The sequence below is a fragment of the Caretta caretta genome, chromosome 21 (genome assembly GCF_965140235.1).
Source record: "Caretta caretta isolate rCarCar2 chromosome 21, rCarCar1.hap1, whole genome shotgun sequence".
NCBI classification, from domain to species: domain Eukaryota; kingdom Metazoa; phylum Chordata; order Testudines; family Cheloniidae; genus Caretta; species Caretta caretta.
The window spans coordinates 13733333-13803839 of record NC_134226.1 but is presented as its reverse complement, the minus strand read 5'-3'; the positions used below and the strand labels follow the sequence as shown (position 1 = coordinate 13803839).

General features: G+C 48.1%; 2 protein-coding genes across 5 annotated transcripts in view; both read left to right on the top strand.

Annotated features, from left to right (window-relative positions):
* The first annotated feature begins 11056 nt into the window (after positions 1-11056).
* On the top strand, positions 11057-56595 carry AHCYL1 (adenosylhomocysteinase like 1). Of its 3 annotated transcripts, none has more exons than XM_048826536.2 (17): positions 11060-11268; positions 39764-39875; positions 40640-40783; positions 41802-41902; positions 42313-42415; positions 43058-43152; positions 44161-44267; positions 44797-44913; positions 45140-45203; positions 46686-46774; positions 47353-47423; positions 48262-48356; positions 48525-48623; positions 49455-49523; positions 50707-50785; positions 53687-53807; positions 54201-56595. In XM_048826536.2, exons 1-17 carry the CDS (start codon positions 11161-11163, stop codon positions 54205-54207), a joined length of 1581 nt encoding a protein of 526 aa, XP_048682493.2. In that variant the 5' UTR covers positions 11060-11160; the 3' UTR covers positions 54208-56595. The 3 variants fall into 3 exon arrangements, with proteins under 3 accessions (XP_048682494.2, XP_048682493.2, XP_048682496.1); XM_048826539.2 differs by lacking the exon at positions 11060-11268 and adding an exon at positions 14265-14758; XM_048826537.2 differs by lacking the exon at positions 54201-56595 and having other exon boundaries at positions 11057-11268; positions 53687-53811.
* A 3878-nt stretch (positions 56596-60473) lies between these two features.
* STRIP1 (striatin interacting protein 1) overlaps positions 60474-70507 on the top strand; it is a 19098-nt gene continuing 9064 nt past the window's right edge. Inside the window, exons 1-8 of one of the 2 annotated variants that reach the window (XM_048826523.2) lie at positions 60474-60627; positions 62223-62292; positions 63876-63950; positions 64618-64752; positions 65829-65949; positions 67212-67280; positions 68390-68496; positions 69150-69277. In XM_048826523.2, the coding sequence (XP_048682480.1) occupies positions 60508-60627; positions 62223-62292; positions 63876-63950; positions 64618-64752; positions 65829-65949; positions 67212-67280; positions 68390-68496; positions 69150-69277 (825 nt within the window). In that variant the 5' untranslated portion in view covers positions 60474-60507. Of the gene's footprint in view, positions 60628-61028; positions 61188-62222; positions 62293-63875; positions 63951-64617; positions 64753-65828; positions 65950-67211; positions 67281-68389; positions 68497-69149; positions 69278-70507 lie in introns of those variants that run through there. The other variant, XM_048826522.2, reaches the window with a different exon arrangement.

Genomic DNA, 70507 nt, shown 5'->3' with positions numbered 1-70507 from the left:
AAAGTGTGTACAGGATTAAGAAGTGCGGGTGTCAGATCTCCCCCTAAATTGGTAATGGAAACATGCACAGTTAATAAAGATCAGATAAAAATGATAAGGGGTTATAAATCCTCATGCTTCAGGGCATAAGCCAACCACTAGCGGACAGGGGAGAGGAAGAAACGTCCCCAATTGCTGGTTATTCTATAATTGTCCACTCAGGGGTATCTCGCATCATCCTCTGAAGTAGCTGGCACTGATCCTTGTCAAGGTTAAATGGAACCTTTCCGATGGGCTACGGTGATCCCTGTGCTCTCATGTTTTGATGCATGCTGCTCTCTTCCCCCAAGGGACTCCAGGAAGGATGTCGTTGCTTCATCTGCAAAGGGACTTTCCAGTGTGCAGCCCTGCCAACCACAGACATTCACAAAGGATGAGTCAGGCCTGCAAGTCTCACTGCTTGAAAACTCCCGACATTTTTTTTCTTCAAAGAATAGATGTGAGACTCTTCTGGCTTCGAGCCTTTCGGGGTCTGATTTTTCTAGCACTTCCCTGCAATCACAAGGGAAAACAGGCGATTTTAAAAAGAAAAAAGCAAGCTCAGATTCTCACCGAATCACCTGACTTCAGGAGCTGGGGCTTTAAGGAAAACACCAGAGAGCATACAAATCTTGATGACAACACCAAAGCTGGCGATGCTGATAGCACCGGGCTCTGGGACCGTACGAGGCCCTGGAGATTGCAACCCCAGGGAACCAGATCAGGCCAGGTACAGAGCCAGACAGAGAGTCTTGCAGCTTGTCTTTGTGCTGATGCTTCTGTGATAACAATCTCCGTGGCTTGCGGGCTGCTGCTGTGGTTCTAAGAACAGAGCTCGGCCACCTTCCTCCAAAGCGCTCCAGTGGCTTTACGCCGACTTATTTGCATAGAGGAGAAAATACAAGTGCTTTTGAATGGAAGCTGTTCAAGAGACACACAGGTTACTTGAGATTGATCCTGCAAAATCCGGGGGTTGCCTGAAACGGAGCCTGGCTCTGGCTCTGGCTTTTTGCAGAATCAAAGCTGAGCGGATGTGAACAAAACCAAGCTCTCACCCAGCTCCTTCGAGCGCCGCTGGGAAGCTGCCAGTGTCAAGAGAGAAGCTGAGGACTGAACAGGCTGAGGGATTCTGAACTGTCCGCTCTGGGTCAGGGTGGAGGGATGCGGAAGAAATGTCCAGCCTGATTCCTCAGAGCCTAAAGTTTTGGATGAACTCTGGACGCAGCCTTTGAATTCTCCAGGGGCTTCTCCAAAGAGATGGGACATGCTGCAGGACTGGTGGACAGTCCCTTCTTCTGTGGTATCAGCAGGATGGGATGTAATGGGGTTACCCCTAGCCTGTTTCAAAGCGCTCTCCCCAAGTCAGGTTCTGGGCCTCTTTATCTGGGCCCTAAGGTGGGCCCCAGCCTACTGGCTGGATTTGCATTTTACTCTCCAGGGGTTAATCTGATGCCTCCAGGGGCGGAAATAAATATCGTGGGTGGTATTTCAGCTCCTGGGCGGCGGCCATATTAAACTCCCAAACCAGGGGTGGTAGTAAAACTGGGGTTTTATTAAAGTTAATATCCAACAGCAAACCAAGCTTCCATAACCCCCACCCATCAACTCAGTCTGACCACAACACCCTACCCATTCTACTGGGTCCTCTTCCCACTTCCCCGCTATGTTCTCTCTGACCTTTTCTGCAGAACCTCAACTTCCTAAAGCAGAAGATGCAGATAAATATCACCCAGAGAGTAAATATAACCCTGACTTTTCTCAAGAGTGCTACGCTCCCCACTCATAAATGTAATGTCCTCCCAATGTTTCTGTTAAAATATAAAACATTCAGTCTATCCATTTGACTTATTAATAGTCGTCCCCAAGTTCCAGCTCTTAAACAGTTGTTCTCAGCTGAGTCACCAGTTCTGGTACCTAGGATGGAAACTTCTGCACCTCTCCACATTAAACAGGAAATTTCTATGATAAGTGTAAATTCCCTAAAGATACTCATCTCTTACGAAGGTTTCAGAGTAGCAGCCGTGTTAGTCTGTATTCGCAAAAAGAAAAGGAGTACTTGTGGCACCTTAGAGACTAACCAATTTATTTGAGCATAAGCTTTCGTGAGCTACAGCTCATTTCATCGGATGCATTCAGTGGAAAATACAGTGAGGAGATTTATATACACACAGAACATGAAAAAATGGGTGTTACCATACACACTGTAAGGAGAGTGATCACTTAAGATGAGCTAATACCAGCAGGAGAGCAGGGGGCGGGGAAGAAAACCTTTTGTAGTGATAATCAAGGTGGGCCATTTCCAGCAGTTAACAAGAACGTCTGAGGAACAGTGGGAGGAGCGGGAATAAACATGGGGAAATAGTTTTACTTTGTGTAATGACCCATCCACTCCCAGTCTCTCTTCAAGCCTAAGTTAATTGTATCCAGTTTGCAAATTAATTCCAATTCAGCAGTCTCTCGCTGGAGTCTGGTTTTGAAGTCTTTTTGTTGTAATATGTGACTTTTAGGTCTGTAATCGAGTGACCAGAGAGATTGAAGTGTTCTCCAACTGGTTTTTGAATGTTATAATTCTTGACATCTGATTTGTGTCCATTCATTCTTTTACATAGAGACAGTCCAGTTTGGCCAATGTACATGGCAGAGGGGCATTGCTGGCACATGATGGCATATATCACATTGGTAGATGTGCAGGTGAACGAGCCTCTGATGGTGTGGCTGATGTGATTAGGCACTAACAGCTCCTATGTGATCCCTGGTATAACCATGTCTCTCCAAGTCACTGGGCAAATGGCAAGCTATTTAGAAAAAAAAAATCTACTAAATTAACATCATAAACTGTTCAGAACTATAAAGCATGTTATTTAGAGCAACATCCATACTTTAAATCAATATCACTTCGTTTGCCGATATTCCATCAGGCTTGGATATAATGCAGAATAAGGTGCCGGAATAGGTATTTTGCACGGCCTATGACAAACATGAGGATAACCCCAGGGTTCATTCACCAGTCCAGGAGTTGGATTTAGACACAGATAAGTACATGTCTCTAATGTTCATATGTCAATGTCTTCTCTTGCGAGTCAGATGACCATGCATGTTGGGTCCCTCGCTAGTTTAAACGAGAGTAATTGGTGGATTCTCCATAAGTCTTTAAATGAAGATTTGAGGATTTCAGTAACTCAGCCAGAGGCTATGGGCCTACTACAGCAGTGGGTGAGTGAGGTCCTGTGTTGCGCGATGTGCGAGAGGTCAGACTATTAGATGATCATGATTGTCCCTTCTGGCCTTAAAGTCTACGAATCAGTGGAAAGCTCTCATGATCTGTCCTCTTATGTGCTCCTGGTTTCAGGTTCCACGGGCTTGTTTTGGCATTCACGTCTTTCACTAGCGGGTGTGAACGTCACATCAATCTGATCAGCAGTTTCCATGTTTACAGGATCAACGACATCCTCATTTCTCAGACATGGATTGAATGTTTCTGCCTCTGGATGCAGGCAGAGTCTCTGTTTCAGGGGTAGTATCTGCTCCATCACACAATGTAGTTCATCTTTGCTCTCACTATCAGAATCACTGGAGTCCAAATTCCTGTCCTGATTTTGATCTCTTGTGGCACTAGCTTGTCTTGTTCTCTGTGTCTTCCGCTGGGTAGTTTAGAGGGCAGCATTATACCAAGCGTAAGAAGTCACAGGGAAGTAAAGAGACATCTTTCTTTATGCAAACTTTACTTTTCTGTTGGCAGCTTTTCCTGGCAAAAACCATAGCCTGCTACAGCCGCACTCCCGGGAAACCAGGCCCAAATGCTTGCAAAAGTAAAACATCTGCTAGGACCTGCCTACACCCCGAAGTCCACAGGCACAGAGGTCACATCCAACCTGCCAGCCAAGCAGAGACGTTATTTCAGAAAAATTGGGGGGGTGGAGAGGAGAGAGCATTGTGTCAGCATATGGAACATATGTAACTATAATTCCGGAGTGGAGGGGTAGTGGAAGATATTATGGTCCCGATAGGCCTATGAAAATCACCTAGTACCAGCTGTGCAGAGAGGTGCAACTGCGCCACCTGGGGGCCTTGCCCAGCAAGTGAGCCCTAAGCCTGCACTGTGTGTGACCACACACAGTGCCAGCTTGCTGCGGGCTGATAGTGCCCATCCCCATAGCTGGGTGCCTGTGGGGGGCTGGGCATTTGGGTGCCTTGGTCTTTATCTGCAGTTGCATGTTTCACAGGGTTTTTTATGCCGCAAGGAACTGTCCGGGCAGCAATCTGGTCTTCTCAGGCTATTTCGGTTGCTGGACTGTCTGTGAATCTGGGAAATCCTTTCCTTGCCCTTAGATGTTGCTTATTTCTACATAAGAAAGGCCATATTGGGTCAGACCCATGGCCCATCTATCCCAGTATCCTGTCTTCCGACAGTGGCCAGTGCCAGGTGCCCCAGATGGAATGAACAGAACAGGTAATGATCAAGTGATCCATCCCTTGTCGCCCACTTCCAGCTTCTGGCAAACAGAGGCTAGGGACACCATCCCTGTCCATCCTGGCTAAAAGCCATTGATGGGCCTATCCTCCAGAAACTTATCTAGTTCTTTTTTGAACCCTGTTATAGTCTTGGCCTTCACAACATCCTCTGGCAAGGAGTTCCACAGGTTGACCGTGCGTTGTGTAAAGAAATATTTCCTTTTGTTTGTTTTTAAACCTGCTGCCTATTAATTTCATTGGGTGACCCCTAGTTCTGGTGTTACGAGGAGAAAATAACTCTTCCTTATTTACTTTCTCCAGACCAGTCATGACTTTATAGACCTCTATCATATCCCCCCTTAGTCATCTCTTTTCCAAGCTAAAGGCACAGTCTTACTAATCCATCCTCATATGGAAGCTGGTCCATACCCCTAATCATTGTCGTTGCCCTTTGCTGTATCTTTTCCAATTCCAACATATCTTTTTTGAGATGGGCGACCACATCTGCACCAAGTATTCAAGATAGGTTTTAGAGTAACAGCCGTGTTAGTCTGTATTCGCAAAAAGAAAAGGAGTACTTGTGGCACCTTAGAGACTAACCAATTTATTTGAGCATAAGCTTTCGTGAGCTACAGCTCACTTCATCGGATGCATACTGTGAAGAATACAGAAGATGTTTTTATACACACAAACCATGAAAAAATGGGTGTTTATCACTACAAAAGGTTTTCTCTCCCCCTACCCCACTCTCCTGCTGGTAATAGCTTATCTAAAGTGATCACTCTCCTTACAATGTGTATGATAATCAAGGTGGGCCATTTCCAGCACAAATCCAGGGTTTAACAAGAACGTCTGAGGAACGGGCGGAGGGGGGAGGAAAAAACAAGGGGAAATAGGTTACCTTGCATAATGACTTAGCCATTCCCCGTCTCTATTCAAGCCTAAGTTAATTGTATCCAATTTGCAAATGAATTCCAATTCAGCAGTCTCTCGCTGGAGTCTGGTTTTGAAGTTTTTCTGTTGTAATATCGCAACTTTCTTGTCTGTAATTGCGTGACCAGAGAGATTGAAGTGTTCTCCGACTGGTTTATGGATGTTATAATTCTTGACATCTGATTTGTGTTCATTTATTCTTTTACATAGAGACTGTCCAGTTTGACCAATGTACATGGCAGAGGGGCATTGCTGGCACATGATGACATATATCACATTGGCAGATGTGCAGGTGAATGAGTCCCTGATAGTGTGGCTGATGTTATTAGGCCTTGTGATGGTGTCCCCTGAATAGATATGTGGGCACAGTTGGTAACGGGCTTTGTTGCAAAGATAGGTTCCTGGGTTAGTGGTTCTGTTGTGTGGTATGTGGTTGCTGGTGAGTATTCGCTTCAGGTTGGGGGGCTGTCTGTAGGCAAGGACTGGCCTGTCTCCCAAGATTTGTGAGAGTGTTGGGTCCCTCTTCAGGATAGGTTGTAGATCCTTGATAATGCGTTGGAGGGGTTTTAGTTGGGGGCTGAAGGTGACGGCTAGTGGCGTTCTGTTATTTTCTTTGTTAGGCCTGTCCTGTAGTAGGTGACTTCTGGGAACTCTTCTGGCTCTATCAATCTGTTTCTTCACTTCCGCAGGTGGGTATTGTAGTTGTAAGAATGTACTCTTAGCCCTGCAGAAGCAGCTGTCCTATCTCGGGGCCGCTCCTTCTGTCCCTCCACCCCCATGAACATGATACAGTTCTGTGGTGACCTAGAATCCTATTTTCGACGTCTCCGACTCAAGGAATATTTCCAACACACCTCTGAACAACATACTAATCCACAGAGACCTCCCTACCAACACTACAAAAAGAAGGATTCTAGGTGGACTCCTCCTGAAGGTCGAGACAGCAGACTGGACTTCTACTTAGAGTGCTTCCGCTGACGTGCATGGGCTGAAATTGTGGAAAAGCAGCATCACTTGCCCCATAACCTCAGCCGTGCGGAACACAATGCCATCCACAGCCTCAGAAACAACTCTGACATCATAATCAAAAAGGCTGAGAAAGGAGGTGCTGTTGTCATCATGAATAGGTCGGAATATGAACAAGAGGCTGCTCGGCAGCTCTCCAACACCACTTTCTACAAGCCATTACCCTCTGATCCCACTGAGAGTTACCAAAAGAAACTACAGCATTTGCTCAAGAAACTCCCTGAAAAAGCACAAGATCATATCCGCACAGACACACCCCTGGAACCCCGACCTGGGATATTCTATCTACTACCCAAGATCCATAAACCTGGAAATCCTGGGCGCCCTATCATCTCAGGCATTGACACCCTGACAGCAGGATTGTTTGGCTATGTAGACTTTCTCCTCAGGCCGTACGCTACCAACACTCCCAGCTACCTTCGAGACACCACTGACTTCCTGAGGAAACTACAATCCATCGGTGATCTTCCTGATAACACCATCCTGGCCACTATGGATGTAGAAGCCCTCTACACCAACATTCCACACAAAGATGGACTACAAGCCGTCAAGAACACTATCCCCAATAATGTCACAGCAAACCTGGTGGCTGAACTTTGTGACTTTGTCCTTACCCATAACTATTTTACATTTGGGGACAATGGATACCTTCAAATCAGCGGCACTGCTATGGGTACCCGCATGGCCCCACAGTATGCCAACATTTTTATGGCTGACTTGGAACAACGCTTCCTCAGCTCTCGTCCCCTAATGCCCCTACTCTACTTGCGCTATATTGATGACATCTTCATCATCTGGACCCATGAAAAAGAAGCCCTTGAGAAATTCCACCATGATTTCAACAATTTTCGTCCCACCTTCAACCTCAGCCTGGTCCAGTCCACACAAGAGATCCACTTCCTGGACACTACAGTGCTAATAAACAATGGTCACATAAACACCACCCTATACTGGAAACCTACTGACAGCTATTCCTACCTACATGCCTCCAGCTTTCACCCTGACCACACCACACGATCCATTGTCTACAGACAAGCTCTGCGATACAACCGCATTTGCTCCAACCCCTCAGACAGAGACAAACACCTACAAGATCTCTATCAAGCATTCTTACAACTACAATACCCACCTGCGGAAGTGAAGAAACAGATTGATAGAGCCAGAAGAGTTCCCAGAAGTCACCTACTACAGGACAGGCCTAACAAAGAAAATAACAGAATGCCACTAGCCGTCACCTTCAGCCCCCAACTAAAACCCCTCCAACGCATTATCAAGGATCTACAACCTATCCTGAAGGATGACCCAAGACTCTCACAAATCTTGGGAGACAGGCCAGTCCTTGCCTACAGACAGCCCCCCAACCTGAAGCGAATACTCACCAGCAACCACATACCACACAACAGAACCACTAACCCAGGAACCTATCCTTGCAACAAAGCCCGTTGCCAACTGTGCCCATGTATCTATTCAGGGGACATCATCACAGGGCCTAATAGCATCAGCCACACTATCAGAGGCTCATTCACCTGCACATCTACCAATGTGATATATGCCATCATGTGCCAGCAATGCCCCTCTGCCATGTACATTGGTCAAACTGGACAGTCTCTACGTAAAAGAATGAATGGACACAAATCAGATGTCAAGAAGTATAACATTCATAAACCAGCCGGAGAACACTTCAATCTCTCTGGTCACGCAATTACAGACAAGAAAGTTGCGATATTACAACAGAAAAACTTCAAAACCAGACTCCAGCGAGAGACTGCTGAATTGGAATTCATTTGCAAATTGGATACAATTAATTTAGGCTTGAATAGAGACGGGGAGTGACTAAGTCATTATGCAAGGTAACCTATTTCCCCTTGTTTTATCCTCCCCGCTCCGCCCGTTCCTCAGACGTTCTTGTTAAACCCTGGATTTGTGCTGGAAATGGCCCACCTTGATTATCATACACATTGTAAGGAGAGTGATCACTTTAGATAAGCTATTACCAGCAGGAGAGTGGGGTAGGGGGAGAGAAAACCTTTTGTAGTGATAAACACCCATTTTTTCATGGTTTGTGTGTATAAAAACATCTTCTGTATTCTCCACAGTATGCATCCGATGAAGTGAGCTGTAGCTCACGAAAGCTTATGCTCAAATAAATTGGTTAGTCTCTAAGGTGCCACAAGTTCTCCTTTTCTTTTTAGTATTCAAGATGTGGGCGTACTATGGATTTGTATAGAGGTAGTATGATATTTTTTGTCTTATTATCTATCCCTTTCCTAATGATTCCCAGCATTCTGTTACCTTTTTGACTGCCACTGCCCGTTGAGCAGATGTTTTCAGAGAACTCTCCACAATGACTCCAAGATCTTTCTTGTGCGGTAACAGCTAATTTGGACCCCATCATTTTATGTGTATAGTTGCAATGATGTTTTCCAGTGTGCATTGCTTTGCATTGATCAACATTGAACTTCATCTGCCATTTTGTTGCCTAGTCACCCGGTTTTGTGAGATCCCTTCGTAGCTCTTCGCAGTCTGCTTTGGACTTAACTATCTTGTGTAGTTTTGTATTATCTGCAAATTTTGCCACCTCACTGTTTACCCCTTTTTCCAGATCATTTATGAATATGTTGAACAGTTCAGGTCCCAATACAGACCCCTGTGAGACACATCTATTCACTTCTCTCCATTCTGAAAACTGACCATTTATTCCTGCCCTTTGTTCCCTGTTTTTTAACCAGTTACTGATCCGTGAGAGGACCTTCCCTGTTATCCCATGACTCTTTACTTTGCTTAAGAGTCTTTGGTGAGGGAACTTGTCAAAGGTTTTCTGAAAATCTAAGTATACTATATCCACTCGATCACTCTTGTTCACATGTTTATTGACCAACTCAAAGAATTCTAGTAGATTGGTGAGGCACGGATTTCCCTTTACAAAAACCATGTTGACTCTTCCCCAACAAATCATGTTCATCTATGTGTCTGATCATTCTTTTCTTTACTACAGTTTCAACAATTTGCCTGGTACTGAAGTTAGGCTTACCGGCCTGTAATTGCCAGGATTGCCTCTGGAGCCTTTTACAAAAATTGGCATCACATTAGCTATCCTCCAGTCATCTGGTCCAGAAGCTCATTTAAATAATAGGTTACATATCACAGTTATTCTGCAATTTCACATTTGAGTTCCTTCAGAACCCTTGGGTGAATACCCTCTGGTCCTGGTGACTTATTAGTGTTTAATTTATCAATTTGTTCCAAAACCTCCTCTAATGCCATCTCAATCTGAGACAGTGCCTCAGATTTGTCACTGAAAAGAATAGCTCAGGTTTGGGAATCTCCCTCACATCCTCAGCCATGAAGATGGACTCAAAGAATTCATTTAGTTTCTCCACAATGGTCTTATCTTCCTTGAGTGCTGTTTTAGCATCTCAATTGTTCATACTCCATAAAGCAACCAAAAGACCCTAGGTAAGAGACAAACTCCAAATCCTGAGTCATGTGGGTGCTTCCTGATTCTCCCCAAGGGCTGAGGGATTCAGACCTGTTCCCAGATATCTCCCCCAGCCCAGGGGCAGAACTAATAGGGGGAAAGGAGGGTGACTGCCACCCTTGTGGCGTTTCAGTGTATGGGTAGTGTGTTATACATCATACTATGGAACTGACAAAAGGAGGTGTATGCCACGACTTTTTGCATGGGGCTGGAGAATAAGCCCACCCTGCACTCACTCAGCAGTGGCGGCTCCTGTCCTGGCTCTGTGACACGGCACACAGGGTTGTGTGATGCTGTGACCCCGTGTTCCAGGTCAGGATGTCACTCAGGTAGATTTGGCCTAGCCACCCCTCTGTCATGACCAAACCAGAGTGATGCTGTAACCCTGTGTGCCAGATTGGCGGGGGGCTGTCCATAAATTACATAACACACTATGGGGCTGGTGTATCCTTCCTTTTGCACCTTTGTTTCACTGTTACAAGTGGTGGGGGGAGGCTTGAAAAATCACTCAAAAAATTGTTATGCAATTTATGGACAGTCCCCGACACCCAGAGCAGGAAGCCAGGACCAGCTGAGCAGGGGCCACCCTGCCACTGCCCCGGCACTGAGATCCCACCCACCCTTTGGGCTGGCCCAGATTTCTCTGGGTGCCAAGTTTACCCAGTGTGTCCCCCCCAACCCTGCAACCGCCCCCCAACCAGCAGCAGGTCCCCCAAGCTGAGCAGCACCACCCCAACCTTGCAACCCCCCCTAAACCACGCAGTGCCCCCCCATTCGCAGCACCCCAAACCCAGCAGCGCCCCCTAGCAATGGGAAGCCCAGTGCTGAGCTCAGCCCCCCCCCCCAGTTGCTCCCCGGCCCCAGTCACACACCCCAGGCCCAAACGAGGGGCCCCTGCAGCCTCAGGTGTGGACAATGGGACCCCCCCCCATGCCAGACCCACGGCCTGTCCCGAGCTCGCTCGCTTCCGTTCCTTTCCGCCAGGGGGCGCCGCTCGACCTGCCCGCTCTGCGCGCACGGCGTCGCCTGCCCGGTCCCTGCGTACGGAGCGACGCTCGGCACCGCCCCGTGCGTGTGACGTCGGCCGGTGGCGAGCCCCGCCCCCTGCCGGTGCGCGCGGCGGCCGCAGTCCCCCCCGCTGCAGAGCGCTCGGAGCCGGAGTCTCCCCGCTGAGCGCCCCCGCGCCGGGCCCGCCCGGATCCCCCGGTTCGCGCCCCCGCCCCGCCCCGCCGGCCCCCTCCCCCCGCTCCAGGATGTCGGTGCCGGAGTCCGCCGTCGGGGACGAGATGAAGCAGGCCAAGGAGATCGAGGACGCCGAGAAGTATTCCTTCATGGCCACGGTCACCAAGGCGCCCAAGAAGGTACCGGCGGGGGGCGGGTCCGGTCCGGTCCGGTCCGGTCCGGGGGGGGGTCCGGTCCCGGGGCAGAGGGGGGGTCTGGGAGTGGGGAGGTGGGAGAGGCCTGTCCCGGGTAGGAGGCTCTGATTGGGGGGGGAGGCCGGTCCGGGGCAGAGGGGGGGTCTGGGAGTGGAGGGGGGGAGGCCGGGCCCAGGTAGGAGGCTCTGGTTGGGGGGGGGGGGAGGTCCGGTCCCAGTGGGGTCTGGCTGGGGAGGGCCGGTCCCGGGGCAGAGGGGTGGTCTGGGATGGGGGAGAGGCCTGTCCCGGGTAGGAGGCTCTGGTTTGGGGGGAGAGGAGGAGGCCGGTCCGGGGCAGAGGGGGTGTCTGGGAGTGGAGGGAGGGGAGAGGCCTGTCCCGGGTAGGAGGCTCTGGTTGGGGGGGGGAGGCCGGTCTTGGGGCAGAGGGGGGGGTCTGGGAGTGGAGGGGGGGAGGCCGGGCCCGGGTAGGAGGCTCTGGTTGAGGGGGGGGGGAGGCTGGTCTCGGGGCAGAGGGGGGGTCTGGGAATGGAGGGGGGGAGGCCTGTCCCGGGTAAGAGGCTCTGGTTGGGGGGGGGGGAGGCCGGTCCCGGGGCAGAGAGGGGTCTGGGAGTGGAGGGGGGGGAAGGCCTGTCCTGGGTACGAGGCTCTAGTTGCGGGGGAGGCTGGTCCCAGGGCAGAGAGGGGTCTGGGAGTGGAGGGGGGGAAGGCCTGTCCCGGGTAGGAGGCTCTGGTTGGGGGGGGAGGCGGGTCCCGGGGCAGAGGGGGCTCTGGTTCGGGGGTGGGGTACGGATTGTGGTGAGCACACAGTTCTGCTCTGCAAGAGACCCTGTTGGCAGCTGATCCAAGGCTCGGTTTGGGAGGGCCCGGAGATGGGAGTGGGTAACTGTCAAGGCCTGGGAAGGGGCAGCGTGTGCCCTAAGAGTGGGGACTACAGATCTTGGGGGAGCTGGTCACCTGCTGTGCCTCCCAGGGGTTGCACTAGGGGGTGGGGGGAGCGTGGGAGCCCGCCGGATGTGGATGGGGGAGCCGTTTGCGGGATGGGGTGCCCCGGTGTTGTCGGGAGGGTGCCAGGTACAATGCACAAGGCTTTGTGGGGGAGTTGTGCTGCCCTGGTACAGATATCTGTCAGGAGGCAGGTGGGCAGATTTGGGGGTTGGTTCGAACTGGGTAGGTTAGGCTGTGACCCTGAACTCAGGGTCAGTGCAGTGGCTTGGAAGGGTGGAGGCTGAGGAGAAAGTAGCTTATGAACTAGGGCATGATCGCAAGGTGCTGGGTGGCCCAAGAGATGTGATGGAATATTCAAGGGGTATTTAAGAGACTACAGCAAGCCAGGCATTTTGGGGAGCAGGGGTGGTATGTACATTTGTGGGTGCAGTGGACACGTTTGGGCAGCCAATGAGAGGAGGGATTTGATGACAGCTTTGAGAGAAAGACCAATCTGAAGGCAGGTTTGTGGGAATGTAACTCAAGCTTCCTGGAGTGCTTGCTGCACTCAGCATTCCCCTCTCGTCCCTTCACCCTTAAAGTGAGTGAAATTCTCCCATCTGCTCCTCAGTGCTAGCAAAGATGAGAGCCCTAATAGAAACTGGTCACTGTGCTTTTACCGCTCCGTCCTCTAAATTCTGTCTGAGTAGGATTAGACAAGGGGGTGGTCAACTACAGCCACCGTTGGTAGGGTTGCACTAATGGTGACTTAACTTTGCGTGTGTAGATGCAGCTGAGACTCTAGGATTTAGACTTGCTGTGGGCGGTCCCTGCTGTGTTGAATATCATGTTCTCCCCTAAGCTGCTGCGGCTGCCACATGCCTCAGTGTTAGGTCTTGAACAGGGTAAATGGGAAAAACACCAGAGACCCTGGAAATGCAGAGCCTTCCTGCTGGGAATTCTTTGATTGTTGACATAGGTGCTGGAATTTTAGAGGGTGGGGGTAACTGGTTTCATCTACATGCCACTTAAAATCATTTGCATTTGAGATATCCCCTCTTGCCTAATCTCCTCAAATAACTAGCATTCAGCGGCCAGTGACAGAGAAACTCAATAGATCTATCTGTTTATGCAGACTGTGGATACAGCCCGGAGGAAGAAGCAGAAGAATGCAGAGGCTAAGAGATGCTTCTTTCTAGAGGTGGTTCTGCAGCTGTAGCCTGGCTTTAGAGAGAGCTAAAGCAAACTATTTCCTTCTGATTGTTGCTACCTCCTTCCAATCATGCAGGATGGGTATGAAAGTAACAGTCTGAGGCTTGTGACCACATAAGCCAGACTGGCAGTGATCTGACAGACACATGTACTGAAACACTTAAGCAGCCCGTGGGGCGGGGGGAGCTGCTGTGGTGGTGGTGTGGGAAACCCCTTTAATGTGCGGATGAGGGTACCTAGGGTTTAGCTCAATCCAGTGTTCTTGTGGGAGAGGCTCTGGGAGGGGTGATATACTTGGGTATATGTGAGGTAATAGTCGCCCCTTGAAACTACTGCTGTAGTTCTAGGCCTCTTTCATAGCTTGATGTGCAGTCACCAGGTTGCAATGCTGCCAAGGCCTTGCCGGGAGCACTTCAGGACATGCAATGAATGGCCTTTGGGGCGGATAACTTCCGTAGCCAGTGAAATCTTGGGTGGCATTGCCATCAGTAAGAATGAATGCTTCAGGCCACTGCTTTCCCAGCCCACCCGGTGATTGTGAATAGCACTGATAGCAGAGGCGTTGGCAAAAACTCCAAAGTGTACAGTGCTAAGTGCCTGCAGCTTATCTCAGAGCTCAAGGCATTTTCAAATTGCCTCATAATAAAATCCTAACCATTAACAGGCTTCTTTCCTTCTTGAGACTTGTATTTTTTTCTATTAATGCAAAGCTGATGTGACTTCTATGTCCCTTTTTTGAGCTTTGAAACTCCCTCCTTTCACACAGGCCCCCCAACCTTAGCTCCACATCTCAGGCAAACAGCTGAGAGTGACTCCCTGTATTCGCCAGGAGAGAGAGTCCAACAGCAGGTTTGCTTTGAACATACCATTCTCTAAAGGCTGGTGGGCATGAAGATCAGACGTAGGGGAAGGATGGGAACATCTCCAGGATTTGAGAATGCTGGTACTGGCTCCGTCTCCTTTGTACTAACCATTCTAGAATAGCTTTTCCAAGAACAGTCTTGTGTCACTTGCTGAGAAGTGCAGTGAAAGTGCTGACAGGAATAAGCATCTCTCAGCGTTCATTTGGATGGGGGCAAATGTGTTCAGTTTCCCAGGCTAAGTGCCGCACTCGAGAAGCTGGAGGGATCGTTAGCGAGAAGCGACTCTGATAGGAACTGGGCTGTGGGAAGATCCCCATCAGTGGATTTTCTGCAGAAGCAGATGTGTTCCTCATGTTTGATCAGCCTGAAAGAGCTGGATGGTGAGATCCCGGTTAGCTACATATCCTGGCCTTGAGGAGCTCCTATTTCTTCTCTTGTCATTGAGTTGGTAAAGGTTAAAAAGTGAAGCAGCAGGAGGTAAGTGATTAAGAGATTAAATGTATCAACTCTGGGTTTAAATTCAAGGCCAAAGAAGGCGAGGTGAACTGGCATTCGACCCTGCATAGAAACATGTGGTCTTTTTCCCTGAGTAGGTTGGGGAAGCTAGTTTAGCTGAGGCTCCCTCTTGACTGCAGTCTACTTAATGGAACTCCTCTTGCTTTGTCTTTTCTGTTAGCAAAATGATTCCAGCTTTGTTCTCCAGTGCAGTGGGCAGTTGAAGAAAGGCAGAGAGGTATACTTAGTCTAGGATGTTAACCAGTGTGTTCTGTACTGTAGGGCCTAGATGGTTGTAGGAACTTTAGAAAAAGATGGATTGCCACCAATAGGTTTCCCTCCAGTGGTGAATTGTGTTGAGGGTTTTATAGATTTAAGAATTTTATGAAGATGTTAAAATAAAAAAAAAAGTACAGAGTTTAAGCGTAGAAGTTTCTGGTTATCTGGGAATAAGGTACAAATTATTAAGGGGTGCGAAGTTTGGTTTAGGATCGGATGGCATAAGGAATACAATCTGCAATATCCCCAATTGGGGGTAAAAGGTTGACAGGTCAAAGTACAGACATTGAGATATGAGGGTATGTTGTTCTTGTAATGGCTATGTTCAGGTGTGGAGTATAATGGAGTGGATATGATAAGGATGGATTTACCCTCATTTGGTGAGATTTAATGTTCAGTGAGTTTATGTTTCCAGTTCATATGGTCCAATGGAAAAAGTCTCTTGGTCCCTTTCTCGTAGTTGATGCACAATGTCATTCCAGCTCCCGTCTCCTGGTACTGTCGGTGGCCGGTGATGTGTTCGATGTAGATGTCCCCGGACCATCGGATGGTGTCCGAGACCGTGAGGCACCGCATGAGCAATGCATAGTGTCGACCGATCCCACAGGTCCGCAGCACATGCTCGTTGCAGGGGTCCCAGGCACCCAGGGCTCCCACGATCAGGGCTTCCGTCTGCACCTCGTAGCTCTTCGCTCTCAGGGTGTCGGCCAGGGGGGCAGAGCTACGCCCAGAATCGTATTCTTGTAATGGCTCAGGAATCTTACCCTGTTAGCAAAGAACCGAAATAATCTCTTCCCCACAGTTCGCTGTCAAATCAGAGGCTGTTCAATATAGGGTGCGTAATGGTTTGAGCTGTTTTCGTTAGGAATACCAGTTTCCTCAAGTCCCTCCTGTTCAGTGAGCAGGGCTTTCTGAGGCTTTGGATCATATTTCACTGACAAATTATTGTATATTCAGGCGGGAGTGATATCTGCTGTTTGATCTAAGGTGGGACGAATTCTAAGTAGGGAAAACGCGCTGAGATAGTAGAGAATGGTAGAACCTCAGGATCAGGGAGCCCTGACCCTAACTAAGGGCTGACTACAAAGCATAGTATCTACCCAGGGTTTCTATCATGGACTGAAACAGCATCAGCTTAGTGACATATCTCTGCAGCATCCTCTTGCCACGCCACCGATGAATAGGGCCCTACCAAATTCATGGCCCATTGTGGTCAATTTCAGTCATAGGATTTTAAAAATAATAAATTTCATGATTTCAGCTCTTTAAATCTGAAATTTCACAGCGTTTGTAGGAATCCTGACCCAAAAAAGGAGCGTGTGGGGGGTGGGGAGGGGATCGCAAGGTTACTGTAGGGCGGGGGTTGCAATACTGCTGCCCTTACTTCTGTGCTATTGCTGCCGGCGGCGCTGCCTTCAGAGCCGGAGCGCGGCGGCTGCTGGCCGGGAGCCCAGCTCTGAAGGCAGAGCTGCCACTGCCAGCAGCTGTGCAGACGTAAGGACGGCCTGGTCTGGTATCGCCACCCTTACTTCTGCGCGGCCGCCTGCAGAGCTGTCAGCAGCCACCGTTCTCCAGCCGCCCAGCTCTGAAGATGGCAGTGCAGAAGTAAGAGTGGTAATACTGCGACTCCCCCGCCCCCCCAAATAACCTTGTGACCCCCCTCCCCCCCACAACTCCCTTTTGGGTCAGGACCCCCAATTTGAGAAACGCTGGCCTCCCCTGTGAAATCTAGATAGTAGAGAGTAGACACAAAAGACCAGCTTTCACAGTCCATGAATTTAGTAGGGCCCTACCTATGAAGCTTAACAGCCCAGCTCGCACCTTGATCTACTTGCCAGGCGTGAGCTACTTTTCATCAGGTTGACCTGTAGTCAATTATGCTTATTCATGCAACAGAACTGAAATGTTTTCACATTTCACAAGGGCCAAAAGCTGTCTCATGCTCCCTGCTCTGTCAGGCAGACTGGAGCTCGCAGCACCTGCCCAAGGCTCTGTCCTCCTTGGCCTGAGAACCAGGTAAGTGTGGTGTATTCCTGCCCCTCCCACCGCATGAAACCAGCTGCCCTGGCTCTGCTTTTTTTGCTTCTGAACCTGTGTATGATGGCATCAGTGGAATCCCGCTGAGGCTGTGTTCTAGAGGTGCCAAGGAGAATGCTAATGTACTGCTGCAGCTTTGCAGTGGTACAGATTCAGAGCTATTCTGTGCATGGTGGGGGAAGGACAGAGCCAGGGAGGACTGGGAGGTGGGGGGAAGTGAGACACTGGGAGGACTGAATTTGGGGTGGCGGGGGGTATAGGTGCATATGGGATCCATCAATTAGAGATACGATTCTGGGTGAATTCCCTAGAGTTTTTGTGTCTGTTGCTAATTTTTTTGAAGTCACTTGCACAAGCTGCTCTGGTGCTGGCTAGCCTTGATAAATGGGGCCTGTTTGCTCCTGGCACATCAATCAGTCCTTCTGTGGATGAGGTTCATAGAATCATAGAATATCAGGGGTGGAAGGGACCTCAGGAGATCATCTAGTCCAACCCCCTGCTCAAAGCAGGACCAATCCCCAGTTTTTGCCCCAGAGCCCTAAATGGCCCCCTCAAGGATTGAACTCATAACCTTGGGTTTAGCAGGCCAATGCTCAAACCACTGAGCTATCCCTCCCCCCAACAGAGCATGTCTAGCAGAGGATGGCTAGTTGTGTCCTTCCCAGGGCAGAATTGCCACATGCTTCACGGCCTCTTTCCGTAAATACAAGATTACTCCCAAGAGGTATGTTGTACTCCATTAAGCCCCTGCTGGATTGCTGTCTGTCTGCAGGATACCAGTGAATGAAGCTGCTCTGACAGTCTGGGAAGGAAATGTGTTCTGGACTGCATTTCTCAGCATCTCTCAATTGAACAAGAAATTAGAGATGGAAAAGACCACTTAGCTCTCCTGTCCCCTGCTAACAATAAGATGTTTCCCTCTAGGATCAGTACACTTTGGGGCTTCCTCCATTAATCCCCGGAGGCTGTTACAATCTATCCAATAGATTTCCTTATCAAAGCTTTTCTTAGTCATTCTGAATTTCTTTCTGACATAGATTTGCTGGGATTAAATTATCACCCATAAATCCTTCCCCACCCTTCAGATACTAGGATATGGTTATATCTCCACCATGTCACTTCCACAGGCTATGTCTACAGTGTACAGTTAACCCGGGTTATTGGCCTCCAGTCTGAGGAGCTGGGTTAGCCTAGCCCGGATGTGAGCATCCCCACTGCAAAGCCCTATCTGTCCACTGGTTGCACACTTGCCTGTGTGTGACTGGGAGCATATCCCGTGGTTCTTTGTGCTGAGATGCTCTAGGATTCTTTCCTGATCAGTTGTGTCAATTGCGGGAGAATTTCTGTCCTTCTGGGGGAATTGTGGGAAGCCATTGGAGGACTATCAGCACTTGAGTGATTTAGCCCGTTTTCTCAATGCAAAGTGGGCAAGTTTCAGCCTGACTTAAAGCAGAGCTTGCCTTCTACTCCACGTTTCCAGCTGAGTAAGCAAGCCTGGGTTTAAAGTACTTCCAGACCTGGGTCAGAGATGTTTCTTTGGATGGTAGGAGGGTTAAGGCTAAAACCCAGGTAAGAGCCCAGGATTAACTCTGCAATGGAGACGTACCGTTAGACACTGATGAGCCAGACCCCGCACGTTTAACTGTCAGTCTTTCTTAACTGTGTGTGGCTCTGTTGTAGCTGTTGGTCCAAGGATACAAGATTCGCAAGATGGGTGAGGTAATATCTTTTACCAGACCAACTACTTTTGGTCCCATAAAAGGTATTACCTCACTCACCTTGTCACTCTTCCTTAAGTAATTCTCTGCTGCCTCCTGACTTTCTTTCTGATCTTCCTGAAGTTTGTTTGTTTGTTTTTTGTTTGTCTGGTGCCAAGGCGCCCAAGCCTGGATGCAGTATTCCAGGTGCTCTTCCATCAGAGCCACAGAGAGAGGGGTTGTCACCTCCCCAGTTCTGTACTGAGATGCTTTCATATGCACAGCCCGGCGTTAGTGGCCTTTCTTCTTCTAATTGCTGTCTGCTGTAAGTTGCTCTCAGCATTACAGCTTTCTAGGTTATTCCCATTACTGCGCAGCTGTATTTTTTGTATAATTTTTCTATAAGTATTAACAGCACTCTTCCAAATTGAATTTCATTCTGTTACCTTCCGTATTTCTGATATTGCTAGAACCCTTTATATTTCTGCCAGCACTGGTATTCGCTTCTCCTGCTGGTGTAGTATTGTCCGTACATTTCATTAGCACACTCTTTACCTCCTTTCCAAGTCTGTAATGTAGAATTAAAATTGAACTGGACCTTGCTTTGATGGCCATAGGACCCTACTGTACGTTCCCACAGGGGGGCTGAGCAGATCCTTCTGTGCATCTTTGCTGCAGTTGGACTGGGGTGAGGAGTGTGCACATAGCAACAACCTGTGATTCTTTCCAAGGGGAATTCTCCTTGCGTCTCTCCAATGATACGAGGGGGAAGTGATCTGACTCTTTCGATTCACCAACATAGATTTTAAAATAATTCTGCATAAGTTAGGGGAGGAGGACCATAGCTGATGTGGAGAACCGGAAGGGGGCCCATTCTTGCACACCAAGATGGGGGTGACCTTTGGGGTCCACTTGAATGGCACATGCATCCTTTCTGCGTTGTCCTTTGGACTGACATTCCAGGGATCAAGTCCATTCATTCTCCATATATTTGCTGCTGTGGCCATTGGAAATAGGCTGAGTTTCCAACTTTATGACACTTTGGACATTAGAAGGGTGATTAAAATCCTCCCTGTATTCCCTGTCCTCCTGTACAGCTGCTCTGGCAGGCTTCTCAAGAGTCTCATTATAAAAATGCCAGTTCTAGATGATTAGGGATCACAGATCATGCAGGTACAACCCTTTTTGAATAGTGCAAATTTCCCTGTCTGCTCCATCAAACTGTTATCTAGTCCTGTTAAGAGGTCCTGAGGCTTTTCCTGATGGGAACCTGGTTCTGGTACAAGCAGTGCCCGTTCTCTAGTATAGGAGATCTAGTGGTGATAGTTTTTTAAAACTCTTCCTGAAATGGAAGGTTGTTTTGCAGTATGGAACAGGCTATAACAATACTTTCTTTGGGATCCTGACAATTCTTTCCACAGTTGGATTCCAGCTTGGACAGTGTTTGCGTCCATTTGTTCCCAATTGTTAAGGGTTTCTCAATCTTGCTACGTGAATCTGTTCTCCAGAGCCAGGTTTGAGCTGACTGTTGGAGATAAACATTTGACATTTTTAGCAGCGCATTGTGTATTCATCTGTTTTTACATACAGAGGATCCTGTTTTTGATGGCTACCCAGTGGAGTGGCAAATTAGTTGCTTAATGGAAGGGATTAGTAAAGGCGGGAACAGAATTGTGCAAATAGAACTATGCTTAGTATGTTTGCCTGGTTTTAAGAACAGGATGTTGTCTAATAAAGGAGGTCCCTTTGTTGTACGGGTTTCAGTGCATTATAATATATTTATATGGTCTCCAGTGCAGGAGATGTTACATTTTGTGGTAAGGTTCTTGAATTTCCTGTTAAGCTCTCTGATCAGTTGAGGTGTTTTGTAATTGAGAGAATCAAACCCTAATGCAAAATGTGCTCCAAAGTTAGGGTGCAACCATATGTAAATAGGACATTGAAAAGGTACTCCCCTCATTTGAGACCAGCAGTGGACTGGAACTTAGCAGGTTTGAACAATGCCATCAGTGTCGACTTAATGGCTTTATCAAGTCCATCAGCCATAAAGCTAAGCAGCCCTTTATGAATGGTTATTTATGGTCCGACTGTGTCTATTTGTCATTAAAAATTATTTGAAATATGCCCCTTTTTCCGAAGGCTAAATGTAGCTCAATGTTCTCCACCCAAGCCAAGAACGGTTGTTGACCTGGACCCCATGGGATGCTGGCAACGTGGCAGCAGACATTGTGGGGCGAATGTGTAAGGCAGAATGTGGAGGCTCCAGGCAGAGAGGTGGTTTTCGGCCTTGCAGAGCATATAGAGTGAATTCTGAGCAGCAGTCGTGGCAAATTTGTTCTTGAAATCGAGGCTGCCTCTGCACTAGGAAAATAGCTTCTGCTGCACCCGGAGTCTTGTGGGAATTGTGCCTTTGAGAAGGCACGACACGGACGTTGCAGCTGTTGATGCCGCTCGTGGGGCTACCCAGCTGCCCTGTCACATCGGGCCAGTTGAACTGTGAATTTTAATTACACTGTCTGATCAATACCGTGACCTTGGTAACGGGCTCATTGCTGCTGTAGAATCTGTTTACTTCAGGTTTGTAGCAGAGAAAGGACTTCGCTGGCCAGAGACACGATGTTCCGATTAGTCAAACAGGCAGCATTGTAATGCAGGGTGGGAAGCCTGCTGCTGTAGGGGAAGTGTGTATTGCCTCAGTCTGCCTACTGTTATCCTGAGAGAACCATCAGATCCCGGTGCCATCCTGGCTCTCACAAGGGGGTGGCTGAGTTCATAAATACCAGAGTGAGGCAGCAGGTGCCTGAACCAATGGGGGATCAGGCTTCTCAGGGTGGGGGCAGTGGCTGGAGCCTGCCTCAGAGCAGCTTCCTCCTGCAAAGATTCTCTTTGCTTTCCTTTCATTGAGTGACTTGGGCCTTGGTGCTTTGGAAGCTCTGCCACTTGTGCCTGCTGTTTTCAGGATGTTGATGTTCTCCCCCTCCCCGTCCTTCATCAAAAGTCAGGATCAGAATATTGCACATTTTTCCCTGGTACCACAGGGAGAAGACTAATTCCAAGCTGGGCATGTGTGGAATGAGAGCATTTTGCCAATTCCTATTGAACTTGGATCAAGAGACTGTATACATATAGTGTGGCCGCAATCTTCCCATGTAAAACAACCTATTTGCCAATAATCTCCTAGATGCAGTTCCATGGGCTATTGTATTTCATCCTGTCATCAGGTGGAGGCAAGATAAAAATTGACTCCTAATGACCCCTTTTACTTAACTGACAGGAAAGTGGGCGGATTCATTCCCCAGCTGGTGGAGGAATTGCAGTGCATGGTTGGTGGTTCTTCAAGTATATGTCCCTATGGGTGCTCCCTTGTAGCATGTACGTGCGCCTGTGAGCTCTTGACTGGAGAATACAAAGCAGTGGCCATGGGCCTTCCCAGAGCAGCATCTTGTGCTCCCAAATGAATCATGAAATCATAGAAGATTAGGGTTGGAAGAGACCTCAGGAGGCCATCTAGTCCCACCCCCTGCTCAAAGCAGGACCAACACCAACTAAATCATCCCAGCCAAGGCTTTGTCAAGCCGGGTCTTAAAAACCTCTAAGGATGGAGATTCCACCACCTCCCTAGGGAACCCATTCCAGTGCTTCACCACCCTCCTAGTGAAGTAGTGTTTCCTAATATCCAACCTAGATCTCCCCCACTGCAACTAGAGACCATGGCTCCTTGTTCTGTCATCTACCACCACTGAGAACAGCCGAGCTCCATCCTCTTTGGAAGGCTTCTATCAAATCCCCCCCACTCTTCACTTCTGCAGACTAAATAACCCCAGTTCCCTCAGCCTCTCCTTGTAAATCATGTGCCCCAGCCCTCTAATCATTTCCGTTGCCCTTCGCTGGACTCTCTCCAATTTGTCCACATCCCTTCTGTAATGGGGGGACCAAAACTGGACGCAGTACTCCAGGTGTGGCCTCACCAGTGTTGAATAGAGGGGAAGAATCATTTCCCTCTATCTTCTGGCAATCCTCCTATTAATACAGTTCAATATGCCGAGAACACACTGTTGACTCCTATCCAGCTTCTCATCCACTGTAATCCCCAGGTCCTTTTCTGCAGAACTGCTACTTAGCCAGTCAGTCCCCAGCCTGTAGCAGTGCATGGGATTCTTTCTTCCTATGTGCAGGACTCTGCATATAAGGAAGCATGGATCCACCACCACTCGGGTCCTTCTCAATCGCCTGCTTAAGTGGTTTATTTAGATCACTTAGGTCGGCTGCAGCAAGGAGCTTTGTTGCTGAAATTCTGTCTTGTGTGTAAAAAGAAAAGGAGTACTTGTGGCAGCTTAGAGACTAACCAATTTATTTGAGCATAAGCTTTCGTGAGCTACAGCTCACTTCTTCGGATGTGTGGTATCCCACTGACCTAAACAGGTACAAGAGCTGGTTCTGGGCGTGAGAGGCACAAACCAGAGGCGATTTGATCTGCTGAATTAAGTAGGTAAAGATGCTGATTTGTTCCTGTAAAGAGTGGATGCAGCCTTAAGAGATGGAAGATCTATTCTTCGTCCCATAGACAGAGGTGAATGGTGGGGAAACCTGCACATTGGATCCCAATGATGGAACTAGCTAGAGACTCTAGCCCTCCTGAGTGAGGAATAGCTGAATGAAGGGTAAGTCTAGTGTTTTAGAGCGGGTGTCTACCATGGGTTGCAGTCTGTCTGGAATAGTTTTATGACCAGTCAGGCTCATGCTCCTGGAGTTAAATGTAATTTTCCAGTCCCGATGAGTTGCACACAGATTGCACTGGGTATAAATGAGACCTCAGCTCTAGAACATACCCTCACCTTTGCCTGAACTCTGCACTGATGGTCTGCCAACCAAGATGCAGTTTCAGCTCTCTCACCAGAGCAGTGCTCAAATGGTTAGGCCTGTCTGGATTTTAATCTCAGTGTAACACACACATTGAGGTTACGCTGCTTATCCCGATGCTGACAGGCTGCTGTGGAAGAGTCGCTTGCTTTTAAACTGGCACTTTGCTTGTCAGTGAACTTGTCTTTCTGCTGGTACCAATCACAGCAAATTGGCCAAAATCATGTCAGTTGTATGTTCTTCTTCGTCTTGGTCCCATTTCAGGCTGTTGATGTTGCAGAGTTTTGTTCTCCGTTTTTACGTTTGTTTTACAATTTTTACAGTTTTCCTGAGACAGGAAAAAGTACAAGGATATCATAACGCTCAATGTCCTTTATATCCTATAGGCTAAATAGTCATGTGAGGGCCATTGAGGTCTGCTTGGTATTGAAGCTCATACGGCTTTTTGTTCTGTTTATATACCCCAGGTACCATAGGGTCCTGGTCCATGACCTTATCACAATACATATAAGGCCTGAAAGGTTATGGTAAATAATTTGTACTTGTGTTTACCCTGTAAGAGTCTCTGAAGAACTGGAGAACTAATAAGCTTATAACATCATAGATACCAGGGAAGTCCAGTCCCATTACTTGGGAAAGGAAGTGACTTAAATTGCACTGTTTAAAACTTTTTTTGTGTATGGTTCTGCGTATATAACTCAAACACCGAACCCAGCTGGGAGAAAAGTTATTTTGCTAAAGATTCAGCACATCTCCTCCCATCATCTAACTTTCTAGCCCATCCGTGGGTCTTCAAAAGAGAGACCTCCAGCAGAACCAGGGAGACCCAGACTTGATATGTTTGAAATCTCTAAAGAGTAATAAAAAATAATCAAGTGGAAAAGATCTCTTTGCAAATTCAAAGCGGCTTTTCAGCCTCATAACCAAAAAGGGCCCAGACTCTACGTATTTTTTTCCCTTTGCAGGTCACCTTTAAACACACTTCCTGCTCTGCTGCTGATCAGCATTACATTGCAGGTACCTTCCATGCTGCTGTCACCATTCAGCCTGTTTAAGAAATGTAGCAACCTTGGTGTGCAGCTGGTTTGGCAGCCTGAAGTAAATGATCCCCAAACAGTTCTAAATTAAATACTTAAAATTGCATTAATGCAACACTGATAAGACTTTACTGCCTCAAGGTAAAGATTCAACTATGATTGCTACAGAAAACTCAGCCCAACCCCCTGGGGTAATTGCAGGGCTCTGTATTGAGCCCTGGGGGCTGGGAGTCAGGAGACCAGACTGCTGCTCACCAGCGGTGTGACTTTGGGCTCCTAGCTTAACCTTGTGTTGACTCAGTATGCCCACTTGTGAAGTGTGTCCTGATGCGGTTGTATGCATGTGTGCAGTATTGTGTAAATGCTTTGGGGGAAACTAACACTGTGGTTGGAGAGCAAGTGTGAAATCTTCAGTTCAAAAGGCAGCTTTTATAAAAAGCTCTTAGCCCCTGACAGCTGGAGCTTAGCGTCAGCACTTCCCTGAACCTCTCTGACAAGGGAGTTGCTACTGGAGTATGACACTAATGTAAGAATTGAGTAAAATTCCTAATTCTACAGTCCTCCTGGCTGTGTGTGTAGTATCCAAATACCATTATTTATTTAAAGTCACTTTGCTGTTAGTTTGTGACATAATGGGTAACAGTTCCAAATGTGACTGTGTAAAGGTAGACATCTAAGGAGCTTCAGGATACTGAGCTCTCTTCACCCACTGACTTTGGTGGGTGGTGGTCTCTACTTCTGAAAAACGGACCCTTTATTTAGGGTTGGGCTCTTCCAAAGATCCAGAGGGAGGTAAGTGCCAAACTCACAAAATGCACACTTCACTCTCTTGGGTCTTGTTGACATTCAAAATTGCACTGGATTAACTTTAAATTCGTTTTAAAATGGATTTGGTTAGAAGTGGATGCTCTATAGGCTGAGTTTAAGTCAGATTAGGAGCTGGCCTACACAGCTGCACTAATTTAACTAAGGGCATGGCTACACTTGCAGATGTAGAGTGCTGGGCGTTAAACCAGCCTTTGGAGACCACAGCAGGGAAAACGCTGCCGTGTGTTTACACTGTCAGCTGCAAGCGCACTGGCGTGGCCGCATTAGCAGCTCTTGCAATGCCACGAAGAGCAGTGCATTGTGGTAGCTATCCCAGTGTGCAAGTGGCTGCAATGTGCTTTTCAAATGGGCGGGAGGGTGGAGTGTGACAGGGAGTGTGTTGTGTATATGTTGGGGGAGAGACTGTGTGTTTTGGGGGGTTGAGAGTGTGTCAGCAAGCTCTCTTGTAAGTTCAGACAGCAGCAGACCCCTCTCCCTTCTCCCCTCTTCTCCTCCCCCGCAATAGCAGCATTCCACAATCATGGTTTGCTTTGTCTCAGAGCAGATAAATAGCTGGCTCTCAGAAACGGAGCTTTGAAAGGGGATATCCGCATGCATGCAGCCGATTTTAAAACAATGAAGAGTGGCCACCGGACTTCAGGGGATTATGGGACATTTCCGGAGTCTGATCAGCGCAGTAATGCAACACCTGGTCCACACTGATTCCCGGGCGTTTCAGTCGGGGCGCAGCAAGCTTTATGCTTCTCGTGGAGGTGGATTATCAGGAGCGCTCCAACTGCAGAGTCCGAGCGCTCTCTGTGCCTTGCCAGTGTGGACACCTCAGGACTTAGGGCGCCTGGGGCTGCTTTAATACGCTCTAACTTGTAAGTGTAGCCAAACCCTAAATTGCTTTAAACTCTCACCTGCAGTTACAGCCTGTCTTTGAATATAGGCGAGGTCTCAGTCTCCTTTCACAATCCCAGCCTGGGCGTTTAACCTTCAGGCACGCTTTTAAAAATTGATCCCTATATGTATAATCTGTGCAATCTCCTGCTCTGAAATCCTTCCCAGAGTCCAAGGGCTGTATACTTTATCTCTCCTTTTGGTGGCAAAACTTTGCCTATGCTCCTTGAGAAATGAGTTACTTTGACCCTGAGGTTTTTATAAAACAGTAATTGTTATTGTTCCCAGTTACTATTTAACTATCAGACCCTTAAGATCACATTTATTTTATTTAATGTTGTGTTCCATTTATTATTCCCTTAACCACCTCTTCACGCGTATCATTATATGATGATTGAAAACCAGAAGCTGTTTTTCACCCCATTAACCTTTGTAACTTGCCTGCTTCTTTCAAGAGCGTCTTAATCTCTGTTGGGTTTCAGATTCTTGTGAAAGCCTTTAACCCTTGTCTTGAAGCAGATGGAGACTTCTCTTTAATGCTCACTAGCACAGAAGCCCTTCCTTTCAATGAGGAACCCAGATAGACTTTAGGGTTTTATTTGCATTATCAGGAGCTTAGTACCCTTTAGTTCCTGGTTGGGTGTGGCTTGGATTCCCAAACTAGAGTCTGGCAGCTGGCCATAGAATCATAGAATATCAGGGTTGGAAGGGACCTCAGGAGGTCATCTAGTCCCACCCCCTGCTCAAAGCAGGACTGATCCCTAATTAAATCATCCCAGCCAGGGCTTTGTCAAGCCTGACCTTAAAAACTTCAAAGGAAGGAAATTCCACCACCTCCCTAGGTAATGCATTCCAGTGTTTCACCACCCTCCTAGTGAAAAAGTTTTTCCTAATATCCAACCTAAATCTCCCCCACTGCAACTTGAGACCATTACGCCTTGTTCTGTCATCTGCTACCACTGAGAACAGTCTAGATCCATCCTCTTTGGAACTCCCTTTCAGGTAGTTGAAAGCAGCTATCAAATCCCCCCTCCTTCTTCTCTTCCGTAGACTAAACATCCCCAGTTCCCTCAGCCTCTCCTCATAAGTCATGTGTTCCAGTCCCCTAATCATTTTTGTTGCCCTTCGCTGGACTCGCTCCAATTTTTCCACATCCTTCTTGTAGTGTGGGGCCCAAAACTGGACACAGTACTCCAGATGAGGCCTCACCAATGTCGAATAGAGGGGAACAATCACGTCCCTCGGTCTGCTGGCAATGCCCCTACTTATACATCCCAAAATGCCATTGGCCTTCTTGGCAACAAGGGCACACTGTTGACTCATATCCAGCTTCTCGTCCACTGTCACCCCTAGGTCCTTTTCCGCAGAACTGCTGCCAAGCCATTTGGTCCCTAGTCTGTAGCGGTGCATGGGATTCTTCCGTCCTAAGTGCAGGACTCTGCACTTGTCCTTGTTGAACCTCATCAGATTTCTTTTGGCCCAATCCTCCAATTTGTCTAGGTCCCTCTGTATCCTATCCCTACCCTCCAGCGTATCTACCTCTCCTCCCAGTTTAGTGTCATCTGCAAACTTGCTGAGGGTGCAATCCACACGATCCTCCGGATCATTAAAGAAGATATTGAACAAAACCGGCCCCAGGACCGACCCTTGGGGCACTCTGCTTGATACCGGCTGCCAACTAGACATGGAGCCATTGATCACTACCCATTGAGCCCGACAATCTAGCCAGTTTTCTGTCCACCTTATAGTCCATTCATCCAGCCCATACTTCTTTAACTTGCTGGCAAGAATACCATGGGAGACAGTGTCAACAGCTTTGCTAAAGTCAAGGAACAACACATCCACTGCTTTCCCTTCATCCACAGAACCAGTTATCTTGTCATAGAAAGCAATTAGATTAGTCAGGCATGACTTGCCCTTGGTGAATCCATGCTGACTGTTCCTGATCACTTTCCTCTCCTCAAAGTGCTTCAGAATTGATTCCTTGAGGACCTGCTCCATGATTTTTCCAGGGACTGAGGTGAGGCTGACTGGCCTGTAGTTCCCCAGATCCTCCTCCTTCCCTTTTTTAAAGATGGGTACTACATTAACCTTTTTCCAGTCGTCCGGGACTTCCCCCGATCGCCATGAGTTTTCAAAGATAATGGCCAATCACATCCGCCAACTCCTTTAGCACTCTCGGATGCAATGCATCCGGCCCCATAGACTTGTGCACGTTCAGCTTTTCTAAATAGTCCCGAACCACTTCTTTCTCCACAGAGGGCTGGTCACCTCCTCCCCATGCTGTGCTGCCCAGTGCAGCAGTCTGGGAGCTGACCTTGGTTCATGAAGACAGAGGCAAAAAAAGCATTGAGTACATTAGCTTTTTCCACATCGTCTGTCACTAGGTTGCCTCCCTCATTCAGTAAGGGGCCCACACTTTCCTTGACTTTCTTCTTGTTGCTAACATACCTGTAGAAACCCTTCTTGTTACTCTTAACATCTCTTGCTAGCTGCAACTCCAGGTGTGATTTGGCCTTCCTGATATCACTCCTGCATGCCCGAGCAATATTTTTATACTCCTCCCTGGTCATTTGTCCAATCTTCCACTTCTTGTAAGCTTCTTTTTTGTATTTAAGATCAGCAAGGATTTCACTGTTAAGCCAAGCTGGTCGCCTGCCATATTTACTCTTCTTTCTACACATCGGGATGGTTTGTCCCTGTAACCTCAATAAGGATTCTTTAAAATACAGCCAGCTCTCCTGGACTCCTTTCCCCCTCATGATTCCTGCTCCTTAACCAATGCCATGTGTGCTACAGAAAGTAAGAAGGTCTCTGAGCAGCTTTTAGCTGCAGTGACACAAAATCAGAGCAAGGAGGCCTTGATGTTAAACACTTAGACCTACCAGTGTCTGAAATGGCAAGTGTGCCTCAGAATTAGCCCTGCTAGGGGTGGATCAGTAGAAGGCCCCAGACTGCAAAACTGCTAGGCAGAGTTGTCCTAGCTTTGGCTGTGATTTGTCTGATTCTCAGATACTTTTAAGGACTATCCAGATGAGCCCTTCAGGAGGTTGTGGGAAAACAGAACTGGGTAACCCCTAGCCCCACAACTAGGGCAGAGCGGGCCTAAGGACACCGGCAAGCAGCTCAGTCTTTTGGCGAGAGAGGGAGAGTGGGTATGGCTCAGTGTGAACCGTCGGGAACGCTGCCCTGGCGCAGCACAAGCAGTCTTTCATGGATTTGCCCCTTAACTTAACCAGCTTTGTGGTAGTTGGATGGCAGTGTCATCCATTCAGGGCTCCCGCTGAGACTGACAAAGGAGGGTCAGCTGCAGTTCCTGTTCCCAAGGCCCCAGAAAAGTCTGGAATAGGAAACTTACTGAATATCTGTGCCATGACGAGTTGCTGTTGATGCTTCTCAGGGTGCTCCAGCCAGGTGAAGCTGCCAGCCCCCTCCATTCAGAGAACAGCAACTCTGAGGACTCTGTGACAAGTTATAGCTCTGTGTTTTCAGGATTGGGGAAGAAAGCAGTTGCTAAATTTTCATTGGTTTAAGCTAGCAATAGATACTTCCCAGCTGGCCCTACTCAGATGGTTTTTAATGAACTGCTTTCTGGAGAGAGAGAGAGAGAGAGAGAGTCCCCATTAGGACATGTAAGGAGTATTAGGACATGCCATAGGCAGGAATTACCTGAAGGACTAGACTCACCTGGGCAAGATGGATCAGTGGTAGGTGTGGGTCGTGAACATTACATAAGTAGAAAAGGACAGTAGGTGACTATGCACAGAGTGCCTGACACATAGTATTTTAAGTGGACTCTCATTCGAAGTGGAGTTTGGATGATTTCAGATCTGCATCCTGAGAATTGGTTACTCTGGTATGCATAACGGTTTCATTGGAGGATGGAAGATGGCCACAAATTAACTTACTAGTCCGCTCCTGTTCTTGACCTAGAAAAAGAAGCTGCATGGCAGCCAAATTTCTGCCTGTCTGAGGATTCACCAGGCGCTTGTATGCCTGACATGAATAGTAACGTTCTTCCTTCGCTTCCTCTTTGTGGCTAGAGTTAATAAACATGATGATTTTCTTCTGAAAATACGTGAATTAAAACCATCACCGTTTAAAAGCTTCTGAACTCACAAGCACAGCGAGAGCCTGCTGCTTACGAGAAAACAATTCCAACCTCCCAGGAGGAAATAAATAATCTTTCTGTAGAATAATTCATAACTGATGGTAGCAGTAGCATTTCAAGACAGTTTTCCAGGCCTCTTAAAATCAGTAACTGTAAATACGAATTACAGAATCAAAGCTGCAGTTTTCTAACCTTGCTGCTGGGCTTTGGGCCATAAAGAGGATGGATGCAGGTTGATACTGAGCTTTTTATTCTGATAAGTTTACAATCCTAGTCTCGGAATGAAAAAATAACCCGTAAAAGAACAGGTAGCATCAGGGCATCATGGACGTGACCTGCAGAGCAAAGCGTGCAACCAATAGTCCCCAGATCCACCAAGCTATTGCTAGGGCAAGTGGATTAAATCGAGGAACACAGTGCTCACAATTGTGTCCTGATCTCTCTGTTGCTGGGTTTCTGCAGCCCCCTGGGGCAGCAGTTGCATTGTTCTCTCAAGCAAGTGGCGAAGGTGCCTAATTCACTGGCAATGCCAGAGTCCTGGAAGGACATGCACACCCATTTTCTCCTGGGTGGCGATGTCAATCTGCTGCTGCATGTTGCGAGTCTGTGTGTGTGTACTCTTGGTGTGATTAGTCTGACAAACGATTACAGAGGAAGTTTTTGAGATTTTGAGATTGATGGCATTTTCTCAGCTGGCAAATAGAAAAAACACCCTTTTTTAAAATCTCCCAGCCACACTAAAGCAGCCTGGAATGTGACAGATGAGCAGGGTTCTTTCTGGTTAGCATATTATCACCAGTAATAAACCTACTGATAGCCAAATTTCTTCCATAGGCGTTGGCTTTACCAGGCAAATGCGCTTTTTATCACATGGTAACATCCTAATGTAGCCAAAGCAGTATTAGTTTTCCTGTGTTAGCAAGTCGAGGTTTGCCCTGGGGCCTCTCTAGAGTTTACCTCAGCCAGCCAACAGATGTAAAAACTAAAAACCCTTGTCCAAACACTGAATTCCCCTCTTGTTAAATTGTCATTGGACACTTGCCGGATATTTTCCCCCATTCCAGTCATTGAAATTGCTGTAGATGCACTTTTCCCCCAGTATGGAACTCACTCAAACTTGCTAGATACTAGTAATTGAAGGTACCTTTCCCTGCAATTGGTGCTTTGGGATTGGTTTGTATTTTCCCTTAAGCTCCAGTTCATTCTGGGAGACCGGGTACTGGGTCTGGTTTCTGGGGGCATTTATAAGAACCATATGTATAAAATTAGATTTGTACAGAAGTTACATCCAGCAGCTCAAATGTAGCCCACTGTTCCAGGAAAGGTCATTTAATTGCCTAAACACATTCATAATCTCAGAGAACTGTAGAACCCCCACTATGTTTCAGGGACAAAATCCAGATGGCTTGTCATCCCATGCAGAGTGACTATGTTGCTGGAAGAATTGGCGGGTGTAGGTCTGATGAGTTGCTGGTTGATTTGAGCAGCCAGGTAAAACTGCCAAAGAAACTTACCAGCCAGGTATAGAACCTACTTGCCTGCCTTTTGCCATGCTCATGAAAAACTAAGGACATTTTTACATATCTGTGTGATCAAGATTTGCCATGAGTGAATACAGCACTAGATTAAGCTGTGGCCTACCCGTGAAGACTGTGGGCTATCCATCAGTGAAGAAGCAGTTAATGCAGTAAGACTGTAGTGTGGCATTGAGGTTGGTCTGTAACACAGCTGCACAATGACCGAGAATGGAAGTATCTAATAGCATAGCTGACCTGCGTTTCCAGCATTAGTTTCAAATGGCTAGGTGAGAACGGGGGTCATTTTGACCTTTCAGTCTTTCTCAAGACACAGCACTATATCTGGAGAGGTCAGAATGTCTTTGTCTTCTGTCCTCCTGCCATAGACTGAAGAAAATTAAATACTGTTTGCATTGTTGCACTTAGGCATAGCTGGAAAGTATTGGAACTGCTTGAAATACAGTGGAACTGCACTACGTCTCGCTGATTGCAAGGAATTGTACCTTTCAATTATTGACAAGTGTAATTAAAATCAAGGCCCCAATCCTGCACTTAAAATGTACCTATGCTCGTCAGGGCCGATACACTTTGTTCAGTGCTTGATACTAGACTTCTAAATATATTGTGGCAGATTTAAAGGTTGACAGATGAGAATCTTTCTTGTTAGAAGCACCTCCCTGAAAGAACTGAGCTTGGTGCGGTCCAGTGGATCGATCACTGGAGTGGACCTGGGTTCTAATCCTGACTTGTCCAAGGTCACCCAGCAAGACAGTGGCCAAGTTGCTTCCCCTCTCTGTGCCTCAGTTTCTCAATTTGTAAAAAGAAGGCCTTGCTGACCTTCCTTTGTAAAGTCCTTTGAGCTGTAGTCACAGAAAGCTCTGTGTAAAAGCTAAGTATTGCGTTGTTCTGCCTACTTAGTATTGACGTGCTGGGATTAAAAATATTTTCCTTGCTATTAAATGCTGTGCTCCACCCAGTCGGAAAAGCCACTTCCAGCAGAGTGAGAAGTTTGGGTTCCAATAAAAGACATTTTAAAGATTGCTTTTGGCCTTGGGAGCCCAGAGCTGCCTGTATTCACAATGAAAAGGTGGGGAGCCGTACTTTCCAGGCCTCTCTGGGAAGAACCAGACTAGCTGGCTAGTGAGCCTTACCAGCAAACCTAGCCAATCCAAAGGAGACGGCTTGGGTGGCTGCATGCCACAGCAGTGCGGTGCAGGAGATACTCTGCACAGTCAGTATGTAATTGGAGTTTGAGAGATTACAAAGAGGATTTTCCCCTTAATGCCAGCTAGAGATCCCGGCACATGAACAAGTAGGATGGCTGGAATTAACTGGAGGACATCACTGAGTGTGCAGTCAGACCTGGCTCTTACCCTGGCTTGGGTAAACTCGCCTCCCCAGCCCCCTTCTCAGCCAGTCAGGAAACACCCTGTTAGTTTGTTGCAGACGGGGTTTGAAGAGGGTTTAAGGCTGGAATAATTCATTTGATTAGTAAGCTGCTTGCAATGTTTGATAATATTTTTAGACAGGGCAGATTTTGCTAAGCTGCAGAGTTCAGATGAGCTCCGTTAAAGCCGGCCCAGGGATTACTGTGGTTAATTCAGCACTTGGTTTCTTTAGCAACCGATTTCTCTGGATCCAAACTCGCCTTTTTAGAACTGAAAAATCTTGGTGCAAATGCCAAGACAGGAACCCTTTTGAGAATGAAAATGGCATTTGCCTACAACAGGGGTTGGCAACGTTTCAGAAGTGGTGTGCCGAGTCTTCATTTATTCACTCTAATTTAAGGTTTTGCGTGCCAGTAACACATTTTAACGTTTTTAGAAGGTCTCTTTCATAAGTGTATACTATATAACTAAACTATTGTTGTATGCAAAGTACATAAGGTTTTAAAAATGTTTAAGAAACTTCATTTAAAATTAAATTAAAATGCAGAGTCCCCCGGACCGGTGGCCAGGACCCGGGCAGTGTGAGTGCCACGGAAAATCAGCTTGCATGCCACAGGCTGCCTACTCCTGGCCTACAACATGATGCAAAGGAACTGCCAGTGGAGGCAGCATTAGGATTGGGAAAAGGGGGTTGGGTGTACTGGTGGGGATTATCCATGCAGCATTGGTGACTGCAAAGGAACTGTGTGGGTTAGTGATAGACCATCATGTAACCCAGGGGTCGGCAACCTATGGCACGTGAGCCAGTTTTTAATGGCACGCTGCTGTCTGCCAGACCTGGGCAGACAGCAGCGTGCCACTAAAAATCCTGCCCGGCCCACTCTTTTCCGCCCACTGCTCTCTCCTTGCAGGGCAGGCAAGCTTCCCCCTCCCCCGCCTGTTCCCCCAGCGCGCTGGGTTCCTGCCCCTCCTTCTCTCCCTCCCTGCAGCTGATCAGCTGGTGACCCTTGCTGCAGAGGGGGAGAGGTAAAAGTGGAGCCGCAGCGTGCTCTCTGCTCCGGGGACCTTGGGGAAGGGGCTGGAATCAGGGCATATCCCCTCCAGCCCCCTGCCATGAGCCGCTCAGGTCAGGGGGCTGGGAGACCCCCACGACGCCAGCCCACACCCCCTGCCCTGACCCCTGCACCCCCCACACACCCCAGGCCCATGCCCTGACCCCTGCACCACCCCCCCACAACCCCAGCCCTGACTCCTGCACCCCCCACACATACCCAGCCGCCCCACACCTCATGCCCTGACTCTTACACCCTCCACATCCCCACCCCCACCCTGAACACCAAACGGGAGCTCCTGCACACACACACAGCCCCACCCATTCCCACCTGCACTCCTCGCACCAAATGGGAGCTGCCCAGGTAAGCGCTCCACACTCAAACCTCCTGCCCCAACCCTGAGCCCCCTCCCTCATTCTAGCTCCTGGCCAGACCCTGCACCCCAACCCCCAGCCCTCTTCTCAGCACACTCCCATCCTCATCTCAGCTCACTGTCGGTCTGGGGTTCTGGCTGCCTGCCCCTTGCCAGCCGGGGTCCTAGCCGCAGGCCCCGCTCAGCCCGCTGCCGGCCTAGGTGAATGAAACCCCGGGCCGGCAGTGGGCTGAGCGGGCCGGCGGCATAAGATCTGCATTCTAATTTAATTTTAAATGAAGCTTCTTAAACATTTTGAAAACCTTGTTTACATACGACAATAGTTTAGTTATATAATGTATAGACTTACAGAGAGAGACCTTCTAAAAAACGTTAAAATGTATGACTGGCACGCGAAACCTTAAATTAAAGTGAATAAATGAAGACTCGGCACACCACTTCTGAAAGGTTGCCGACCCCTGATGTAACCTCTCCTGCTTCTGGTCAAATCCTGAACAAGCTTTTTTCAAGAGAATATTCCTGCAGAGGGGGGTTTAATTTGAAATCACCCTTGGATGAGAAAGAGGCTTTTCCCATGACTCTCTTGATGACCATGCCATAGTTACAGTGAACTTGGATGATTCTGGGGATAAGAGCTTTAGAAGCAATGGTCCAAGCATATGCCAGGCACTGACTGACAAAATTAAGCAGTTACCTCCTCTTCTCACAAAGTACATGTATATGCTTTTCTCCTCCCATGTTCCCAGCCCTGAAAGCCTCTCCTGCCTTTAACTCGGTCTAAGAAAATTCTCAAACTAACATTTTAAGCTGTTTTAATGTCTGCAGCTGCTTTGGGGGGCACTCCCCTCCCATCTTGGTTTTAAATTCTTGGAGGAAGTGGGAGCTTGCATTTTTAAAGCTGCTAATCTTTCTCCGTAAAGTTATGTCAGTAATGTTGTGTATGAGTTCCCCCTCCAATCAGCTTGAAAAACCCCACACCTTCTTTGAGGAAGATTGTTGCAGGCAACAGGCCATGAACAGAGTCCAACAAACTGTTCCTGGATTGAAAATTTAGTGCATTCTTTAACATCTGATTGTCAGCCTGCCAACTCCTGATCTGCACACAGAGTACACTAATTCTACCTGTTTGTTCTTTATCTGTCAGTAACCAAATATTCTAGGACATTGTTGTTGTGATGGCCTCTTTATTATTTTCCACCTAAAATAAATCAGTGTAAAATAACTGCAATAGCAAACTGTGTAAACTATATTTAACCACTCCAGTAAACCAAATTCATCCTACTGCACGCAAGTCACATGATGTCTGCTGGGAAATCCAGACTCGAGGACATACCAAACTGCAACAATCCTGATAAGAGCAAGCTAAAAAGAGTTACTTTCTGCAATCACAGCTTTAAAACATACAGCCTTCTTGGTTGCGTCTAAGATTGTTTTAATCTGCTTTTAGTGCAAGTGGTTGTGCTCCGGTTTCTGGATGCCAGTACGACTGTTTCACTAGCCTGAGGGTTCCTTAAAAGTTAGCACTCATTATGAAGAGCAGTGTCAAGGTAACTTACAAGAACATGGCACAGAAGTTTGAAATGGCTATTATTAGAGCCCTGTATGGATACAAAATTTGTTTCTGCATCTGATCCGCAGATTTGCAGGGCTTTAGATATAAAATTTGGTTCCTCATTCATCCATGATCTGCAAAAGTGGTCCACGGATTTGCAGGGCTCGAGCTATTACTTTGCCTTGAGCCCTTGTCCGTTATGAACAAATGGAGGTGGTACAGACTTCATGTGGTAAATGTAAGCCCTATCTACTAGCCTGAAAGCCCTGGCTGTGAGAAAAACCACCATGATGAATAGATGAAGTGAACTGTAGCTCACGAAAGCTTATGCTCAAATAAATTGGTTAGTCTCTAAGGTGCCACAAGTACTCCTTTTCTTTTTGCGAATACAGACTAACACGGCTGTTACTCTGAAACCTGTCATGCTGAATAGGTTTCAGAGTAGCAGCCGTGTTAGTCTGTATTCGCAAAAAGAAAAGGAGGACTTGTAGCACCTTGGAGACTAACCAATTTATTTGAGCATAAGCTTTCGTGAGCTACAGCTCACTTCATCGGATGCATTCAGTGGAAAATACAGTGGGGAGATTTTATATACACAGAGAACATGAAACAATGGGTGTTACCGTACACACTGTAAGGAGAGTGATCACTTAAGGTGAGCTATTACCAGCAGGAGAGCGGGGGGGGAACCTTTTTTAGTGATAATCACTCTTGTAACTGTGTATGGTAACGCCCATTGTTTCATGGTGGCACATAAATTGCTCAAGTGTCTCCTGGATGACTGTGACAGTGCAGATTGGTCAATCTGAGGTACGTATCTGTCCCCTGTTACTGTACTGCCTCACACTTTTATTTATCTTATATCACTTAACCTCTCTGCCTCAGTTCCCTGTCTGTAAAGTAGTGATAATAGCAGTGCTGTGCTGCACAGAGGGTTGGGAGGGTAAATACATGAATGACTGAGGCATTTAGGTACTACTGTGGTGGGGGCAGATAAATACATATTAGATATTTATCCTTACAACACCCCTCTGAGGTATGGCTGTGCGGTTATCCCATTTTGTACAGATGGGGGATCTGAGGCATATGGAGACTGAGTGACTTGCCTAAGCGCACCCAGGAAATATGTGGCAGAGCAGGGAATTGCACACACATCTCCCAAGTTCCAGGGTAGCATCTTTCCCACTGGATCATCCTCCCTCTCTTGGCTGATGGGTTTCAGTCTGCGTTCTAGCTGCTATTAGGGGATTGAGACAGTGTTTGTTACAAATGATCTATAAGGTCGTTTAATTGTTCTGATCACATCTCTTAAGCCGGGAAAACAAAAGCCTTGCAGGTGTTTGTCCTTGTTATGCTCTTCTTGTATTCCCACTTACTGAGAGTGGGATGTTCAGATATATTGAGTCAGATTAAAACCCTTTCCAACCAGCCCTCCCCAGGGGAAGTCCCTTCGTGTTGGCCCTGGTACAAACACTTCAGCTGCAACTCCTCTTCACACAACTTTGCAACAACATGCACCCTTGCTACTATTTATCTTAGCTAATGCTGTTCTGTTCAGATTCTTATACCATGCCCATCACCGGGGTTTCTGAGCACCTAAGATGCTCATCCCCTTGGAATCTGGCTGCGAACAGGCCAAGATTGTTGCTCCGTTTTTAGCCATGCTTCCTGCAGGACTTCTCTGGTTGCAGCAGTACAGCTGACTGACTGTGATAGTGTTACTCCCATTGTGTATTTGGGCTCAGTGGGTGGACAGGTTCTCCATGGGGTGGGTCACCTTGGATGAAGCATTTGTTCCTCCCCTCCCCTGAGGTCCATCACAGTTTGTACCTCCCTGTTCTGAAAGCATCCAAGGAAGCTTTTGGTTTTAATGGTTTTGCAGGTCTAGTTTGCTGTGTAGAACCCCCCTGTTACTACCTGTCTCGACTTCTTAATTGTCTCTTCAGGACTGTCTTCTAACTGTGCTGCGCCCTGGCTCAGTGGGGGGCTCTGTTAATCTGCATCCTCAGAATGATATGTCATCCTTGCTAAGAGGTACAATTAAGTCACATGCCTCATAATCAATGACGGGGTCAAACAGGACCAGGGGATGCTTTGGGGGGTTTATCATCATATATGGGATTCTGCTTTTGCACCCTATAAAAGTGGAGCATAAACCATATTTACTGGCTTTTCAAAGCCAGTTTTATTTCCCGTTTAAAGAGGTTCTGAGGAAGAGGTTTTCAAATACTGTGCCCAAAACTTGCACTTGTTTCCCTTTCACGTCTGTCTTGCTCTGTACCTTGAGGTGATAAAGATTTTCTCACTCTGATCATACAGTATGTTCAAAAAACTGAATTCTGAAGCAGTTTGGGACTAACTCTGGCACTTTCGTTCTCCTCTCAGGCCCTACATACTAGGATTTTGTGAGCTAGCGGGCGATACAGTCCTGAACTGAGTCTCGCTGCTGGATGAAGTGGAAGCAGAGGCCAGCTAAGAGCTCTGATTACAATTGAAACATCTGTAATAATAGCAGAGGAAACTGAACATTCATACGATGTCAACTGCTTTTTGTTGAAATGTTCTTACTTTTCAGCTTTTACCCTAGTGTGCCAGGTCCTCCTTCAATGTCATTTTTGGGATTGCAGTGTTTTTAGTCCACAGGATGCTTCTTCCCTTCTGGGGTCAATGTCTTTTGAGGCCCCGTTCACGCAGATCCAGCTAGTATCTCCCTACTACCCTGACTTTTTTGCCATTGCATCTTCACTTTACTACTCAGTCTAACCAAATCGGTGCGCAGTGTGAAGCTTCAGTTTCAATGCGTAATCTGCTGTAAGAGTGACACCTGTGCATTTGTTGCCAGCAGGTTTGCCGATAAGGGATGATCACCCAGTGTTCTGTGGTTTAAGGGTTACTCTAACCATTCTCGGCTTGTGTCTCAGGGAGCCTGGGAAGGGTTAAAGCAGATGTTTCAAGGTTTGCAGGGAAGTATGCTGGATCCTTGCTTAACCTGTTTCAGAGTGGCAGCCGTGTTAGTCTGTATCCGCAAAAAGAACAGGAGGACTTGTGGCACCTTAGAGACTAACCAATTTATTTGAGCATCAGCTTTCGTGAGCTACAGCTCACTTCATTGGGTGTAACTTGGGGTGACTAATCTGCATTAACCTGCTGCTGACCGAGATGACTGAAGAGAGAATAGCCATTATTGAGCAAAGTGTAACTTCGGTTCCTAGGGAGGCAGAGCTGTTAGCTCTGGTAAGGGAACATTGTGTAATGCTCGCTTGTTACTGCAGCAGTAGGGACAGAGAAAGGAGCCCAGGGGCAGAGCAGAATGAGTCACTAGAGCGTTTCCTGCGAATTTCTGCTGTTAACTCTTACTCCTTTGCACTTCTCAGCAAATCCAGTTTGCGGATGACATGCAGGAGTTCAGCAAGTTCCCAACCAAGACTGGCCGCAGGTCCTTGTCTCGCTCCATCTCGCAATCTTCCACTGACAGCTACAGCTCTGGTAAGTGTGGGCCTAGCCCCACTCTGGTTTCCATGCTACAGTCCCTCCCATCTGGAATTGGAAGCACTCAGCAGGGCTGGGGATGTGGTGCAGTATGTGAATAATTGTGGGGATTGCCTCCAGCTTGCGTACTGGTCAAATTCCTTCACTAAGCCAGAGAGGCTTTTGTCTTGCCGAGGCTCCTCTTCCCCAGGTGACTGCTGACTGCTGGGTGCTCTAAAGCCTGTGCTAACGCCTGAAACTGACAGGTCTGTCCTTATTTTGTTACATCCTGAACACTTTGAGTGGCCCATACCTTCGCTGTTGGAGTGGGCTTTGCAATGAAACCAGACATCCTGAAAACAAGAACATTTCTCTCGTCTAACATGCAATTAAAGCCAATCTGTTGCTGGGTGAGAGACTTTATGGGCTTCCTTCGCACAACTCAGAACAACCCCTTTACAATTGTTTTGACCATTTTCAAGTAGTTTTGAAATTCTTAACAAAGCAGCTCCCCTTATAGAACATTTCATGTGCTGCTAAATCATAAAACCACCTTGTCCCCTTTGGCATTTACACTCCTGAATGATTAACTTCTTAACAGAGATGCCATTAAGAAATTACAGAATTTAAATGCAAAGTTCTTGTGAGGCGTTTGTTTTCCCTTGCAGCCTTGTGCTAGCTCATGACAGACAGGAAGTGAAACTGATTAGAAACGCGGCTGGTAGAAGGTAATTGGGCTGCTGAGCCTCTGAGATTCTCATGTTGTTTCTTTCCTGGTTTAGCTGCATCCTACACAGACAGTTCTGATGATGAGGTCTCCCCACGAGAGAAACAGCAAACCAACTCCAAGGGCAGCAGCAACTTCTGTGTGAAGAACATCAAGCAGGCAGAGTTCGGGCGCCGGGAGATTGAGATCGCTGAACAAGGTAACGGGATGTCTTCTGAGCCAACTGGGCTGTATGCCTCCTTGGTACCATAAATCAAACCAGGGTATATCCTGATACCTTCAGTTATGGTCAGCAAATATCCTGATGTTCTCCTTGAGGCATCAGCAAGCCATGTAGGAAAGAATTGAACTCCTCCGACAGGTGGTGCATTAATGACAAGACATGCAGGGTTTTAAGTACCCAGTCTTGTGAGCAGCAGGAATGTTGATAGACTTGGATGGGGAAGTTCGACATGTGAAGAGCTCAAAGCACTTTCCAGAAAGTAAAACTGGTAGCACCAGGAGGCCCATTTCTTTAGATCTCATGAAAAGTGGTGATTCGTATTTTCAACTGCGATTTGATGGAGCTTGGCTGGTTCAGGGAATGATGGACGTGCCTTCAAACTCCATCCACCCACACATTGTCCAAGCCATGGAAGGTGGAAAAATTCCCGTTGTAAAGGTGCTTGCAGGATGACCGTCTTGGGAGGAAGGAATGCATTATAATCTCTTACCTTGAATGCTTCCTTTAAAATACCCCGCTCTGTTCCTGGGATCTGAGTTACTACAGAGAATTCTTTCCTGGGTATCTGGCTGGTGAATCTTGCCCACATGCACAGGGTTCAGCTGATTGCCATATTTGGGGTTGGGGAGGAATTTTCCTCCAGGGCAGATTGGAAAAGGCCCTGGGGGTTTTTCGCCTTCCTCTGTAGCATGGGGCATGGGTCACTTGCTGGAGGATTCTGTGCACCTTGAAGTCTTTAAACCATGATTTGACGACTTCAATAGCTCAGACATAGGTGAGCGGTTTATCGCAGGAGTGGGTGGGTGAGATTCTGTGGCCTGCATTGTGCAGGAGGTCAGACTAGATGATCATAATGGTCCCTTCTGACCTTAATATCTATGAGTCTAGTCTGACTAGATGGAGAGGTAGGGTGCAGGAGCTGGCCGGGTGTCCTGGCAAAGAGGCCTGTGTGGTGGACAGAGACCTCGTTAAAAACCCTCTGTTCCTTTCACAGACATGTCTGCTCTGATTTCACTCAGGAAACGGGCCCAGGGAGAGAAACCTTTGGCTGGAGCTAAAATAGTGGGCTGTACACACATTACAGCACAGACTGCGGTGAGTACTCCTTGGGCTCACGGCTTTGTGGGTGGAGGGGAGGAGGAAGAACAGAGACTGGCTTTTCCTGTGCTCTGTTATCTGTGTGGATAATCTTGGGAACTTTCGCAGCCCTGGGGAGGAAGTGCTTCAATATTTCATAAACACACATGAGCAAATTGTCCCCATTTTCACACTTCCTAGGGGTGGGTGGGTGGATGTGGGTGTGTGGATGTGTGTGTGTAAGTGCTCTGCAGCTGCATTTTCCAATATGGCTGCTCCAGGATCCCAATCAGCAGATGTTTCCACTCTGCAAATAGTCTATGGTTGAGTAACACTGTCCCCTTCCTGCTCTGTGCTGGAGTTCCCTGAATCCAGACGGGCATTACAGCTTCCTCTTGGGCCTACTGTCGGTTTGCTTCTGTCTCCAGGTGTTAATTGAGACACTGTGCGCGCTGGGGGCTCAGTGCCGCTGGTCTGCTTGCAACATCTATTCCACTCAGAACGAGGTGGCTGCTGCCTTAGCAGAGGCTGGTGAGTAGTGTGTGAGCAGCAGGAGGGGAGAGATGTAAAGGCAACTTTCCCCGGTTTTGAATTGCGCTGCGGTGTTTTTGGAAATACCATGCTTACCCAGACTCCTGACTGCCACTTTGCCCCCATGTCTGGAGAAACATTCCAGGGAGTCCACAGAGCTCCAGGACTAGATTACCCCTAAACAAAGGGAGAGTTTGGATACTCTGGACATCTTAGCCAGTGCCATTTCTGCTCCTGCGTATTCCAAATCAGTTGGCAAGCCAGAGGCGCTTGCTTTTACTTCATCATACATTTCTCCGGTGCCTTTCAAGGAATCCCAAGCCACTTTACAGACTGTGTGTAGGAATTGCTTCTTCCACCACGTCAGTGCAGTCATTTCTGGGGTGGGATACAACAGTTATTCAACAGCACGCCACTACATGGTCCAAGAGGTCAGGGCAAGTTTATAACACTGGCTTGCCCTTGACTGAGCTTGCTGTTCACCTCTGTTCAGCTGCACTTGTTCTCAGCAATGTTAGTGTAGACTTGGGGAGCTGGGGGAAGTTCAGCACCACAGGGACAACCTCGCATGTGTTAGGCCCTGGCCGTGGTGTCTGTTGCCTCCCAGCAGAGCAGCAGCAAATGACTTTGTCTCCTCCCTAGGTGTTGCTGTGTTTGCCTGGAAGGGGGAGTCGGAGGATGATTTCTGGTGGTGCATTGACCGTTGTGTTAACATGGATGGTTGGCAGGCCAACATGGTAATGGGAGCATTTCACAGCCTTTTCTCTACTCCTCCCCCGCAGAGTATTCCACGTCCTGTCCTCCTCCCCCCCGAGCACTACTTTGCTTTCCAAGAGCTGCTGTTAATGGAAAATAGATTAGATTACCTGGTGGTTTTCACTGTCCAGTCGTCCTCTTGTACGACCAGTCCCTGGGTGTATCGGTGGAGCGTTTTTCTCCCTCTGCATTGAATAGGGCTGAATGCTGGTCAGAAAGGGGGGTTCCCAGAGATTGTGTGCTTTTCATGCTGTGTTTTAGAGCCTGTGACTAGATAGCCAAGGTGAACTGGCTGTGGGGAGGAGAGGAGACTTTTGCCTAGTCATACATTCCTGCAAGTCTCAAGAGGCCTATAGATATTGTATGTATTGGGGTCTAAGCCATGCCCAAAATAGTCTGATTGAACTCAGTGACTGGAGTACAAAGCAGTCCCTGTGCTCCCCGGCTCAGCAGTATGTCCTGGCAGAGCCATGCTTGTGGGTCCTATAAAACTCGCATGCAGTTCATGGGGTGGCTTGTTCCCCCCCAGTCCAGTTTCTTGGGATCTGCTCCCTGACTGATATCAATCTTCCTCCCCCACCTAGGAAACAAGCCCTTTAGCAAAGCTGGGTCTAAGCCTGTCCCCGGGACGGTTACCTTTTGAGTGGGGCATAGATTTCTTGGCCCCTTTGTGCACGTGCAATGTTTAGGTGCACGTGCAATGTTTAGGTACTAGTAATGCCTCTCAACCTAAAGATTGGAAGTGGTATACAAGCAACCCTTCCAGTCCCCCTGTGAGTCAGTAGTTATCCCATTTTACAGAGGGGAAACTGAGTCAAGTTATATGCCCAGAACCACACGACAAGTCTCTCACCTGGGAATAGAACCCAGGAGCAGAAATCCTCCTATCACCTCGTGTTTTAATGGGGCTTTTCTGTAGCTGACAGTGACCTGGCTTGCTGGCAGTGGAAGGACTGAATGTCCTTTGTGTTTCTCTGCATGTTCCCTAGATCCTGGATGATGGTGGAGATCTGACCCACTGGGTTTATAAGAAATATCCCAATGTTTTTAAGAAGATCCGTGGCATCGTAGAGGAGAGCGTGACTGGTGTGCACAGGTATTGGACCCAGGGGCAGCCAGAATTTAGGCCTTTCACCGCTCTTTTGCTCATGGCAGGCAGCTGCTGTTTCTATTCTCCATGGTATCTGCTCTTGCATGGTAGCCAGAAGAGACTAGCAGTCAATGTACTTTTTCTGGTCATGTGAGGTAAGGTCTGCAGGTTTCCCTGATCCTTGCTGTTTACACATGCACTGTGATTGCCTCCAGGAAGTGACAGAAATCGTAAAGGGCCTTAGGCTCTGAGTGTCAAGGTGCATACTTTAGCTCTGCATTCACTTCCTCGGCTGAAAATGTTTGGCCTTGGATTGCATCTGTCCTGAGAGCCTGAGCAGCTGTGGATCTACGTGTTCTGTGGCAGTTTGCATCCGGGACTGCCAGCTCCCCATCGCTAGGGCTAGTCTAGGAGGTTACAGTGGTCCTGTCTTTCTCTGGGGCATGGTGTTAATTTGGATTCCGTTTGCTTTGCTGTGTGCAGAGCTCTAGTGTGTCTAATGGAACGGTATCTGAAGTGTCCTTTCTCCCCGCAGGCTGTACCAGCTGTCCAAGGCTGGGAAACTGTGTGTCCCAGCCATGAATGTCAATGACTCTGTCACCAAACAGAAATTCGATAACCTGTACTGTTGCAGAGAGTCCATCTTGGACGGGTGAGTCTAATCCTTCAGGATACACAGCCATTCCCTTCCTTTAACTCATGCCGATAGATTGGTCTTTCTCTGGCTTCTGTGGCATTTCAATCAGACTCCGTCGTGTCCTAGTTGAATGTTGCAGTGTCTGGTCACATGATCAGCTGTCGCTTCGGAGTATCACCCCATGCAGACTGCTCTGTCTGGAACTGACTAATCCCAACACTGGTCTGTTTCTGTCTTGTAGCCTAAAGAGGACCACAGATGTGATGTTCGGAGGGAAACAAGTGGTGGTGTGTGGCTATGGTGAGGTGAGTTCCATGAACGAACGTGAGGCAGCATCTCTCCACGATGCATAGTCAAGATCCATCCTTTCCCCAGTGTTCCTTATCTGCCTTTGACGAGCAATGACCTCTTACCCTTGCGAAGAGTAGGAGCGTTACGAAGAGTTCATACATAATAGAAGGAAACAGTGTCTCTCTAGACAGTTTTCCCTATGTCAGTGCATGGCTGACTGCTGATCCTGGAGAGAATTCTTTTCAAATCATGGGAAGATGGACGCCCACTCTGTCATGCTTGTGCAGGAAAGCCTTGCTAGAAGCTGCTGAGACATTATATACAAAGTCTCTGTTTCCCAGCTTGCTTGGAGATTTGTCTGAATTGCCATATTTCAGCGCAGTTGTTGCTGGTAACACTCTGAATTGCCACACCGTGCCTGCCACGGTGTCAGAGCCGTAGGGGTAATGGTGATTGGATTGGTGTGGAATGGAGCTCTGGACTGACTGCATCCCGCACTGCTGTATCCTTGGCTTTATAAAGCAGGCCTGTAATAATGAAATGATCCTCTTGTTGAGTGGTTTGAAACTCCCTGGTGTCTACAGAACTCCTGGATTTACGTTTATGGGGCGGGGGGGTCGTGCTTGTAAATCCTTCTAGAAGAGACGGCGCAAAGCAGGGATCTGACACCTAGCCCCATTCGCATGCTGTCTGTATGCGTGTTTACCTTACAAGCTGAGTCCACGGCAGTGGAGGGCCTGGCGGTAGCAGTAAATGCTCTTCTCCCCAGGAATATGCGTACTAATTTGTTTATACACCAAAGGAGCCCAAACTTTGCCCAACCGAAAGGCTGTGTTGGCAATCTGCCGGGGACTCAAGGGTTGCATGTAATTTGCCTGTCTGCTCGGAGCAAGCTGCAACATTGCATGCTGGGGGCTGTAGTCCCTCAGGGCTGCTTTGCCATATTAAATATGAGATGCCAGAAGCTGAACTATGGGGCCATACTGACTACCCCATGCACGTACTAAATAAAATAGGGGGTCTGTTACAAAGCTATAAACATACCCATGTTCTCTTTTTTTTAAAAAAAGGCAGTTGGAGGTTAGTCCTGGCCCAGATCTGCATTTATTTATTTTAAAAAGAAAAGTTTAGCTGTGATCTCTCCTCTGTGCGGCGTTGATGGCTGTTTCGACAGCTTAGGACATTCATCTTAGAACCCTTGTACCTGCTGGATGCTATGCCCAGGCCGTGAATGCCAGGAGGTGATCTTGGAATGACACTTCTGGGAGGGGAAGACTGGGCTGAGAGGGGCCAAGTGCCTGTAGCCATGCCTACTGTAAAGCTGATGCAGCACATTCCTGCTCCTGAGCCAGGCTTTGAACTGAACCTTGGCATTAAGCAGGTGTCTGTGATGAGAATCTCGCTCCTAGCGCTGCCACCTGTATAAACAAACGGGTGCAGTTTGTCCATGGGGACCTCCTGGGTCCTGTGTCTGGAGGCTCTTCATTGCATTGCAGGTTGGGAAGGGATGTTGCGCAGCTCTGAAAGCCCTTGGAGCCATAGTCAACATCACCGAGATTGACCCCATCTGTGCTCTCCAAGCCTGGTAAGAGATGAAGAGTTAAATGCTGCTGAGTGAGCACCTGTTCCTTTACTGTCTGTCTGGTCTTTGAGCTTCATCAGAGGGCTGACTTGAAATCAGGCTGCTCAGGAAGAGCCTTCATCCACCCGGAACCTCATAACCCATGGCTAGTCTCATGAGAAAGTATACGTCTCTTGGGGACCTTCCATCATTTGTGCACCCATTTGAGCTCCTGTGTCCTTGGCCCAGGACAGCCAACTGGACTTAGAAACCTAGGTGCCTGAAAATTAACTAAAATAGAAGAATGGTGTGGGACTCCATAATGCTCTCCATGCCGTGTTGGGTGCACACTCCCAGGTCTCTCTCACTAGCCATGGCATTCACAACCACAAGCTCACACAGGTTCCTTTGCACATGGTCCACCTTGCACTTACTGCACTCAGGGTGTGGGTGGGAAGCCTGCTCCTCTGATGTTACTGATCGAGTAGATTTTTAGCTATTCTGTTGCATTCCCTCCTGGCTTCACCTTTCCAGGTTGTGTTGTGCAGGCAGGCAGGGGTGTTACGGTTCATCTTCTCACTCTGCCCTTTTCCTTTCACCAGCATGGATGGCTTCCGGGTGGTGAAACTCAATGAAGTGATCCGCCAGGTGGATGTGGTCATAACCTGCACAGGTATGGAGATTTGGGGGGAAAGGTGGTGGGTGATGCTTGCGTCAAGCTCTGTGGAACCGTTCCTGGGCCCGTGTACTTGGAACAGGAATCTCTATAGGACTTCCCTGCTCCACGCACGTCAGAAAGTAGGTGATGGGCTCCATTGACTGTGCATGGAGGATGTACTGATTCCTGTGCTTAGATATCTCAGTCAACATATTGCACATGCAGCGTGGGGGGTAGAACTGTGACCTTGGGCTCCCAAAACTCTGTGGAAGGAGGTAGAGCAGCTCCTCTGCTAGTTTAGCCTGTGGAGGGCGCTGACCATGCCCGAGCAGGTCCCCTCTGGCACCAAACGTAGCTAGGGGCGTAGTGAGCATACAAGGGAAGACACTGGAGGGCAGGGTGAGGGGAAAACCCAATCCACTCCTGTGCCGATGTCAAAACGTGAGCGCCACCTGCTGTCCTCAGTGCGTCCAGACGAGTGAAAGGGACTCCCCCTTACCGTGGGATTGTGACGTAGGGAGTGCACTTTTTTCTTGCCATTTTGGGCTCTTGTTGCTGCCTCGGTGACCTCCCCCTCCACAGCCACCAATGGGAGCTCACCCTGAGGAGAGGCCCTGGGAACTGATCTTCCCGAGACCACAGCCAGCTCATGTGCAGAGACCACACCCATGGCCCTCTGGTCAGCAGAAAGTACAAGCGCTCCAGTACACCAGCCAGTCGTGTTCTGGCAGAGACTGAACCTTGCGCCTGGCTTTGGGGCAGAAATCTTCAGCACCAGCCATAGAGAGAGGGATCGGGAGGCACAAGTTACAGTTGTTTGGGCTCATATTAGCAGCATCCTCTTTCTCTGTAGGAAATAAGAACGTGGTGACCAGGGAACACTTGGACCGAATGAAGAACAGCTGCATTGTGTGTAACATGGGCCATTCCAACACTGAAATTGATGTGGTGAGTCTCTGCTGCTTATCTGCCCCATCAACCTTTCCAGCAGCGAGCCCATGAGTGCCTATCAGTCTGCTCCTGACAGTCCCATGCTCCTGGGTTACCTCCTTCCCACTGGGACCCACTTGCGTTGGATGACAGGTAACTGACTCCTACTTGTTTCTCTCCTCACAGACCAGTCTCCGTACCCCGGAGCTGACCTGGGAGCGTGTCCGCTCACAGGTGGACCATGTCATCTGGCCAGATGGCAAACGGGTGGTCCTGCTGGCTGAGGTATGTCCTGGAAGTCAGGCCAGAGAAGCTGCAGCAGAGCATCTGGGCTAAAGCATCACATTGCAGGGGGTCCTGTGTCTGTTCCTAGAGTTTCTGCATGCAGGAGATATTGTGGGCACTGGTTTGAGATTGGGATGTAGCTCAGTACAAAGACTACAGAGTAACCTGTGTGGCTGGGAAGGTCTTTGAGCCTGGGGGGGGACCCTGTAACCATGGACTACTGCAGCCAGAACTTTCTTGGTTTGGTTATTCTCAAAGGGGTGCAGGGTTACCTGTCATACACACAGGTCTCTCAGCAACACAGTTACTAGCTGGCTTGCTCTTGCCCATCCATGCAAGCCAGACCCAATATCTGTCTTGATTTGGGAAGGACCCAATGGCTACAAAACACTGCATTTCTCTTTCCTTCCAGCTGGTCACTCCAACCTTCCGGGCACCCCACAGGCCTTGCAGTTGGAGTGATTCTGTCTCTCCCTTTGTCAGGACCACACAGCTTCTCTGACCTTTAGCTAAGGACAGGAACTGCTCTCACCCATTTGGGTGGGAAGTTAGGGCCTCCAGAATAGCAGGATACTGCACCTTCTCAAATAGCTGGGCTGAGAGCATGACTTACCTCTGCCCCAGGGAGTGAGACTAGATATGGAGCGTGGACCCCTGGAGGTGGGGCAGTAATGAGGCTGTGCTCTTTGGCTCCATCAACTGGTGACCCGACTAAATGGGTGAATCTGAAGCATCGGGGGGGGGAAATTCCCCCCATTTTCATAACTCTAAGCTGCCCCAGTGTAATGAGTTCACTGTCCTTAACATGTCTTCATCCTGTTGACATTTTAGGGTCGTCTTCTCAATCTGAGCTGTTCAACAGTTCCCACCTTTGTTCTGTCCATCACAGCCACCACTCAGGTATGTAACTGGAACCATCAACACTGCCCACCTTGCCTAATGCTGTATTTCGAGGTGTGTGTTTCAGGGCCTCATGCAGTCTTGGGATTCGACATAACCACTAAGCAGCAGGAGACGCTTTCTGTAACATACAACATTTCAACCATTTGGGTTTGCATTTTAAGTTGTTAGAGCATTTATTTCTTTGAACTTCTCTTTGGGTAAAATAAATTCTCAAATCTGTTTTTTGGCCCTGAGGTTAAAATGATTTAAATCATTCTCGGTAGCAATATTACCTCGAATGGACAGCCATCACCACCACCCGTTGCGTTTGTTGGCACGAGGCTGTCTCTGTAAACAGGATTATAAATAAATACAGCTGTGTGTTCAGCTCTTTGCCATACACAAAATCAAGGCAGTCCCTGCCCCGATCTAAGAGAAATGAAGGGAATGCAATACACTGGGAAATCCAGAAGTGGCACATGGTTAAACTTGTTTTAAAGGAAACTCTCTACCTATGGGCATTGCAGAAGGGAGTTTTGGGGGGATTGTTACAGACCATTAGCTGCACTTCTTTCCCTTGATGCTGAGTTATTTTCATGCCAGGTGGAACACGTACAATGCCAGCATTTTGGTCTAACTGCTGTAAATTGGTGGAGTTTCAGTGACTTCAAGGGAGCTTCTACCAGCTGGAGAGCTGGTCATTTGTCTTTCAAAGGGACACTGTCAGGTTAAAATGAATGTCCATTTAAAACGAATTTCCTTGCCTGTTACTGACAGCCTTAGATTTTTACAAAAGATAATTTTATCACTGATTTACTTTTCCACCACGTCCGAGGGCTGTGCTTTTACCTAGCATTCAGGTGGGGGCACTGCAAACTGGGACTTGCTGGTCAGTTTCTCTCTGGTTCTCCAGCACCAGGGACCCTGCAGTATTTGAGTCATCTGGCAAGGAGGTGAGGTTATCTTCCAAAGGGAAACATTTATCAGGGATGGTATTGTAAAGGGTTTTTACAAAAGCGAGACCTTGGACCCCACTCTCTTGCATTGCATGACATTGCATGCTGTTTTTGTGTGCCTACATGTCGTCAGTATCACAACATCCACACGTGTCATGGTCTGGCCTCTGGTCAGCTCTTCTCTGGCCCCGTGCTGTTGGTGAGCTCTGTACTGGTGACTGACTTGTCCTTTCTGATCTCCGCAGGCTCTAGCTCTGATTGAGCTCTACAATGCTCCCGAGGGACGTTACAAGCAAGACGTGTACTTGCTGCCTAAAAAGATGGGTGAGCAAAGGAAGCTACTTGAGTCCCGAGTTGAAGTTGTCCCCAGCCAACAGGGCTGTGAGGGATCTGATCAGGGCCCAGCAAAGCTGTTAGAGCAGTGGTTCTCAACCCGGGGTACACAGAGGTCTTCCAGTGGGTACATCAACTCATCTAGATATTTGCTTAGTTTTATAACAGGCTACATAACAAGCACTAGCAAAGTCAGTACAAACTAAAATTTCATACAGACAGTGACTTGTTTACACTGCTCTGTATACTGTACACTGAAATGTAAGTACAATATTTAGATTCCAACTGATTTATTTTATAATCATATGGTAAAAATAAGAAAGGAAGCAATTTTTCAGTAATCACGTGTTGTGACACTTTTGTTGTTTTTTGTCTGATTTTTGTAAGCAAGTAGATTTTAAGTGAGGTGTAACTTGTGGGTACACAAGACAAATCAGACTCCTGAAAGGGGTACAGTAGTCTGGAAAGGCTGATAGCCACTTTGTTAGAGAAGCCACAGTCTCAGCAGACTCTGCCGAGATCTCTGATCTATGTTTCCTGCTCCTATAAGGAGCAACTTATGCAAGCTAACTGTGCACGATTGTTTGGCAGAGATTGCAGGAGGCAAGAAGTTTGGGGTGATGCGTATGTACTGTAAGTGAATTGGCTGTTTTGTGCAACAGGCTGGATTGGACCTGTTGCCATTCACTCCCAAACCTTTTCCTGAAACCCCAAGAGCTAGTGACTGCTTGTCCTACCCAGCAGTGTTTTAAGCTAGATGCCCTGTCTGATTGTTCTTCTGACTGAATGTGAGAGTCAACAAGATGCTTTTAAATATTGAGGCCGAGACACTTAGCAGGAAACTGTAGGCCAGTGGTCCCCAACGCGGTGCCTGCGGGTGCCATGGCAAGGAAGCGCTTCCGCCGGACAACCAGCCGCCGAAACGCTGCCCAGAAGTGGCAACGCCAAGAAGCGGCTTCTTGGCGGCATTTCAGCGGCAACGCTTGTTGATGACGCCGCTTCTCAGCGGCTGGTTGTCCAGCGCCCGCCACACTCTTCTGGAAACATGAATATGCTATAGCAAGAGAGAGGTTGGGGACCACTGCTGTAGGCGATTCCAAGGTCAGGCTGTCTTTCACATCAGCTCAAGGTGTGGTGGTGGAAGTGAGTGAGCTGCACAAGTGGGAAGTGCAAGAGAGGACTACTGAAGAAACATTTGCCAGTAAGTGGCCTTTCTTGGCACGCTTGAGGCTTGGCGAAATACATAATTTCCCCAGTGGCCTGTAACTGCCCAGATCAGTCATTTAAATACCCACTTATTCCTCTAATGCATTGTAATGGGGTCGGCGCCCCCCTCTGGTTGGGTTTGTCCGTGGTCTTTAAATCAGTCCTAGCCCTGCTTTCGGGCTGTCCCCCCCACCCCTCCCGGGCTTCCTCGCTGGAGGCAATGGTTTTGCCCTTTAGTCTGTTTTGGCTCCAGTCAGTCAGGAGGCCCAGTTGAAGTTCAGTCCCCTTCTGGGGGTTTAGTGCTGTCCAATTGTAGGCCCTTCTCCAGTGGCCTATGGGGGGACCTGGGCTCGCCCACTACTCGGGGCCCTGGCCTTCACCAGCGTCTTAGCCTTAGCTCAGGGCTCTTCTAAGCTCAGGCCCAGTAGCCAGCCAGGAGCTCTCCCGTGCTCCCCCTGTCCCAACTAGCACTGGGCTGTCTGTCGTGTTGCAGTTCCTTCAGCCAGCAACATCATCTACGCTCCTCCAGCTCTAGTGAAGAACTGCCCTGTGTTTGGTTCTGGCTTCTGTAGCTCCTTTTTATATGGTCCTCCTGGCCGCTGACGGGCCATTCCAGCAGCCCCTCTGATTGATTGCTTCCTTGCAACCACTCTAGGCTGCTTGGAGGACCTGTCCACTGCTCCTTTCCTGGGATGAGTGTGGCAGGAACCTGAGACCTCCAGCAGGGGCCTTTGGGCCTAGTCCACCCCATCACATGCATATTAACTCTCTGAGTGGTGATACGGCTTTTCAGGGCTCTTAGTTTATTGTTACTTAGAGCACAGGGTCTGCCATGCTGGATTGATCAATCTAATCTGGCAGTGTCCATTGCCAGCCCTGTCAGAGGAAGGCATAAAACTCCTGTAGTTGAAGCACCACTCCATAGAGCAGTTACTTCCTGACCTTACAATGGTGATGCTTTTATCCTGAAAGATGAGGATCGAGAGCCCTTGTAGTTTTCAGAGCTCATTCTGCTTGTCTGCTTCTATCCCTCTCCTCTGCCCCTCCATCTATCATGTCTAGATAGTAAGCTCTGCAGGCAGGGATGGATTGTCTATTACTCTGTTTAGTGTCTAATACATTGGACAAGTACTACCATAATGAACATGGTTAATAATAATATAGTTGTAGATGCTTTCCGTATGACATGTGCAATCCTTTTTTCAGTTCAAGTCTGCACTGTTTACCCCATTGCGTTAATATCAGATATTTTTTGCAGGTGGGGTAGAATTTGCTCCATGCTAACACTGAAGATCCTGAAAAGTTAGATTCTAAAACGACTTGAGTTCTGGACACAATCTCTTGAATATGCTATTTTTTACTGAACTCATTACACTGGGAATCAGTGAACAAGTTGTTAAAATCTGTGCAGTTTTCTCCTAGCCTAAGATGTGCCCTGCTAAGATGTACCTTGGCCTGAAATTTGATCGCACCTCTGAACTCCTCATTAGATTTTACATTGGCCTTATCCTGAAGTCTCTAGAGTCTTATACCTTGCCCATCATTGTAGTATTTGAGTGCCTTCCAGTCGTGCATTAAGTGACGTGACTTAACATCTGTTGTGTGTTTGTTGGTACTGTTGAGTGTGTTCCCGTGTGCCTGGCCATCAAACTCAATTGCCCATGGCTTCATATTTACTCTTCTCAGATGAATACGTTGCCAGCTTGCACCTGCCTTCATTTGATGCCCATCTGACAGAACTAACAGATGATCAAGCGAAATACCTGGGACTCAACAAAAACGGGCCTTTCAAACCCAACTATTACAGGTAAGACCTGTGTGAGGGGGATAAAGAATCTATCCTCTGGTACCTTCTGAGGCCTCTTCCAGCAGTAGAGGCATGGATTGTGCCTCTTTATTGCAGTGGCATGTGGGTGTGGAGATATCCTGCTGCTTGTTGGGGCAGGGTAATGCCATCTGGGGGTTGGGATATGGACCAGCTGTCTGCTTAGCTAGTTCTGCGTTGGATGATAGTCACCCAGACTGTGAGTACAGCTGGTGTTTGGCAGGGTTGGGGAAGAACTGCACTGGAGAGGAACAAGTACTTCCGGATACATGGAGGTGATGGCTGCTCTCTGAAGGTGCCAGATGTCGCACCGATGGTGTGGCTTCTAGTATGGTACCTGTTGCCTGACTCTGGTCTCCTTTCCTTGTGTTTCAGATACTGATGGACCATAACATCTAAGGACCAGACCACACAAGACAACTTTAGAGAAATTATTTTTAAAGATCATTTTATTTTGTTTTACTCTTTTCTTTTTTTAAAAGCTGTTGGTTTTTTTCTTTTATCTGTCTGATTTTAATGTCACTTTGTTTTACATTTTCACATGATCGCGTCTCTCTGTACGTCTGATCTTGGCAGACAACCTGGGATTTGCTTACTGCTTTATGCCTGAAACCTGGCTGTGTGGTTTCAGACTTTCACTCATGGGAAGGGTTTCCTTTCCTGAGTATGAAGGGCAATTCATTCCCACAGTGGGTTTTTATCTTTCCAGTGCACCTTAGTCAGGATATTTGCAAACACTGAGATACTGTACTGTTTGTTTTTTTTTTCTGTGTGGAGTTATCTGCAACTTCTAAATTGCCTTAATGAGCCCAGTTTTTAGCTGCTAGAGCAATGCTCCTATCCCTGTGTTGGAGCAGAGTGGCACCTAGTGGCCAGTTAGGGTAAAGGTGTGTGACCCCAGACCGGGTTTCCTATGTGAACTTGGGAAGGTGGTATGGTGCCTGGTACGGATAAACCCAGGTGGGTGTTAACTTGTCTATTTCAGGGTGCTAGTCTGAATCTGAATGGGGATCACCTACCCATCAGACTCCTTTTCTCTCCTAGGTTTTAAACTGCATCTTATTTGACTTCAGACCATTTTTCTTTTCTTTTCCAAGTCTAAAATGTTGTTTCAAAGGAGAAAGTGTTTCCAAGTGGGAACTCTGTGGAATAGTCGGGCAGCTGAGAGCATGCAGCAGCCCGTTCAGCCATGGGCAGGCCTGGCCAGAGAGGGGCCAGCATATGACACCTCCCGTGAACTCCTCCGTGTGTTGAACACAGATGACCCTTTCTGCTCTTGTCCCCTTAACGTGCAGAGTGCAGGGGATGTTCTGATGACATAGCAACTTTTCCATCAGCTTTACCGGCGAGCTGTCATGTTGAAATCAAAATCCTCCAGTCAGTGGACCATTCTGTAAAGCACTTGGCCCCACTCAGAGCCAATGACTGTGGGAGGTGGAATCCCTGGCAAGCTGCACTGCTGTCTTCTAAAGCGGTCAGCCAATCACCTCTTCCTTCCCCAGCCCAGAAGGTGGCAGGTTGTCTTATTTCATCTGGTTCACCACGTTACGGTCCCACTATGGAAGGGCCTGATGCCCCGTGGTTTTCAGGCCTGTGTTCCAGGCTTAGCTCAACAAAGATCACAGCACAACAATCCAGATTCCAATTCTTTGCTCAGTGACATGTAAAAGGGAAGGAGTTTCAGCTGCAGTGGCCTAAAGGCCCAGCTCCAGCTAACGAGGGTGTTTCTGCTGAGTATATGGCGTCAGTCCAGCACTTCACGAATGTACAGGTACAAAGACAATCGAGACGCTGCAGCTGGGTGTAGCAAACACCCTTGACCAACCCTGTGCTCCCTTGTCACCCTCGCCCAAGTACACAAGATCCATTCCTAGCACCACCTCTGAGGAACCTCCCTGTGTGTGTTTATGGGCGACCCCGGCTGCTTTCCCTCTCTGGGAGCAAATAGCTCCTTTCTGATAACAGGGGCGGGATTAAGATTTCATCCTCCAAAACCTTCCAGCACTTCCAATAATTCCCCCTTATTCCTCCAGACTCTTCTTCACAAGCTTGCCCAGCTCCTTGATCATGTTCTTTCTTGGTTTCTCATTGACTCACTGCTGCATTGGGCTGACTCAGACTGCCAGGGCTGGTTCCCAATGACCTTACCGAGTCCGCCCATGTACTCCCCCCCTCTGCCCCCCATAACCTGAATTTCCATCAAGATGCAGCTGGGTTTGGAGTGTTGAGCCCAGGATCCTTTGGGGGCCCTGCTCTCCTTTCCTTGCTCAGGGAAGAGGACATGACCAGGAGCACAGGGAAGCTCCCGCTCAATCATTGCTCCAGTCCAGGGGGTTTGCCCCCATGCCACAACTCCCGGCTTTCTTTCTCCCTCTGCACTTCCTGCTCGCATAGAAGTTCTAGTATCCCAGAGCAGGCTTGGTTTTCCCACTCTAAGCCAAACAGAGGTTTATGTACCATCCTAAATGTTCTCTGTCATGACTGTTGGGAGGGGCCCCTCTGTTCCACTTGTCTGTCTCAGTGTTACAGTGTCAATAGGAATCATAGCTTAAGGGCTCCATCTCTGTATAAGCCATGTAACGAAAAAGACACAGGGGAACAATTGGTCTTATGCCTAGAGAAGCCTTGATTCTGTCAGAGGGAGCATGTTAGCACCAATCCGGGTGAGATAGGTTTATTTTGTATATGAATGATTTTTAATGGATGCAATATTAATCCTTGCAGATGAGCAATAAATCATTAAAGTCTAATTTAAAAATGATCAGAAAAACACTTCTCTTTCCTTGAGGTTTTGTTTCAAGCTCTAACATGGTAGCCTTCAGATCCGTGAATCGGTTGCTATTACTGAAGGCACAAGAACAGAGCTACTTGTCCACTTAAAATCACAGACCACACAAACAAATTGTGGTGTACCTCACTTATGACACCTTAGGTGGTGGCATATGACTGCAGTAATTAACTGGTCATGTCCTTGTAGATGCCAGCTCGTCACCCATAGACCTAAAAATCTCTCCCTCTACAGTTGCTAGAGTCATGAAAATACCATGGAACTCTTCTGTGTATGTAGATTAGCACCAGTGAGAGAGGATCTGTCATTGGGCTTTGTTATAATACCATATAAGAATTTTTAACATCCTGTGTATTGGGCTCATTACCATGGCTAGCAAATTAAAACCGGCCTCCTTTTGAGGTTATCATCTTCTCCTTCTCCCCCTGGCCCCCAAGGGAATCTGCTGTTTAGCTCTGCCTTTGACCCACTGCCATCTAGTTTTGTATTTAACCTGAGTGTCCCTTTAAGATCTTTCTTGAGATGCCTAAAAGCCCTGTGCTTTGCAGTACTGTCACATGGGTGAGGATTGAGCTGTCACTTTCTATGAAACCATCGCTGATGACCAGCCTCCCTGAACTTCCCTGGGGTCCTTTCTGCTCGGCTGCTTTCAGTGGGTGCTGTATGGATTTGAGATGCCGAGGTGCTAATCAGTCCCTCATTTTGTTGTTCCCTGAAGACAATGGGTTCAAAATCTCAAAACTTTCTTTCTCCCTGGTCTTGTCTTACACAGAACGGTTCAAATTAATCTACAAATCTAACCAACTCCCTGGACCTCTTTTGCCTAAGAGCAATGTACAAAGGGGCAATGTGCTAGGGGAGAAAAAGTGGGATGGGTGATCTGGTTTGTATTCTTAGGTCTGGTACTTAATGTGCCTCAGTTTACCTGCTGTACAGCAGGGATAACTTTTACCCTCGGTAAAGCACTGAGATCTGTGCATAGACAATGCTAAAGTGTTAACAGGTTAAGACTGTACTGTCTCAAAGTATATACCTCACAATCTCTAATGAGATAATTCACTGCAGTCCTGTTTGAAATCTAAGGAGCCCCTCATGAACCTCTGTTGCAGTCACATGTCTCTACTGCCAGGCCTCCTCTCTGTCTGCTCTGTTCTTGTGAGGTTGTAGGGTATTGAACTGACAAGAATCCTGTTCTGGTGATTTCAGAGAATAGCAATTTTGTCAGTTTCACCATAATGAATTTTGCTGTGTGGGGTCAGAGTGGGATGCTGAGAACTGTAGGGTCCTGCGTTAGTCTGGCTTGCTGGTACTAATAGCTCATTTTCCATGATGAAAATATGGGCATCCTAATGCAACCTTTTAAAAAGGATAGGAGTTTAGGCTTTAAAATGTTAACTTCAGCAATGCATGTGTCCTCTAAAACTATATTGAACTAAACCAGGGCTGCTTATAGATGGAGCACTTAAGGCAACTACTTAAAGCCCTGTCTGCACCTGAACCTTTTGCTGTTGCAACTGCTTGTTGTTCTTGGAAACTGCCTTGCATTCGTGTGCAAAGCTGCTTGCTGTGGTGAGTAGACATTCCTACTCCCACAGCCACTGCTCCAAACCAATGCGGTGCAATTGGAGTTCCCCTCTCCTAGGACTAAGTCACTGAGTTAATCAGACAGATGGTTGGCAGGAGTTAAAGGTTACACAGGAAATTACTTCCACAGGATGGGACTCGGGAGACCTTCTTTTTAATCTCAGCTCTGCCACTGGCCTGCTGGTGACCCTGGGCAAGTCACTTCTTTCTGTATTTCAGGTTTCAGAGGAACAGCCGTGTTAGTCTGTATTCGCAAAAAGAAAAGGAGTACTTGTGGCACCTTAGAGACTAACCAATTTATTTGAGCATGAGCTTTCGTGAGCTACAGCTCACTTCATCAGATGCATACCGTGGAAACTGCAGCAGACTTTATATACACACAGAGAATATGAAACAATACCTCCTCCCACCCCACTGTCCTGCTGGTAATAGCTTATCTAAAGTGATCATCAGGTGGGCCATTTCCAGCACAAATCCAGGTTTTCTCACCCTCCACCCCCCACACAAATTCACTCTCCTGCTGGTGCTAGCCCATCCAAAGTGACAACTCTTTACATAATCAAGTCGGGTTATGTAAAGAGTTGTCACTTTGGATGGGCTAGCACCAGCAGGAGAGTGAATTTGTGGGGGGGGGTGGAGGGTGAGAAAACCTGGATTTGTGCTGGAAATGGCCCACCTGTTGATCACTTTAGATAAGCTATTACCAGCAGGACAGTGGGGTGGGAGGAGGTATTGTTTCATATTCTCTGTGTGTATATAAAGTCTGCTGCAGTTTCCACGGTATGCATCTGATGAAGTGAGCTGTAGCTCACGAAAGCTCATGCTCAAATAAATTGGTTAGTCTCTAACGTGCCACAAGTACTCCTTTTCTTTCTGTATTTTTCAGTTGCCCCATCTGTAAAACAGGAATAATGATACGGACAGGTAGGAGTGAAGTAGCTGGGCTATATGGAGAGGCCCAGAGGAACATCCTTACCCTGAACCTGGCTCAGGCCCCTTGCAGGAGCCTAGAGTGATCTCGAGCCAGAGGGGCACTTAATTCAACTACAGTCCATTAAATGAAATGGAGCTTGTAGAAATGATTGAATAAATAAAGGGAAAAAAACTCCCTTCCCTTGAGTCCCAACCCACCACTCCTCATAGCAGAGTCTCAGCCAAGCAGGCAACAGAGCACCTGACTGCCTGGACTTGTGCAGGCTAGTGTCAGTCTAGAGGCTGTTTGGTATGAAAGCCACCTCCAACTTCACTAGCATGAACAAATGTAGCTGATGTCTGGGAAAAGGGAGAGGGAGAGAAAATCGTGGTCATGTCAACCTTTTAGAGGGTGATCAAAGCTGTTTAAAAGCTAGGAGGGAAGGTTAGAACTGGTGTCAAGGAAGACAAATCCCACCCGCAGCCACCTCCAACCTTAAGCTGTGTCTGTGAGATCCCTCAAAGGCAAGGGGTGTCAGCACCGACCAAGAGGAGGCTGTGGTCTGAAGTCAGTGGGTTTGATTCTCCCCTTGCGTACCTGGGTAGCTGTTGCTCTCTTGAGTGGACTCCAGGTCCCTCACGTGAAAGCACCCTCGTTCGAGTCTGCAGGGGCCTGGTGAAAGATACGAGCCGGCTGTAGGACTGAGTAGGTGGGTGGCCATCCCAGAGGATAAAAGATGTATTTCTCGCACCAGCTAAGGGCGTGTGATTTTTAGAGCTCGAGAAGTAGGATGCTGGGCCTGGCCTGGCTGGGGGTTGCGGCATTTATCCAGGAACTGGCTTGAGGCTGCCTCGTGGTTGCTCGGTGCCAGGGCGGGGCCGGCGGGCCCTGCGGCTGGGTGAGACGCCCAGGAGGCTGTGGTGGGCCGCGCGGAAGTGCGGGTTTGAAGATCCAGGGGCGTGCGCCTCTTGCCTGAGGGCGGAGGGCACCCCAGCCGGAAGGGTGCTGGGCTGTAGGGCCCTCTCCCCCGTGGGCCTCGGCCTGGGAGCAGGACCCAGGCGTCCGGGGTTGATTTGCGGCTTTTGGAGGGGGAGGGGTTGGCTCTGCTGGATGCTGATGTGATGGCAGCCCCCCCCCACAGCAGCCAGCACAGGCCCTGAAAAGGCGGATTGATGCAGCTCCCGCCACTCCTAACATGGCTGCCTCAAGCGACCCACGCGTCGGCCGCCTCTTAGCTGAATGACACACCCGCCATGGCCGCCTGGGCCGCCCCGCACGCACGCCACACCGCACATGGCCGCCTCGACCCCTCGCCCTCCCGGGCCGCCGATCTCGCGAGAAGGGAGCGCGCGCGCGCGCCTCTCGCGAGAGAGCGGCGGGGCCCGGGGCGGGCGGCGATGGAGCCGGGCGGCGTCGGCGGGCCGGGGCCGCTGATCGTGAACAACAAGCAGCGGGGCGGGCTGCTGCCGGCGGGGAAGGGCCGCGAGTTCAACCGCAACCAGCGCAAGGACTCGGAGGTGAGAGCGCGGCCGCGGCCCTGCTCCCACCTCGGTCCGCCGGCGTCGCTCCGGTTCCGGCTCCGAATGGGCGGGGCCTTGTGGGCGGGGCGGCTGGGTACCGGGTCCAAATGGGGCAGCCCCCTCCCCCTTCTGGGTGTCGGGGGGTCTGACCCACCCCCACGGGGAGGGGGGGGTCCCGGTGCCGGGTCCAGCCCCCTTCCCCTGCTATGTGGGTCCCTGGGGCCCCGGTCCTGCGGGGGGAGTCGGGTCCTGCCTGGGGCCCGGCCGGTCTGGCTGTGGACGTACAGGCAAAGCGCCCCTCGGCGCGGTGTCTGGGCGCCGGGCCGGCGGGGGGGTTCCGTGTCGGCCCGCGCCTCGGCGCCCCTGCTCCCCGGCCAGAGCCGCTCCCCCGCCCGCGGGCGGCCCCGTCAGCACACCGGCCCCCCAGGTCACGTCCTCGGGGCCCCACGGTTGCGTGGATGGTGACCCGGAGAGCCCGCCGTGATCAACGGGTTGAGACTCCCGGCCTTAAGATGAGTACATGGATGCTGCTGTTCCATTTGATCCCAGTCCCAAAGGTGAATCCGAAGAAGTGTGTCGTCGTCCCCCTCCCCCGAAAGCTTGTGCCCAAATACATCTGTTGGTCTCTAAGGTGCCACCGGACTCCTGGTTGCTTTTCCAAAGGTGGTGCATCCTGGCCTCTGATAGCAGATGGCACAAGATTCCTCTAAAGCTTAGCCAAGGGAGCCTGTTGATGACTTATGTTCATTTCTTTTAAAGCTACTGCATCTTGTTGCAGTCTTGATCTTTTTCCAGTGTCAGTAATATTGCCTCTACTCTGTATTTACTTACTTACCTACTTAGTTATTCTTTGTATTCTGTTGGTACTTAATGGTGAGGGTGAGGATTTGGACTGTGGTAGCATCCCAGACTTCAGAGTGGTTCACATTTATTCTAAATTGACTAGATCTGAGAGCTCCCTGGTCCAGACTAGTCTGCTCCAGTTTTAGGATTAAATAAGCATGTGGATATATAAAATTTTACATAGTGCCTTTCCCTTCAAAGGCTCCCAGAATGCTTTATAGGCTGTATACAAACAGGGGTCACTCACTGCTGAAATACAACTTAATGGAACATGATTTTTCAACAGCACAGAGCAACATTACACAATTGGGTAGGAATAAGAAATGTTGAATGTTACACCCATTTAAAATACAGAAGGCATTTTAGTAGGTTACCTTGATACTGTTGATGCACTGGTAAATTTCATATCTGTTAGACTGAAAATACTGTACCGAACTTGCAACTGGATGAATTTTGAAAGCTACAGAGAGTGAATTTGTTTTACTGACTAGGTTTCAGAGTAGCAGCCATGTTAGTCTGTATTCACAAAAAGAAAAGGAGTACTTGTGGCACCTTAGAGACGAACACATTTATTTGTGCATAAGGTTTCATGAGCTACAGCTCACTTCATCGGATGCATCCAGTGAAGTGAGCTGTAGCTCACGAAAGCTTATGCGCAAATAAATGTGTTAGTCTCTAAGATGCCACAAGTCCTCCTTTTCTTTTTACTGAATAGTGACTCATTAAAATTGTTTTTCTTCTGCCATCAGGGCTATTCCGAATCCCCAGACTTGGAGTTTGAATATGCAGACACAGATAGATGGTCTGCAGAACTGTCGGGTAAGGAAATAATTTAACCATTAGGTTTAAATGTATTGTTTTTTGCTCACTGGTCAGTAAAAGAACACTATTGACTCAAAAAATAATATATTTTTCATATAGCTGTTTTTAGCTTAATAACACTTTGTTAAAATTCTGTTTGTTTTAATTAACTAATTTTTGCCATATACCCTGCTTTTTTTTTTTTTTTTTTTTTTTTTTGTATTTCCCATGTTGGACAACCAGGCTAATCAGGTTCACTTGACTTTCTTGTCAGTTTCAGCTTTCAGTTTTCAGGCTAGTGGATGCAGTGTTTGGATCCCAAATACTTGAGAAATTAACATCCAGATAAACTCTTTTCACTAGTAATAATATTTTAAATACCAAAAATAATTTCTATTTAATTTCACTTATGTAAAACATTGTTCTGAGATCTTTTATGTTTTGAGCGTTTGAGTATACATAAGCCACTTCGTTTTCAGTTTAAACCGATTTTTATTGAAAAATGTCCAGGTTTTACAAAAAGTATTATTCATTTTTTTCTGATTTTCACCCTACTTTTGTATCATTCAAATATATAAAAAATAACTTTATTCGGCAAATACAATACATTGCATGAGATATATGTATTATGATAATACATTAGTTTGTGTGTATATGCAAAACTGCCTGTTGAAGTAAGACTATGTATTAGTCTAGAAGATGCACACAATAAACAAACAGGCAGGCACGCACGCAAACTCTGAAGTGTATGTGCATCGGTATGTACTGAGGAATCTCACGCCCGCCACGTACACATTTCAAGTTGTTAGCAGATAGCAGTTTAAAGTTTTGACACGCTAAAATAGGAAGAAAATGAAAATCTGTATCAGGATACATTTCAGAACCCAAGGAAGTATTCGAAAGTTAAAAAAAAAAAAAACAGGGAAAGGATGAAGTTGAGTGTATGCACTGCAAATAGTGTGGCCCAAGTATTAAATGTAAATATTTATAGGCGAATAGTTCTAAGTCTACAACAATAAACCATTTATTCAAATGAAAAGTTTTATTTCGGGATTAGAGGTGTATTGTTTTCTTACTCAGCGGTGGCACTGTGTTTTGAGTTCTGTTTTAGTTTTACAGCAAACTACATTGATGAACGGAATTCAAAGCATTAATCTAGTGAATAGCTTTCCCCCGTCTTTCTGTCCGCCAAAATATACCCCGATATTTACCCAGAAAAATTACTAATATTTTTTGCACTGATTTTTCACCTGTTTTTGTTGCTGTGGTAATAAACACTGATAAATTGCCTGGAAAAATTAAATAAAATAAAAACTGAAAACAATGGGCCCTAAGTGTAGAAAACTTCAGTGATGAGAAATCTTTTTTTAAAAAATTAATATAATTAGTATGTGTAGAAATAACCCATAGCAGCAATTCCCAGGTGACAAGTAAAACCATGCAGATTCTAATGACCACAGATTCCAATAAACATTAAGTGTGATATGACTGAAGTGAAGTCCGTGCTCCTTAGTTTCACAGCTGAGAACTGTGTAGTTTTTGGTAGGTGTTTTCTGAAATGAAATTGGCAACCAGCAGACACCAGTGTGCTCTCTTGGCAGAACTATACAGCTACACGGAGGGTCCGGAGTTCCAGCTGAATCGAAAATGCTTTGAGGAAGATTTTAGGGTCCACGGTAAGAGATGTTGTCACCTGTAGAACATAGACAATAGGAGACAGAAGTATTGATGTGCACCTATCCCTGTGTCAGAAGGAAGGAACCAGCCATGTACATTGATTCCTTGTTTACCTTAGGTAGTGTTTGCTAACAGATGTTGTCAGTGTTCACAGGACACCTAATGTGTCTCACTGTGAACTGAAGGGGAAAGAGTAGATAAGTGTCCATGGCCCAATCAGCACTTAGTCTATCAAAATGTGTTAGGTGGTTAATTGGTGCCGACTGTGCTGAAAGATGTGGAAGTCTGTCCATTAAGAACAACCATCTCGTTTTATGAAGGTCGTTGACAGTACTGGCTTCTGATCGCTGCTGATGTGGAATCAGACCGATGAGTCTGATTAATTCTGTGCTGTACTAGAAGGCAGACAGTTCCTGCCGCCTGGCCCCTTGATGATCAGACATACCTATGCCTTGTCCCATGGCTGTGATGAACACCCCGTCCAAATTGATGCTCCATTTAGGCTGAATGCTCTGAATTTTCCTCTATTTGTTTTACATCCTATGAAAGAATTGCAGCTGTAACTGCTTCATAGTTTCCTGGCTTTTGGAGAGGGGAAGAAATATACATCCCCTTCCAGCTGCGGGGAGCAACCTCTGACAAAACTAGCTGTGTTTGGCTTTTCAGTGCTGGATAAAAAATGGACCGAGCTGGACAGCAGCCAGCATCGAACCCATGCCATGCGGCTCCTCGATGGGCTGGAGGTCACTGCCAGGGAGAAGAGGCTCAAGGTGGCCCGAGCCATCCTCTACGTTGCACAAGGTACATTGCAATGTCGGCAGAAGAATTGGTCCTGTTCTGAAATCCCTGTTAACTTTTCTATGTAGAATTTTTATTACACGGGCACGCAGGTTAGAAACCAGCTTCCCTCCTCATGTCCATGGTCACACCTGCAGCTGTTTGATCTGAATTAACTTGGTACGATTGTTGCCATCTTACCTGTTCGGCTCAGGCAGCGAAATCGATGAGTCATTTTCACCTTTATTTCTAGTTGGGTTCCTGTTTAGGGGCTCGATTCTTAAGTACAGCACATAAGGGGTAGCCCAGGAGGGTCTGGGGCGAAGGTTGATTTAAGCTGCGGAGTTGCATTTTCCAAAGGTGCCTCTAATAATAATAATAATTAATAAATAAAAAATTATGTTGTTTAAACCGCCTTTGCAATACCCACGTTCTTCCTGCACTGAGGGCTGATGTGGCCCCAGTCAAATTAACAGCAGCTAGGGGGCCTGGAGCAGTCTCCCTTTGTCTGCCGGTGGAATGCTCCACAGGCCAGAATGGCCATGGTGCTGAGCACTGTCCCTACTCCCTCTCCTACCCCCAGGCCTGTCCCCTATGCTGTGGGCATCATGGGGCCATGCACCTGAGCCTTACAGAGCTGCCACAGCACGGGGAATCCTCCCTCTGGCGGTTGTGTCCATTTTACAGTCCCTATATCAGATCAGCGCGTATGGGCTGGGGCCAGAATCTGGCCCCTGCTTCCCCTGCACTAGCTCAATGTGGCAACGTTTGGGTTGCAAATGCTTCAGGGGAAATCTTTAAATCCAAGTGGATCATTTCAACGGAAAAATATTTCTCTTAAATGCTTTTGTCCAACTTCTAACCCAGTAGATGGGGCACTGGAACGGGAGTTGGGTGATCTGGATTCTTCGCCCAGCTCAGCCACTAATTTTTCTTTTTATCCTGAGACCTGGAGCAAGTCTCTTCCCCTCTCAGTGCCTGTCTTCCTGTCTGTAATCCGTGGATCAGATTCGCCTGGGCTCTCTGAGGCTTGCTTCGATGTCTGTGAAGTGTGCTGAGATTCTTGGTGGAAAGGTGACCCAATAATACCATTCTTACAGGCACCTTTGGAGAGTGCGGCTCCGAAGCTGAAGTTCAAGCCTGGATGCGATATAACATTTTCTTGCTACTGGAAGTTGGGACCTTCAACGCTTTGGTGGAGCTTCTGAACATGGAGATTGAGTAAGTACCATGGGGCTGGGGATATGAAAAGCTCTGCCAAAGGAGTTTTGATAACATGAGTGTGAACTGCTCCACCTGGATCTTTTTCCAGTTTATGAAAGATGTGCACTTCCCAGCAGCTCTCTGCTCCCAATCCAGTTTCCGTCAGAGTCAGCGGGAAGGCTCCTGTTGACGCCAGCGGGAGTCGGGTTGGGCTTTGGCTCCAAGGACCGGGGCGATGTAGGCAGTAGTGAGTTTTGCAAGTTTCAGAGTGCTTCACGCGTGTCCTGGAGATACTGCCTCTAGCTCAGTCCGGTCAATCCTCGGTCTCTGTATTCAGGCTGCCAACAGTGGGGGTGGGTTTTGGCTACTAGGAACGGAATTCCCGCCCGCTTCCAACCAGTGGTTAGTTGGTGGCAGCTGGGCTGGATTTGAACTGGAGATCTGTAGTGGAAAGGCTCTTTGTCCCATTTCCAGTCCCTTGAGCTGTACTTCCCTTGCCATCCTAAGGAAGCGTGCTCACGCAATGATGAAAGGCATGTTTGCAAAGAGTCATCTCTTCCTGCATGCTCTCCAGAACACTTTTATTCTGCAATGGGAAGAGGGGCAGGGAGGTATACGCATGGTCAGACACCCGTTCTGGAGAGAATGGTTCTTCCCGGGGGTTAGTCCATTTACCCAGCGAGCGTGTTAGATGTGGTGCAGCCTTAGGTCTGCCCTGAGCGTAGACTGTGAGTCCATTGTTGATGGGCACCTGTGGGGGAGAATCCGCTAAGGACCAAGCCCTTTCACGTCAGCAGCGGGCTCTGGAGTGGAGAGCTTTGCACTTGAGGGAGGGGTTTCTGAGAGCAGGCCTGGGAGCCAGGAATTCCTGAATGCCAGTCCTGGCTCTGATGCTGACTCCCTTTGAGGCCTAGGGCAGATCACTGCATTGCTGTGTCTGTTTCCCCATCTGAGAAATGGGGCTAAGTTCTGGGGGAGGTTTAGTGAGATGTTTAAGAAGCGCAGCTGCAGCAAGTACTAAAGGTGATTTAGTTTTCCCCTAGGAGAGCGTCATATTCTTTCCCAGGGACTCTGAGCTTGCTCCCTGCGTCGCCAGTTTGATTTGAAGGCTTCCAGTCTTTGGCATCCGTAGATGCTAGCCATGTGTGAGAGTCCAGCAGCAGCGACCCTGTGTGGTTTAATGGGTTGTTTACGGCGGTGTTAAACCATCCAAACTGCGTTTTCCCAGGGGGAGGTGTGGGCAGCCTGATCTGAGGGTCTGAGTCTCTTTCCTCCCTCAGTAACAGCGCCGCCTGCAGCAGTGCCGTGAGGAAGCCCGCCATCTCCCTGGCCGACAGCACAGATTTGAGGTGAGTAAATGATGGGGACAGGCTGGTGAGGGTCTAAGCTGAGGGCCTGGAGGTTCAGAAAGGAGCTTTGGCAGGTGCATTATGGGATTTGTTTCCCTCTTTGAGAGGTGTGCAGTCCCGCAGAGAGGGCTAGAGATCGGGCGCCATTTCCAGAGTGTTGACTCCCTGTGGTCTCTTTGTGCCTCATTTACCCCACCTATAAAATGGGTCTAATGGCACCCACCTTTGTTAAAGTGTGTTGAGCTCTGGGCTCGAAAAGCACTGTAGACATGCTAAGCTCGATAGCATCTCTGCAGGATCAAGTACAGGCTGCTGCCGGAGGCTGGATACTGGACTGATGGACCAGTAGGGCTTGCCATACAGGGTCAGACCATCTCCTAATCCATGTACACAGCGAATTACTGCTACGGGGTCAAAAGACGGGGGGCAAAGGGGTGAGGAGTGGAGCACACTTTCTCAGTCTTTTCAGGTTGGTGACCCGTTATCTGAAGTTAAAAATGTTCACGACCCACTTTTATTTACGAAGAGTAAAAAGTGTATCAGTGATGCCGATGCAGAGCCTAGATAATTGGTTAGTTTGTGTGTCACCAGAGAGGGGATCCTTGACCTGTTCTCTGCCTGTGCCACATGATAGTTTCGTCTTCTGAGGGCTGTAACGCTTTGGTCTAAATCTGGTTGTTGGCTTGGTGCGGGGCTGACTGGGGGATGTTCCGTGGCCTGTAATATACAGTTGGTCAGACTGATCATCATGGCGACCCTTCTGGCCTTAAACTCTATGACCTTGAAGGACCTGGGTTGGGGGAGGTGGGGGGGAGGGTTTCTTTGTTTTAGATTATAATAAGATGTTCAACATCTTGTGATTTCCGCCTCACCCCCACCCCCCCGAGTTGGGTAACACTCCTCCAGAGGGTTTCTTACCCCCAACTCCGATATCTAACTCTAGTCCCCTTGAGTCTGATCTGTTCCTCCTGTGGGATGTTGACAAATGGGAGCAGAACATGACTGCCTTTCTAAGTGTTGTTGGAGCCAGCAGGTCATAGGCAGCTCCTCTGAGACCTGCTCCCCCCTTGGTCATCCCATGGTACTGTCTGACTCTCTATGATTTGTAGGGTGTTGCTGAACATCATGTACCTGATCGTAGAGACTGTCCGGCAGGAGGCTGAGGGAGACAAGATTGAGTGGAAGACCATTAGGCAGACTTTCCGAGCAGAGCTAGGTAGGATCCTCCCTGGAATGTCCCGGGTGTGTAATGGTGGGGTGGGTAGATTACAGCAGTGTTCCCTGCAAGGTGATGAGCCCGGGCCTGGAATCTCTGTAGTGGTTCGAATCTGGCCCATTTGGTAGTGACCAGCAGTCCTCCTCTTACAGCAGTTCAGTGGCCTGTGTGAAGTGAATTACTGGGTCCCATTCCAATTCCCAGGCAACATGAGCCCACTCTGCAGAATCCATTCCCAATGCTCTTCTTGTCTGTCTTGGCAAATCAGCCAAAGCCTGAATGGGCCATGGAGACAGGATTCTTTTGCTGTTATTGGAGGATTCCTCTGGGGCACGGCTAAGCCACACCGGAGGTGGCAGAGCAAAGGAAGCCAGCATTCTCATTGCCCGTACTGTATCTCTGCTGTGGAGTCTGGTCTCTGGGGCCATCCTTGCCCAACATCAGAATTATTTATAAGCAGATAGGGTAGGTCCTGGGCTTCAGAAGGGAGGAGACGAGCTGGCTGGAGAGAGGATGAGGGCGGGGGTGAGCATGTAGGGGATTTAATGGTGAGGTTAGGAACATGCCGGAGCTCTGCCCTGAGAGTGAGGTGGTGATGGGAGGGTGGGCGCTCTTCAGGCGAGCCGGGCTGTCATGGGTGTGTTTGCTTCTAGGGGCCCCGCTGTATAACAACGAGCCGTTTTCCGTCATGCTTTTCGGAATGGTGACCAAATTCTGCAGCGGCCATGCCCCGCACTTCCCTATGAAGAAGGTGCTGCTACTGCTCTGGAAAACGGCGCTGGTAAGAATCCCCTGGCCTGAGCCGGGGAGTTGGGACAAGGTTTCTAAAGCCATCATCCAAGTGATTCGTTCCTTGGCATCTCATCTGGGGCCGACTTGGCTGGAAGCAAGTGATAGGCGCCCTGACTGTCTTGTCCTGTGATAAACTTGGTACATCCGCCCTGAGATGCAGCTGAGTAATTGTAAACAGGGGATCGTTGTGGAGTGGGTGTGTTTCCAGTGGGTCCTGCAGGGGTTGGTTCTGGCCCTACGCTATTTCACACTTCTATCCCTGGCCGGGAAGAAAACATAAAATCATCACTGATAAAGTTTGCAAGTGACACACAAATTGGGGGAGTGGTAAAGAGTGAAGAGAACGGGTCACCTGATTCAGAGCGATCTAGATATGCGTTTTAATACAGCTAAATGTAACTGTATTCCTCTAGAAACAAAGAACGTAGGTTATACTGACAGTATGGGGGACTCTGTCCCGGGAAGCAATGACCCTGAGAAAGACTGGGGGTTGAGATAGACAGTGAGGTAAACATGCAATGCTGTGGCCCAAAGGGCTAACATATCGTTGGATGCATAAACAGACTGGGAGCAGAGAAGTTATTTTACCTCTCTTTGTGATCTCTGGGATCTGGGTATTTGACACTGGTGCGACCGCTGCTGAAATACTGCGTCCAGTTCTGGTGCCCATAATTCAGTCAGGATGTGGATAAATTGCAGAGAGTGCAGAGAAGAATCACGAGAATGATGAAAGCATTAGAAAACCTGTCCTCTAGTGATAGACTCAAGGACCTCAATCTGTTTAGCTTAACAAAGACAAGGTTAATTGGTGACTTAATGACAGTCCGTCACCCGGGGAACAAATATTTAATAATGGGGTCTTTGATCTACCAGGGAAAGGTCTAATAGGATCCAATGGCTGGAAATTGAAGCTAGACAAATTCAGACTGAAAATAAGGCATACATTTTTAACAGTGAGAGTAATTAACCATTGGAACAAGTGTGTGACAGCTCTGCTCACGGTCAGGGTCATGTCCCTGTACCATCCTGGCAATGAGTAACTGCTTGATAACTGGCTAGACACAAACAGTATGTGAGATCAACACAGTGTCAGTCTGTAATGTAGACAGTCTCCAGTGCAAGTTGTGGCTTGGAGCAGGTGAAATTCCATAATCTGTTTACAGGGAGCTATTGACAGGGTCGATTTTCTGTTAAATTCCCCCTCCCTGTGTTGCTAAAC

What these genes read in the sequence shown, in the direction of transcription:
- AHCYL1 (XM_048826536.2), top strand. Translation starts at nt 11,161, where the DNA reads ATGTCGGTGCCGGAGTCCGCCGTCGGGGACGAGATGAAGCAGGCCAAG. An exon ending in ACATTACAGCACAGACTGCG is followed by an intron (nt 41,903 to 42,312) that starts GTGAGTACTCCT and finishes TTCTGTCTCCAG; the next exon opens with GTGTTAATTGAGACACTGTG. An exon ending in TGGTGTGTGGCTATGGTGAG is followed by an intron (nt 45,204 to 46,685) that starts GTGAGTTCCATG and finishes ATTGCATTGCAG; the next exon opens with GTTGGGAAGGGATGTTGCGC.